Source organism: Arvicola amphibius, chromosome 14 (assembly GCF_903992535.2).
Source record: "Arvicola amphibius chromosome 14, mArvAmp1.2, whole genome shotgun sequence".
NCBI lineage: Eukaryota > Metazoa > Chordata > Mammalia > Rodentia > Cricetidae > Arvicola > Arvicola amphibius.
In genome coordinates this window covers 9,324,688-9,388,871 of record NC_052060.1, presented here as the reverse complement: position 1 = coordinate 9,388,871, position 64,184 = coordinate 9,324,688, and the positions used below count along the sequence as shown (strand labels likewise).

Below are 64,184 nucleotides of genomic sequence, written 5' to 3'. Positions count from 1 at the left end.
GGCCAGCCTGGTCTGCATAGGAGACGCAGGAAAACCAGGATCATGGAGAGAGATGCTGTCTCAAAACAAACAGAAACCCCCAAAATGTATTATATGTTATTTGATGCCAAAGATGTATAATAACTACATTAAAGTCTGACTGTAGTTTTTTCCTTTTTTTTTTGAGAAAGAAAACCAAAGTCTCTTTCTTTCCAGTTCACTGTAGGGTGCTGACAGCATCCAAAGTCCAAACTTCTCTCTCTGGTTGCAACCCTAACAGCCTCATGTCTGCCCCACTGGCTGCTGCCAGTGGACTACTGTTCCCCTCCAGAGCAAGGACACAGAGGAGAGCAAACATGACCTGTGGGTGACCTGTGCTTGATCACGCTTGCTTTGGTAGGAGTGGCAAATGCTATGGTTATCAAAGGGGTTATTTCGCGCCCATTAATCTCATTGAGTTGCTCACCAGATGCTTGCCTTCCTCTGCGGAGGAAGAACTATAATAAATATTATGGTTTCATAACCCGATTACCAATCAGAAAAGCATTCGAACCAGACTTTATCTGCGAGCTAAGGCTGACTCACTAGACTTATACCCATTCTCTTAAGTTTTCTGCGCTTAGCTGGCCTACTTAAGGTTTATCTTCTCTAATTCTCAAGGTTTTAATGAACACAGGTCCTAAATTTGGAACTGCTTCCAGGCACCTGGTTCAAACATTAAACAAATACTTACCGAGGGCTCATACTATGGGGCAGGCACTGTTGCATAACCATAATGCAAAAGTAACCAACAGGCTGGTCTATTTCAATCATGCATGCATTGTAGAAAGGTCAGAACAAGAAACCTTACATTTCCATCACCTCAGACATCAGTTCTTTTGAGTTAGGAACATTTATAATTCTTTTGGCTGCTTCATCAGAAATGCTAATTTTTTGTCAAGAACTGGTACTTTGTTGTGTAAAATAACATTTAAGATTCCTCCTATGCCACTGTCCCCTGTCCCTCCCTAACTGCCCTACTTCCATCTTCCACCCCTTCTCCATCTTTTCTCTACGTGATGGGTGGAATGAGAATCTCCCCCATAGGCTCATGGCTTTGAACACTCAGTTCCCAGCTGGTGGTGCTGTTTGGGGCAGGTTTAGGGATTGTGGCCTTGTTGCCGGAAGTATGTCACTGAAAAGAGTTTTGAGAACTGACAGAAACTCATTCTATTGCACTCTCTTTGTGCTTGTGGTTCAAGATGTGAGCTCCACATGATGGTGGTGGACTCTCATCCCTCCAGAGACGTAATCCCAAATAAACCTTCCCTTCCATAAGCTGCCTTGTCTTGGTGTCTTGCCACAGCAGCAGAAAGGTACTCAAAACACTCCAGTAAAGCCAGGTGGTGGTGGCCCATGCCTTTAATCCCAGCACTCAGGAGGCAGAGGCAGGTGGGTCTCTGTGAGTTCGAGACCAGCCTGGTCTACAAGAGCTAGTTCTAGGACAGGCTCCAAAGCCACAGAGAAACCAAAAAAAAAAAAAAAAAAAAACCAACACTCCAGTAGCCACTGTTCTGCTCTCTCTCTCTCTCTCTCTCTCTCTCTCTCTCATCAGCATGTTTAGTGTCTGATTTAGCTGAGAATGTCCAGTATTTGTCTTTCTGTGCCTGATTCATTTTATTTAAAGGACAGGATTTTATTCTTTTAACGACTGAGTGATAGCCCATCATGTGTGTGGTAGCACGTGACTGCAATCCTGGCACTCAGAAAGCTGAAGAGGTAAGATCATGAGTTCAAAGCCAGCTTAGGCTACATAGTGAGTACACCCTAGGCTACACAGCAAGACTCTGTCTCAGAATAGGACATACATATATGTACACATATGTGTATGTATACAGATATCTATATCTGTATGTTTTATGTGTATATAGACAATGCATGTATATATGTCATATTTTCTTTATGTATTTATCCATGGAAAGATACCTAGGCTGATTCCACAATTTGGCTATTGTGAAAAAAGCAGCTGCAATAAACATGGGGGTGCAGATAACTGAAACCGATTATCTCCTCTTTAGATATATAATTAGTAGGGGCACTGCTGGATCATATTGCTGTTCTATTTCTAGACATATGAGGAACCCATCATTTTCATGATTGTGCTAATTTTTGTTCCTGCCAATAGTGAATGGGAATCTATCTCTCTAGCTTCATGCACTTCTAGCACACATGGGAATTCCTGACAGTCTCCAAATCCCTCATTTTGTCTTCTTTCCTTTACGTGACTTCTTTTGCCCTGTACTCAGACCGAGTCCCCAAAGCCAGACTCCTCCATTGCACTTCTCAATCCGTGACTCCTACAGCCTTGGCCTGCTCAGTGTAGCAACTCCTAACTCCCCTGTGTCATGCTGACCATAAACCACCATCCCCCGCTTAGGCTTCTGGAATGGCCTTTTGTCTCTCTGCTTCCACCCTGCCCTCTACAGAGTCATTTCATATAAGATCCAGAGTAAAACGCTCATGCGCACTTCCCAGGTTTCTCAGTTATTTCTCTTAGCTGTGTTTTAAATGTCAGGCTCAATGTGTCAACGATCTACTTAGTTTAAAGCTAGCATCTTATCTCTGGATTACTTCAAGTTGGAAAGAAATAAGAATGCTTTTAAGTGGCAAGCGGTTGACAGCATCGCTTTAGCAGATTAGAATCTGGAGGATGAAGTCAGACAGGGAGGCCAGGTGCCACGTCCTTCTAGAGGAGCCCCTGAAAGTCACACATCTGTCCCAAGGTGTTGAGGGAGCACTGACATAGAAAAGCCGTCCTACACACCCAGTCTAGCCCAACCGCGCCGGGTTGTTTGCTTTTGCTAAGCATCCATCACTCTTTTTTAAATTATTTATTATTGAATCGAGGGAGGAACATACAACACAGTGTGTGTGTGTGTGTGTGTGTGTGTGTGTGTGTGTGTAGGTCTGAAGCTAACCCATGAGAGTCAATTCTCTCCTTCCACCATGTGAGTCCCAGGGGTGGGACAGGTCTTCAGGCATGGGTGGCAAGCCATCTCAGGGGCGCTACATCGGACAACTGCTTAAGGCCAAAATAGGTGGCCTTTGAGTTTAATCTTAAATCAATACTCTTCTTTCATCCCCAAACCTGAACTCTGTTCCTTATGATTCATTTGCACAAGAGAACGCTGTTAAGAGAAATAAGACAGTCAGGCCATATTTTTAAACATAATTTAAAACTCTGTTTAATCCCTGAAGATGTCTGTACGCTACAACTCCTGAGCCAAGTAACCCTGAAAGCCACACAAATCACAAATCACATGGATAGCTATTGTTGAGACATTCAGGCGAGTCTCTCCTGTTACCCACGCTTAAGTATACAGTATGCACAATCACTTTCTCAACATATCTCAAACTTGGCTTCACACAGACATTTTAAACTTAAGTGAAGACAAGAAGGCAGTTCTTGGGAATGGAGAGTGTCTCAGGCTACAGCTAGCATTGTCTGCTTGGGCTGTTACTGAATTCTATTTCCCTCAGCACGGGAGGAATCTGGCGCTTGGCAGTCACCAGTGTTGGTGAAATAACAAAGACACAAGCCAACCGGGCGACTTGGGGAGGCAAGAGAATGGTCAGAGTGTTGGCATAGTCCTGATCCGGGGGACTCTCAACAAACCAGGTCCAGCTGTTCACCTCCAAAAAACTCAAATAGAAAAATACAGCAGCGAAGAAAGGAATTTGTTTAATGCAGGCTCTACTGGAAAAACGGAGGGCGGAGGGGTCAAGTGCGTTCAGCTTCACTGGTAAGAGGCAGATGGCACTCTATCTTCATATTCTAGAAGAGCACACTCTGTTTCATATTGTAAAAAGGAGTCCGCATGTGCTCACTGAGAACAGAGTCTTCATTTTGAGTTCATCTTTAACCCAGATGTAATCCAGGTGGTAACTTGATTCCAGAGGGACGCAGGGATTTGAGATCCCGTACAGGACACCTCCCCCTTGACCTGGTTGATAATAACCTCAGGTCGGGCTCTGAGTGTTCCTGGAGACATCTTTATGACGGGAGGGGTCAATTCCCTTAGCCATTACAGGACTGGAACTACATACTGAAACAGCTTTGGTCCTTCACAGGACACGGCCAATAGTTTTACCACACACGGACATTCTGTCTGCATGGCTACTCTTGAAATCTTGTGTGTGTGTGTGAAGCTCTGTCACACCTTACTTACGTATTTTTAAGAGAAGGTTTTATGTATCCTAGGCTGGTTTTGAACTTGCCCTGTAGCTGGAGATGACCTTGGTCCTCCTGCTCCCACCTCCCTAGTGCTAGGATTACAGGAGCCATTCTGCCCAACTAATACGGCCCTGGGGAATCAAACCCAGCGCTTGGTGCATTCGGGGAAAGCATTCTGCTCACTGAGCTTTGGTAGCTATTATTTATTCACGCATTCCTCCTATGTAGCCCAGGTTAGCCTGAACTCTCAGTTCTCCTGCCTCTCTCTTCCCTGTGTGTTAAGATTACAGGAATGTATCCCCAGGTTCTTTTCCTAAGTGTCTGGTCCCTAGCATATCTTACGAGAGATAAAAGTTAGTCTTATGTTGGTGTTTTCAGCCCACCTTGTATTACCAGTTTTGGGGCATACATTCCTTAACACGTGCAGAGCTGCTCAGAATCTGGCCCAAAGTTTAAAGAAGACAGGTAAGAAATGAGGCGGAGGTGACCAAGCCCGGAGCCTGCTGTTAGCTACCCGCGGAGCCCAGCCTAGGAGCCAGAGTTTTAAGCAATGTCAGCCTGTGTGCCCTTAGTCACAGAGCACGGCTGGCCCCCTGGTCTTCCGCACCTGCGTGCTTCGGCGGCGTGGGAGCGCGCCCTCTGGCGGCGGCGGCGGCGCGCTGCACCCGGGGCGCGCGCGGGAGGAAGGCGCGGGGCCGAGGCGGAGTCTCTCTCTAGGGATGGCGGGGGACTTGCCGCGCTTCCTGCGGGCGCTGCCAGCCGAGAGCGGACCCGAGGCGGTGCGGACGCGGGTGCAGGAGCAGGACTTACAGCAGTGGGGCCTGACGGGTGAGCGGCCGGCGAGGCCGGGGACGGGCGGGAGCCGGGAAAGCGCCGAGGCCCACGCGGGGACCGGCCCGGCAGCCTGGAGCGTCCCGGCCGCTCTAACTCCTCCCAGTTCGCGGTTCCCCCGCCAACTGTGCATGCGCACTCACTTGTTGCAGCTCCATAATTAACTCGCAGAGCTGGGTAGGACGCCGAGCCTCCCAAAGTTTGTCCTGTCGTTCCCTCCTGTGCGTTCGTGTTAAGCCCGCTTGTCCTTACGAGCCCCATGTGTTCGGAGCCCAGCTGTGTAGGATCCAGGTGTGCAGACCCCAGGTGTGCAGACCCCAGTTGGACCCGGAGCCCCCGCTTCCCAGGGCTCCCACTCTGTTCCGCGTCCCTAGCATCCTTTCCTTATGGATGTGCTGGGAATGTGTGCTGGCTTAACGGAAAGTCAGAATGGCTCATCAGTCGTCACACTGTGGTCATTATTTATTTCTGTCGAGAGCAGAGCGAACTGTGAGGTGTGGGGTGCAGAGAAGCAAAAATAAATACCGGTCCTCGGACCCAGTCTCTTAACTAGCGGATAAGTGCTTTTGAAAGTTATAAAGAAGCATTCCCTTAACTTATACGGTGTGCCAAGTACCACGAACATGTGAAGGGCTTGTTCTGGAAAAGCAACAGAAGGAGCCTTTCTGCCAGGCGGTGGCGCACGCCTCAGTCACTCCTGTGTCAGAGACTAGCCTATCTCTGTCTGGGCCAGCCTGGTCTACAGAGCGAGTTCCCGGGCAGCCAGTACTGTACAATAATAGAGAGACCCTGTCTTAAAAAAATAAAATAAAATAAAGTGCCTTTCCTTCGGCTTAGAGGAAGGACAGGTGCAGATGATGAGGAGGTGGAAGAAAAGGTGATTCCTGGAGTCCTGCAGGCCAGGCAGTTCATATCAGTGCTTTTCTTTTATATTCAACTTTTAAATTTTTATTTTTGAGATTATAAATATAAGAAATCTCACCCCCCCCAAAACGCTCCCATGAGCCCTTCCTTGCTCTCCTTTAAATTCGTGGCCTCTTTTCTCCCACTTGTTATTGTATAACTTAGTCTGTATGTATGTTTTCAGGGCTGACCGTTTGGCACTGCACAACCAATTGGAGAAGACGACTTATTTTGCTCTAGCTCTCCTCAGTAGCCTAAAGTGTTTTTGTGTGGAGTTGAGGCCTCGTGGGCTTCTCTTTGTCCATTTTGGCCTGTTCATTGCTATCATTCTCATGTTTAGGCAGTCATTTTGGTGAGACTATAGCTGTAAATTCTGGTGTTACTAGGAGACCCAATTTCACAGCAACGTCCCCAATCCACTGGCCCTAAAAATTTTTCTCCCCCCACTTTCACCATGTTCTCTGAGCCTTAGGTGTGGGAGCGTTTTGTAGATGTATTTATTGGGACTGGGTTCCACAAATCTGCAATGTGATTGGTTCTGTATTGGTCTCAAGTCTGTTGCAAAGAGAAGTTTCCTTGACAAGGGGTGAGGACTGTTCTTACCTGTGGTTACAAGGATAAATGTCGATAGATCGTTAGGGATTGTGCTGGCTTAGTACATTAGTGGATGCACATTCTCTTCCAGTAACTATGACTTCACTCTCAGTGAGTAGTTAGCTTGGTTTCCAGGACCAGGCATGGTCGCCCTCTTGTTGAGCAGATCTTAAGTCCAGTTAGAGAGCTGCTGGTTACCACCCAAGTATGCATGCCACTACTGGCCTCATGGCATGCTGGTTGTTGATGTGGCTCATCGGCGGCGTAGCTGGGTAAGACTGTTGGTTGCCTCCGACCTTTGGAAGCTTGCATGATGCCTTCTGGTATACCATGAGAGCTAAGGGAGAGGGCATTCAGATCAGTTCCAGCCCAGGGGTGTCTGAGCCCTGTTTCTGAAGTGCATGCCACCTTCAGCAATAGGCACTTACCTTCTACCTCTGGTGGGCAGCCAGGGAAATAGCAGTGAGCTCTATGTTTTGGGAATCTCTTGGACAGCCCTGACCAACAACTAAAAAGAAGGCTTCTCATGTCTGGTATTGGAGTTTTTGGTAGGTGGTCTTTGGCTCTGAGAAGGAGCATTGTCAGCCCAGAAGAGGTTTGTTAAAGCTATATATGTATATTTATACACATAATTAATGTGTATTATAGGTTTGTTTTGTTTTTAGTGAGTTAATAGTATGATTCTTTGTGGCTTTTTAGATATCTGTTGCCCGAGGTTTCTGTCCTGCCCGGCCCCACAGTCGTTCAGTCCCAAAGAAACACACAGAGGCTTACATTAATTATAAACTGGTTGGCCTTTTAGCTCAGGCTTCTTATTAATTCTTATAACTTACATTAACCCATAACATTTGTCTGTGTTAGCCTCGTGGCTTGTTACCTTTTATCAGCGAGGCATTCTCATTTTGCTTCCTCTGTGGCTAAATTTTTCTCTTCCCAGAATTCTCCTGTTCTCCTTGCCCTGCCTCTACTTCCTGCTTGGCTGCTGGCCAATCAGCATTTTATTAAACCAGTACAACTTGTAAAACTTTACAGGGTATAAGACCATTGTCCCACAGCAGATACCCTTATTGTTTTTTACCCTCCTCTCTCCTTCTAAGTAGTTAGCCAGGTTTCCAGTACCAGGCTTGGTTTTCCTCTGATTGAGCAGGTCTTTCCTTCCCACCGCCCCACAAGACTTCTTCTCCCATTACCTTTCTTCAATTTGTGTATCTAATTTAAATCTGGCTTTGTGAACTGGCCTCTGTGTGTTCAGCATATCTCGATTCTTGATTAATGTTGTCTGTGTGTCTGTCTGTTTGCTTGCCAATGACCTTCAGAATGTTACTTTACTTCTTTCCTTTTTTTTTTTTTTTTTGGTATGAGTACTCTGCATGTCTGCCTGCAGGCCAGAGAGGGCATCAGCTCTCATTACAGATGGTTGTGAGCCACCTTGTGGTTGTTGAGACTTGAACTCAGGACCTTTGGAAGAGTAGCCAGTGCTCTCGACCGCTGAGCTATCTCTCCAACCCCTGGGAACGATACTTTAAATTATTCAGAAGGCCCAAAAATTTGTGCAGATCAAATCTGGCTGCATTTAACACACCAGGAGGGGCATATATGTGTAGGTGCATTCTTGGTAAAAGGAAGTGAGCAGACAAGAAGTTGCAGGTTTGAATGCATGGGCTAGAACACCAAACACAGAAGTGTGTGTTTGTTGGGTTGTGTGCTTATGAATGCTTAGCACAGGTAAAGAAGGAAACAGAGCCAGTACTGAATATTAAAACTTATAGTTGCTCTTTCTGTTTGCCAGCATAAACTTAATATTCTGAGTTGTCAATTCATTGGAAACATTCAGGCCTTTCTTTCTAGTATGCGTTCATGAAATAATTTATGCTCATGAAAAAGAAATTTTACTTTACAATCCTATTGCTTCCAACACACCCTCTGTCCTGCCAGTATCTGGTTCTACATACCCATGTTTAGGGAGGTCCATTTCTGGGGTTCCATGTGGATATGTTATTGAAACCATAATTTTTGGATGATTTCATATATTGATCCATAATTTAGGCAGCCCTTCTTGGGTATTAGGTTATTTTTAATTTTTGCTTTCATAAGTAACACTTATTTTTTTTATAACTATGGATTTACTATTGTATTAGATTTAATACTTTATGTGTATGCATGCTTTGCCTCCTTATTCATGTATGCAGTTGAGTTCTTGGCATCCATGTCAATCAGAAGAGGACATTGGATCCCCTGGGACTGGAGTTACAGATAGTTGTAAGACACCCTGTGGGTGCTGGGAAACCCAGGTCCTCAGTAAAAGCAGCAAATGTTCTTACCCCTGAGCCAACTCTCCAGGCCACAGCGTGGTTGTCTGAGTACTCTAGAAAGTGTATCTGCAATACAGAGGGCAACATGTTTGTATATTTCCGTATACTGAGCGTCACTGGTAATTTCCAGTTTGAGAAGATAAAATACCTATTTTATTGTTCACCAGAATTTTTGTTTGGTTACGTTTGCTTATTCATCTTTGGGCTCAAAATGTAGCTTAGGAGCTTTTTTGGTGTGATAACTGTCCTGGAACTCACTCTGTAGTGGCTGGCCTCGAACTCAGAGATCTGCCTGCCTCTCCCTCCTGTCATTTGGTTGGTTGGTTGTTAAAGGTTAGAAAACAGAATGTATTTCCTGATTCCTGTGGTTTTGTTATGACCTAGGTGTAGGAAGGCAAGCATGTGATTTGGCACAGGACAGCTTGGAGTGGCATGCCTTGATAATGTGCTCCAGGCAGTGGTTCGTTTCCCCTCCAGCTTGCTTCCTCAAAGGGGCACCTCTCTCTGTCTCTCTCTGTCTCTCTCTGTCTCTGTCTCTCTGTCTCTGTCTCTCTCTCTCTGCCTCTCTGTCTCTCTCTGTCTCTGTCTCTCTCTGTCTCTCTCTGTCTCTGTCTCTCTCTGTCTCTCTCTGTCTCTCTCTGTCTCTGTCTCTCTGTCTCTGTCTCTCTCTCTCTGCCTCTCTGTCTCTCTCTGTCTCTGTCTCTCTCTGTCTCTCTCTGTCTCTGTCTCTCTCTGTCTCTCTCTGTCTCTCTCTGTCTCTGTCTCTGTCTCTGTCTCTCTCTCTCTGCCTCTCTGTCTCTCTCTGTCTCTCTCTGTCTCTGTCTCTCTCTGTCTCTCTCTCTGTCTCTCTGTCTCTGTCTCTCTCTGTCTCTCTGTCTCTGTCTCTCTGTCTCTCTGTCTGTCTCTGTCTGTCTCTGTCTCTGTCTCTCTCTCTCCCTCTCTCTGCTTATGTTCCACTCCTGTAACCCACCTATTTTGCCCACCCAGCCCCCCATTTGGGAACCCCCTACCCTTGAGCTATAAAAACCTTGTCTTCCTCACATCCAATGCTGACCTCTTGAACCCCACTGTAGGGGAGGCAGGTCGTGTACACAAATTAAAAAGCTTGCTTTAATTAATCACTTGCTTTCAATAATTTGGTCATGATGATTTGTATCAGTGGTCTTTCTCCTCCCGTCTTTGAGATTAACGGGGAGGCGAGAGCAGCTGTCGACCAAGAGGGGCAGCCTGGGCCAAGAGACAGGTCACGAGAGTAGATAAAATGACCAGGTGACCCAAATGGCTGAACAATATAGGCAAGGGTGGCTGGGGGAAGGGCAGCCGAGCCCCTGCGCTGGAGAAATTTAGGGTAGGGGGTAGACTATGCCAGCCAGGAGGACCCTGTAACAGGTAGGGACTGAGGATCGCAGGGAGAAGTTGTCACCAGAGTCTGCTTTGATGTGGGAAAGCCCTTTGTCCCAGGTTTGAGACCTAACACTACCCAAACAGTATCTCTTGTTGGGGACCAAGTGTTCAAATACATGGGCCATGGAGGACACATGGATACTCCTTCTGAAGCACTGTTCCATGTTGAAGCACAGTCTGAAGTCTTCCTGTCTGCATCTTTCCTTAGCATGCACAGTCCGTGTGCCGGCTGTCGATCAGTTGCTTTAGTAATGCTCACTCCCAGGAGTGAGTAGCCGTGGGAGACTCCAGCGGCAGAGGTCAGCACCTCAGAAGACCTCTGTCAGGTGGATCAGGAGACAATGACAGTGTGCTTTAGGAGTCTGAACAAGTGATAGCTGGACGCTGAGTCTGCATCAAAAGTAGCTGGGAAGTGAGCCAGTGCTTCCGGGTCGGGTTTGGAGCATGGAAGGTGAGGCCGTCGTAGAACTTGGAGCCTGCTGCAAGTTCTGTTCCATGGACCGCTTCTGTCTTTCTTTTCTAGGGATTCATCTGCGCTCTTATCAACTGGAGGGAGTCAATTGGCTAGCCCAGTGCTTCCAGTGCCAAAATGGCTGTATCCTGGGAGACGAGATGGGTCTGGGGAAGACCTGCCAGGTATGCCACCGTGAGGGGAGCACAGATCACCTCCACGCCATTCATGGCTGCCTTCACCCCCTCATTGCAGCGTGTGTGTCTTACCAGGGTGTGAAGTACATAAAGCAACGTGATAAGAGTTGCCTTTTCTATTTTGGGTTTTTAAAAATTGTGCCACCACCATTGTTTGGCCTGTTTTGTTTTTTTACTTACTTTAAAAAAAAAAAAAAGTGTGTGGGAGAGGCATGCCTTAATTAGGAGAACAGTTAAAGGCCTGGTTCAGGGCTTTTCTCCATAGGAAAGAAATTTGCCTGCCCTGGCGTCAAGTTGACTTCGACTTCCTTAGCAATACTTTATGTGGTACCTGCTTTCTGGGTCTCTGTCGGGATAGCATAGGGTAAATGGAGGACCTGTGGTTTCCGGATTCACTCAGCCGGACTGATCAAGACCTGGAGAGTCAGGCCTGGTGGGGCGTTGTTAGGCAGCTGGAGTATTGATACTGATACTTCTGTCGGGATGGTCAGCAAAACCGCCGTGGGTTGACATGTCATCTGTGGGCCTGGGTTGATAGGGAGTCCAGTTACATCATGTCTCGTGGTTAATCACACAGGTTTACTAATCTATAGAATATTAAAGTCAACGTAGGCAGTATACACAGCACAGGCAAGCCAATTAAAAACCACGGTGATAGGCATTTCTGAGTCGGGAGAAGTTTTACAAGTGACCGCAGGGAACAGAAGCTAGCTGCCCCCTTCCAAGACTCACTGTGTTTGTACAAACCTCGGTCTGAGGCTGTGCAGAGGCCAGCCTGGTCTTAGGTTGGAGACTACCTCACTTAAGGCGGCAGACTTTGCTCATCCATCCAGGTGTTACTCCGAGAGCAGCGTGACCTCTGGAGAGGGTACCCTGGCTGCCGTTAGGACCCAGACTTAATAGACTCTTGCACCAGTGCAGGACCCTCCATGTGCCACCTCTGTCTCAGTCATTGTCCTGCTGACCTCACTCAGAGCGAATCCTACTTGTCTTCTCCTTTCAGTCTTTAGCTTCCCCCAAATTTGCCGCCTCCAAATCTGGTTTGGGAAAGGTTTGTTTAGAATTTATGCATCTATATCATGAAGATGATATGGTCTGGCGTGCCCTCGTCGTATTTCTGTTCACACAGTGGTGTTCACACTGGGTTAGTGCCAACCTCACAGAGCGAGTCAGGGTGTGTTCAGTTTTCAGGAAAGATTTATGTAGAACTCGTGCTCTGTCTTCATTTAATGCTTCTCAGAATCCAGCTGGGACTCCAGACATTTTGATGCCCTCTCTGCTGTGTGGCGATAGACATGAACTTTCTCAAGTGGCATCTTGAGGGCAGCGGAAGGAAGCAGCTGTGATGCAGCCAAGTCATCCAGAGAAGTTTGCCCTCTGCAGTGTGTGCTGGGAGGTCCAGTTGCACAAATAATTTTAGCAGGAAGTTATTTCTACTATAAACCCATCTATTTTAAAAACCAGCTACCACTTGTCTCTCATCAGGGCTTTCCGACCATAGTCATAAACAGCAGTGTGCATGCGTTGCAGACAGTTTAAATTTTGTTAGTTTGATATTGCCATTGTAACTTTGCATTTTATGTTTTGCAACTATCCCAACTTAAATGTTTCATAGGTGAAAGATCCTTCTTGTGCTTTTTATCCATAATTTATTGGGATTTCCCTATTATAATGTGTGTTCCAGGAAAGCACGTTTTCTCTGCTGTTATAAAACTGTGCCTCAGAGAATGTCCAGCCAAAAGAACAGACTTTAAGTACACATAGAAGGGAGGGAAGGTGTGGGGGAGGAGGGGAAGGGCTTATGAAGGAGGATCCATCCTCGTCGGGTGAGCCCAGCCTGCACAGACAGTCACTACGTGTGGGCCATTCTTGCAGTCATGTCTTGGCATGACTGGCATTTTATTTTAGAGTGTTGCTGGGCTGACCTCGTCCACCAGGGGCCTTGTTTCCCTTGATTTCTATTCTTCCCTGGCTTTTTTCTTTGCATTAGAGGTTCAGTTACATAAATACTGATCCTCACGGCTTACTAACTACTTAAGTAACTCAATGCCTAAAATCCCCTTGGCAGGTTTCCCGAGGCTTCCTTGATTCTCCCAAGGAGAAGCATACTCCTTAACGTGGAAAAGATTGTACATAATTCCATTGTAAAACAAGTTGCATGTAGGTGTGTGTGCATGCGTGTTTGCGCGTATGTGTGGTTATCTCTCATGAGGGAATGGGATCAGAACGGACGTCCTTTGCTGTGTTCCAGACTATCGCTTTCCTCGTTTACTTGGTGGGAAGACTGAACGACGAAGGGCCATTTCTGATTCTTTGTCCCTTATCCGTTTTGAGCAACTGGAAAGAAGAGCTGGAGAGGTACAAGTAAATTAGATGAAATTTTATTCTTTGCGTTGCTTAAGAAAATGTGATAAAATAATAGTGCCTTACACAATGAGTTTATTCTAGAAAGGCCTGAATTGAAGCAAGGTAGGTAGACACTGGGCACCCAGCACAGGAGGGTCCGGGTGTTACCGCTACTGTTTGACAGTTTAAAGGTTGGTGCTCATTTTTAGTGAAGTTTGATGAACTGAAGGAGAGCCGTCCTTCCCGTATTGATGTTGGAGGTGGCTGATGTGGGAAGTTTCTTTCTCAAAGTCAACACAAGACCTTTTGACCTCACTCCAGTGTGTGAACATTTCTATCAGGGCCTTTCCTGAGGCTTAGCTGTGACTAGGCATGACTTGGAGTCCCCAGGGCTCTCTGGTGCATGGCCGCCCAGGGTCTGCGCTTGGCACTGTCTCGTGATGTGTGGTTTTCCAGGTAACCTGCACTGTCCTGTGGCTCTAGCATTTGCTCTGTTCATCTCTTTTCTTTGCCCCAGATTTGCTCCAGGTCTGTCTTGTGTACCATATGTGGGTGACAAGGAGGAAAGAGCCCACCTTCAGCAAGACCTACAGCAGGAGTCTCAATTTCACGTGCTGCTGACTACCTATGAGGTAACCGTCTGCTTCTCTGGCAAGAACTCCTGATGTGGCCCGAAGAAGTTGTTAAAGCCACCACAGTTCTGTTTAAACAGAGCATACTTTTGGGGGTCTGGAGGGAGGGAAGTGACTCTCCATCACATCCTCAGAGAGGCTTTGTGACCGTAGAAGTAAAGGATCATGGGACTTCACGTGGGTTAGTTTCCTTCCCTCTCCTTCCCGCTGCTTCACGGGGAGGGGCCTCTTGGTGATGAACAGAAGTGGTGAGGGAAAGGGGTTCTTGTTTGGTAATTGGAGCACAGGAATGGAGGACACATAATGTCTTAGTTAGGGTTTCCCTTGCTGTGATGAACACCATGACCAAAGCAGCATGGGGAGGGAGGAAAGGATTTATTTCATCTTACCCTTCCAGGTAACGGTCCATCACTGAGGGAAGTCAGGGCAGGAACTCCAGGCAGGAGCTGATGCAGAGGCTGTGGAGAGGAGCTGCTTACTGGCCTGCTCCTTGTGGCTTGCTCAGCTGGCTTTCTTACAGAACCCAGGACCACCAGCCCAGGGATGGCTCTACCCACCATGAGCTAGCCTCATCCCCCATCAATCTTCAGTCAAGGAGATGCCCCACAGACCTGCCCACAGGCCTCTCTGCTGGGGGTCCTGTAAGCAAGACCTTCCCCGTAGCCAGACTCCCTTTCGTTTGGACTTAGGAGGCTCAGAGCTTTGTGTCTGAAGGAAAGGCAGGACCAACCGCTGCAATTGGAGACAGTAACCGAAGGGAAGTAGCTTGTGGGCCCTGGGATTTGTTAACTTCTTGTTTTTACTCTTTCAGATTTGCTTGAAGGATGCCTCATTTCTGAAATCGTGAGTAGGTTGAGCTGCCCCAGGGACTGCTGCATGAGCCCTAAAGTCTTGTGTTCCGTTCATACTGTGGTCGTCTGCCCCTCTCTGCATTTGTCTAACTTTGAAGTATTGATGGTTAACGTAGATGTTAGGGCTTCTGATGAGTGTCTTGTTTTATTTAAGTGAGCTTATTATCTTTTCCTCGAGAGGAATGAGTGTCTTTCTCCCTTTTCCTGTCTATTTTAATATAATTTTATTTGGTGGAAGGTACTAGAGATTAAAACCAGGGATTTGCACATGCTAGGCAAGTGTTCTGCTTGTGAGTTCATAGTGTCCTAGCCATTTTCTTTTTATAAGTGGTTTGTCTGCCTGTTCTCCTGCCCTCGCCGTGTGTGTGTGTGTGTGTGTGTGTGAGAGAGAGAGAGAGAGAGAGAGAGAGAGAGAGTCTGTATGTCTGCCTGTGTGTGCAAGCTGATTCTCTATCTTCCACTGTTTCATTGACTTTCTCCTGTCTGCCATTGTGTGGCTTACTCCAGATTAGCTGACCCTCGAGTGTCTGTCCAGTTCTTGTCTCTCTGTACCCTGTGTTACCACAGGAGTGCTGGGACCACAGATGCACTCCCATATTGGCTTTTTCCATGGGTTGCAGGGATCCAGCTCAGGCCCCCAGGCTCGCTCATCCAGTGCTTTCACCTGCTGTGTCAGCTCCCTCCCCTCCTCAATATGTGCTCATCTATCACCAGAAAGAGACTGAGAATGCCCAGCAATGCCAGGAAAATTGGCTACAGAGCAAACCTACAAAGACAAAGTCCAGTTGGGGAATGAGAAATGTCCCAAGGGGCTGAAGGGGTGGCTCAGTGGTCAGAGCGCTTGCTGCCTTTCAGCAGATCTGAAAGAGCACTCACGTGACCTGCTCCCAACCACATGTAACTCTAACGCCATCTGCAGGAGAATTCGATGTTTCTGGCATCTGCAGGTACCTGACGTGCACTGCATGTAATTAAAAAAAAAAAAATCTCCTCTGACCTCCACAGGTGCACCATGGTGTGCGTTTGCCTGCACATTGTCTCTCTTGCATATACACCTCTTCTGTGTCTTCTCTCTTCCTGTCTCACTGTCTTGCATGTGCTTGCGCACGCGCACACACACACACACGCATACACACACACTCACAATACAAATTTAAGAACTCATAAAGACCCCACAAAGTGTGTGCTCTCTGCTTTGCAGATAAAGAAGATGAAACTTAGGTGACCCACAGAGGCTGCAGTGCTGTGATAAGCACATGCCCAAAGGCAACCTGGGAAGGAAAGGGCTTATTTCATCTTACGATGAAATATTTCATCGCAGAGGGAAGCCATGACAGGAGCTCAAAGCTTATTGGCCCACTCTTCATGACTTCCTCAGTGAATTTTTCTAATACAGCAGGCCTAGGGATGACACTACTCACTGTGGGCTGGGCCCTCCTATATCAATTAGCAATTAAGAAAATGCCTTGCAGACATGCATGCCCACAGTCCATTCTGATGGAGGATACCGCAGTTGAGGTTCCCTCTTCCTGGATGTGTGAGTCGGCAACCAAGATTAGCTCTATAGCTAATGTTAATAAATGGCAAAGCAGCCCCCCCCCCCCCCCCCCGGAGTCAGCAGCGGTGCTAGCAAGCCTCTTTTTCAGTACTGGAATGTCTCATTTCTCAGGAGAAATACTGCCTTTCTATCAGAGCTAATCTGTTCTAAGCATACTGGTAGGAGGATTTAAGAACCCAAATAACCAAGGACCATTTATAATGCTGACTCAGTATGAATCCCAAGACATAGATGTATTCTTTCAGTGTTAGCTAAGATTCTGTCTCCAATCACTGTGTCGTCCTTACTGAAGATGGCAGGGGAATGTCATGTCTGTACTGAAGAGATGCATTGTGGACACTTAAGATATGCATGCTAGCAGTATAAACAGCCCGAAATCTTTTGGATTACAGACTTACAAAGTCTCTTCGGGGGGCCTCTTAAGAGCATCCTTTGACGATGACTGGACCCACTGTCCTTTAATGTGTCCACATTTGCCTTCTTATAGCCTCGTTTCGTTTAATGAGTATTTTTGGATATTTGCATGTATAAGCGTGTCTCCTTCAGGGAACCAGGCCACCTTCTCTCATTTGTGGTAACCTTCTCTCATGACTGCTGCCCAATTGTGGGGACCTCTACATGTCATCAGTCTTACGTGCATCTGCTCCTGGTCCCCTGGACTCCTTGCGCTCTCCCTGGGTCCCTAGTCCTCCCCCCATCTGCAGACCTCTGTGCTCCTCATCTGTTGACATGGCTCTTCTCGTCTTCTCTTTTTGTACCTTTAAGAGAAGACTTCCTTTTCATAAGTCGGCCTCTGCATAAGGTCTTTCTCTGAGTTCTGAGGAATTTTCTTTCCACCCCATGGTCTGTCTGTCTGTCTGTCTGAGATAGAATCTTCCTCTGTATTGTCCAAGCCAGAAGATCTGAGTTCTATCCCAGAACCCACCTGGGAAAGAAAAGAATCAACTCTTGTAAGTCATCCTCTGACCACACACTGTGGCACACATGTGCCCACCCCATAAATATAAAAAAATTAAAATATAATGTAATATTCTATAATGATTACTAGTAAAACTAACAGTCTTAATATGTTCTACATTTTACCTTATTTTTTTGTTATTTTTAAGGACATACAATATTTATATTTTGTTTGTTTGGGTTTTTTTTTTTTTTTTTTTGAGACAGTGTTTTGCATGTGGCCCTGGCTGGCCTTGCTGTGTAACTAGGCTGCCCTCAAAGTTGTGGTGTCTTCTACCTCTGCCTCCCAAGTGCTGAGGTTTCAGTTGTGTTCCCTCCACCCAGCCATCATTTGTGTTACAGTGACCGTTGTGGTCTTTTTATATAGCCATGTTTTATTGCCTGTTATTAGATATTTAAGTTATTTTCAATTTTTGTTGTTTTTAAGTAAAAACATCCTAGAACATATTCACATATATCCTAGAAAACACACACACACACACACACACACACACTTACCATATTTGGGGAGGATTGTAACAGGCTCTCAAAAGTATCTGTTAAAAATGTGCTTCTGTAGCCCAAGTGTAGAATTGGTTTATGCTGATGACCTAGCACTTGGGAGACTGAGGCAGGAGGATTGCAAATTTGAGGCCTGCTTGAGCTGCATAATAAGACATAGGCAGTATAGAAATACCTGCATGTGTGTATCTGTAGGTACTTTCACGACTGAAACTGGTCACTGGCTCTTGCTAGCTACTGTCCAACAGATCACGCTCTGAGTGGTCACTGTGGACCTCGGTGTCACCAAAGCGGGAGACGCTGGGCCTGGGCCTGTTCCGCTCTTCTCACTAAAATCCGCTTCTTTGTCCGCTGGGCCGCAGCTGTCTCGACTCCCATTTCTGCTTTTGTGAGCCTGACCAGATCTCCTAACCTTTCCAAGCCTTCATCTCCCTATTAGCCCGATCCTGTCTATCCATCACGTTCTTTTGGACTAAACACACAGAGCTACCAGTTCAGTACCTGGCACAGGGTTATAAATGTTTCTCCTTTCTCTCTGGCTTTGGCTCCTTTCTTCCTCCCATCAAAGCCCCTTGCGTGCACCCCCTTCTGCAGCTGTTGTCCATGCACATGGCAGTGTCTGAGTGGGGAGGTGATTCGGGCGTGTTTCCAAGGCCAGGCCTGCAGTTAATCTGTCTAACAGTAGCTGTGGCTTCATAGCGAGGTGGTTGGGAGAAGCGAATGAGTCTCACAAAGCTAAAAGTGGATTTTTCTCTCATAGCTTCTCTTGGAGTGTTCTGGCTGTGGACGAAGCTCATAGATTGAAAAACCAGAGCTCCCTGCTGCACAGGACACTTTCAGAGGTAAATCCGCAGGGGTAGCCTGGGCTTTCCTCTAACTGCCTGCTGCTGGAGATAATCTTTACAGAGTGGTTTCAGTTTTACAACAGAATTGAGCAGAAGGTACAGAGAGGCCCCTTGTCCCCACTATATCTTCCTCGTTGACCAGCATCCACCAGAGCAGTGAATTTGTCACAGGTGTTGCAACAGTAGCTGCAACTGACAGATTCACTTTTGATGCTGCAGACGCTGCTTGGTTGGGAGAAATACCTAATGACATCTGCCCACCACTGCGGTGTCACGTGTGGTGATTTTGCCGCCCTGACAACGCTCAGGACTCATCCCTCCCCCTAAAAACGTTAGCCAGGGCAGTGGTGCACGCATGTAATCCCAGTACCCGGGTGATGGAGGAGGCTGCGCAGTCAGAGATTAGAATAGTGGACAGAGACTTAATTGAAACTTTTCTTTTTAGTGAGATTGCTGCAGGGCTAAGTGAATACTCATGGGGTGGGGGTGGGGCACCAGAAAGTACGTAATGTCTTTCATCTTATCCTTTGTAAGATAATGTTTGTTAAAATCTCCTTATCAAGTATGACCCCACCCCAGTAAAGTGCATTGTACTTTTGGAAATGTTTCAGCTTTCTTTGGATCGTCTTGGATCTCTTTATGGAGATAATCTCACTATAGATCTGTGTGGTAGCAGATAGATTGGGGATATTGTGCCTCTCCCCAGTTCACCTGTGCAGAGAACTTAATAGCTCACACGAAGACCAGTTCCACACCACTGAGTGTCACCGTCATCCTGGTCTTTGTCTCTTATAAATATGATATGTTATCTTCATCCTCTCTTGGCCTCTCCCACTATTCTGAAAACATGGGAATGATTTGCTGGGTTCTTTGTTTGTTTTGGGGTTTTGTTTTCTAAGATGTGATAAGGGGTCTGTCTTCCTCCTGGTTGAAAGGCTTGTTCATTCAAGAGACTGCACATCAGTTTTGTGGTGATTTAAGTTTGGTCCCATCCCATAATAAATCCCTTACGTCTAGAGGGCATTTGAAAGGAGACCCTTGATCGGAGTTCTGTGGTTACTGGCCTGGAAGTCGCAGTTTTAGGGGTTTGAAGGCAGATACATTCTCTGTAGACTGCACTCGTAGGGCACCCTCTTGCTTTATGGTGCCATCACCTTCTCTTCGGGACCCTTACTAGTATCTCCTTCCTAGGAGGTTTGTATATTACTCCACTGGTGCTACTGTAGGGCAATACCACAGACTGGCTCATAATGAACAGATGTTTGTTAACCACAGTTCTGAAGGCTGGAAACCAGATCAAGGTTGTAGGGACTGTGTTAGGTGGCAGAAGGGCAAGAGAAAGAAGAGAATGCTAGCTCATTGATTGGGCCTTGATCAAAGGAACTCCTATGGCCTCATTCCTTCTTGGAGAGACACCTCCTGATACTACCATGTTGGCAACGCTTGTGCTTTGGAGGGAGCACAAGCCATAGCTGTGGTCATATCTAGGTATCTCTCTTTGTAAGAGAGTTCTTAATAAACTCCTATGCAAATTACTGATGTACATTGAGAGGAGAAACGGATACTGTAAAGGGACTCTAGGCTTGTGGGTTTGAAATGGGGTGCCTGAGTTTTATAACGATCTTCAGAGCCTGCACGTATTTTTCATCAGGAAACCCAGGCTCAGAGGATGGAGTGAGGAGACTGCTCTGGACAGGTCAGCATTCCTTTCTAGGCAGTTTGAAGTGCAGATCACTAACATTTATTTACTTAGGTGGGCGGTGGTGGCACAGGTCTTTAATCCCGGCGCTTGGGAGGCAGACGCAGGTGGATCTCTGTGCGTTTGAGGCCAGCCTGGTCTACAGAGTGAGTTCCAGGACAGTGAGACATGCCTCTCCTCCGCAGCCCCAAAAGAAAGCAAAAAGTCCAACAATCAAACAAAACCATTTATTATTGGCCTGCACAGTGGGAAGGGGGATTCTTTCTGTTTTTTTTCCCCTAATATTGTTTATGAAAGTTGAAAGTGACCTAAATGTGAAAATGGAGAGTCCGTGCCAGGATTTATGTTTCATACTCACAGTGCATTTACAACCAAAGCTGCCACAAAACGTCATGTGGAAGAATGTTTAATATTTAATAAGGAATGTGCTTATACAATATTTTATACATGGAATTTATAAAGTACTATAAAGACAGATTGTCTCTGATTTTTTTTTTCAACTCTAAAGTTTTGATGCCAAACTTTGAATCAGAAACTCAACTCATATGCTAGGAAAGCTAAATATTGTGACTAGTGGCCACCTTTGTAGCCTTCTGTTCTTTGACCACTTAAGCTCTTTGCTGAAATACACCTTGAAAGATTCTGGTTACTGTACTAAAAGAACTCAGTCCGTGTAGTTGAAATACTTGAGAAACATTGTCCAGCAGGCAGAACAGGCACAAATGAGTAGATAATGAATGAGCATTTCAGGAAGATCGAAAGGAGAGGGCTGGAACTGTTGCAGTCAGCTTCATCGGTTGTAGCACATTGCCTCTTCGTCCTGCAAAAGCAGTGTGTCGTCTGATGATCCCTCCCCAGCCAAAAGACAGACAAAGACACTGCACTGCTCCTGCGTTAATGCTCCAGTATGTCCTGTGTGTGTGTGTGTGTGTGAGATGTAGGAGTGTTTCTATCTCTCTGCTGTTTCATTGGTTAATTAAGAAAGAAACTGCTTGGCCTGATAGGTTAGAACATAGGTGGGTGGAATAGACAGAACAGAATGCTGGGAAGAAGGGAAGTGAGTCAGATGCAGTGAAGCTCCGACCCAAGATGAATGTAGGCTAGAATCTTCCTGGTAAGCCACCCCTCCTGGTGCTACACACATTACTAAATATGGGTTAATCAAAATGTGAGAGTTAGCCAGTATGAGGCTGAAGCTAATGGGCCAAGCAGTGTTTAAAAGAATACAATTTGTGTGTTGTTATTTCGGGTGTAAAGCTAGCCCTGCAGGAGATGGGCGGGGCGAAAAGCAGGCCAGCCCGCAGCTCGTCACTACATATGTATGTGTAGTGGCCACTGTATTTTTTATTTAAAATAACATACATATGTGGTATATGGCTCTCCTATTGTGTTAAATTAATTTTGATGGTTATTGTTATGTCAGTTCAGAAGTCGATCATTCTTGATCTAATTTTTAAAAAAGATTTTTAAAATATTTTTTATTTATTATGTATACAATATTCTGTCTGCATGTATGCCTGCAGGCCAGAAGAGGGCACCAGACCTCACTACAGATGGTTGTGAGCCACCACGTGGTTGCTGGGAATTGAACTTAGGACCTTTGGAAGAGCAGGCAGTGCTCTTAACTGCTGAGCCATCTCTCCAGCCCCTCCTTGATCTAATTAATATCTTTCTTAAGTCAGGGTAACTCTATGTATCCCAGGCTGTCCTAGAACTTGCTCAATAGACTAGGCTATCCTCAGACTCAGAAGTCTGACTGCTCCTTTCTCCTGAGTGCTGCGATTAAAGGTATGTGCCACCACCCAGATCTAACATCTCATGTTAATGTGGCACCCCCCCCCTCTTTTTGAGCAAAGCAAAAAGACTAAGGAAGATGAGAAAGAACTCCTAAGAGTACGGGGTGTCTCAAGGGAGGAGTAATCTGTTGTTACTGTTCTCCTTAACTTTTAAATTTCATTACTAATTACTAGTAACTAATCACTGATAAGGAAATTCCTTGTTTTTGGTTTTCTCATTTGTTTCTGAAAGTTTAAAGGAGTCTCTTCTGTTTGGGGCTGTCATCTGGCACAGAGTCCAGAAGCATCCAGAAGTCTTGGTACGCCGTCAAGTTTTGCAAAAGGCGCTGTTTTAGTATTGATCTTGCTCTTTACCTGTAGTGGAGAGTTAACGTTTTGCTTCCTCAGCTCCATGTGTGGAGGGGCCTGGTGTGTTAGCTTTTTCCTTCCTCAGCTCCATGTGTGGAGGGGCCTGGTGTGTTAGCTTTTTCCTTCCTCAGCTCCATGTGTGGAGGGGCCTGGTGTGTTAGCTTTTTCCTTCCTCAGCTCCATGTGTGGAGGGGCCTGGTGTGTTAGCTTTTTCCTTCCTCAGCTCCATGTGCACATGCGTCCTTGTCTCAGTTGCTTTGGTAGCTCCCCCATGAAGGCGTATGTCACAAACAATTCCATACCAGTTTGGAATTATGATTAATAGAATGGTTATTTATTTAAAAGGGAAAAAACTTACAGATCACTGTCCCCGCCAACAGCCCTCTGCGCAATCAGGAAGGGAGACTAGTCGCCGGAAGCAGAGCTGGAAGCCAGAGCACGAGTGGAGGGAAGTGGCCGCATTTTTAAAAAGAGAGACCATGCCCCAATGGGCTAGTATCTCAGCGGCTATTGGCTGAAGGAGCGGAAGGAGCTCCCACAACACCCCCATCTGGGGTGCATCCTGTAATTTAACTTTCCAAGGTTGAGTAGCGGGAACGAATTGACCGCTCTGTAACACTTGCTCAGGAAGTGATGTGACCTGCATCCTTATAGCACTGTCTTCATGTAGGACCCTTTTCTGCTCCTCCCAGCTGAACCCAGAGTCGTTTCCTTCATCAAGTAAAACACACAGCCTGCACCCGAGCCTCCCGGTGTTCTGTACTGTGGCCATGTTGCTCTTTGTTGGGCAACCCAGTGTTTCCTCCCGCCGTGGCAGACTTCTGATCTTGTTGGTCTGTGTTTAAGTTCTCAGTGGTCTTCCGCCTCCTGCTCACCGGAACGCCCATCCAGAACAGCCTCCAGGAACTCTACTCCCTCCTCAGTGTCGTGGAACCCGATCTCTTCTGCAGGGAGCACGTGGAAGACTTTGTCCGGCGGTACCAGGACATTGAGAAAGAGTCCAGATCAGGCAGGTTCCTCTCTTCCTGATCATCCCCAGGAGGGCTTGACACAGAAACTGCCTTCGTGTCTAACAGATATAGAGAGAAGAGATGACCAGAAGACCAGGGAGCCAAAGGGCCAGTGCTAGGTGCCTCGTTGGCTTCACTTGTCTGACTGTGTTTGGCTCTCTGGACTCAGTTCATTTCTGGAAGAGGCCGGAGGGAGCTTACTACAGGCCCTGCTGTCAGTGTTCTGCGGCACAGGTGCCTCTTTTAAATCATGCACCAAAGCCAAGAATGTAACAGAGATGGGATGGAGACGTGTGTGTGTGTGTGGCGGGCAGGGAGGGCTTCATCATCCTTTATGGTGGTGGCAGCTTTCTCTTGTACCTTTGCCCCTCTGTCTCGGAGAATTAGCTGAATATCTGGATATCTCTGATATTACCCTAGGATGCTTATATAGTGTTTTTATTTTGTGTGTATTGGGTAAGGATGAGTTGGAGGAGGTTTCCCAGTAGAACACCCTAGGCTAAAGATTCCTCCCACAGAACTCGCATGGTTAGCGTTGCCATGTAAGTTTCAGATATTCAGTCAAATATTACACGAGCATACTACTCTATTACAATATTGTTTGTTGTTACGTGGAATTCCTGTTCAGCTGGCTACTTGTCCTGCGTGTTTTATTTTCTGTATCTGGCAGTCTTAACATGGAGTGTAATTCTGATTTAGGATGGTTTTTGAAGTTCCATATACCTAGTGAGGGAACAAATGATTTGAAGTCAAAAGAGCCAAATCTGAATGCTGACAGCCTTGGCTGTCAGCTCTGTGGCTTGTATCCGAGGCTTGGCTCTTGCGCTGCACCTGACTCTGCTGTTACAATGGGCAGTTATACCTTTCTAAGCAGCACTGCTGAGCAATAAGAATAAATGCAAAATCACCCCGGCAATAAGAGAGCCTCCGAGAAACAGGACTGTTTGTAAGAAGAGAGTTCGTAAGTGTCCCCGGTTCCTGGGTTCAGAGCTGTGACAGGTGAAGAGGGAAGGACAGGCAGTGCTCCACTTGTGCCGTGGCTTGGCTGTTTTATGTTGTAGAGAAATGCACCTTCAGAGAAGAAGATGTGTGTGAACTTTGACCTGCTCTTGACACCTAGCGTTTGCACAGAGTTTTGAGGTGCAGTGCAGTGTTTTGAATTGAGTCTTAATTACATTGGGTAGTGATAAGCTCAGGTAGTTGGCATATCGTCAGTTGAACTTTTATCATTTCTTGACGATGAACGCTTTCAAATGCTTTTTCTCTACCAGAGCACATTGCAAATGTGCATGGAGGTGTCAAAGAAGAAAATCAGTAAAGGCTTATTTTGAGCTGTATAGCACAGTATTAGTATTAAATATATATATATATATATATATGTATATATAAGTTCACAGTATCAGTAGTTGTTAGGGAAATGTGAATCAAAGCCACAGTGAGGGCTGGAAATTGGACTCAGTGGGTAAAATCACTGACTGCTCTTTCAGAGGATCTGGGTTGGGTTCCCAGCACCCACATGGCAGCTCACAACATCTGTAGCTCCCATTCCAGAGAAACCTGCTGCCCTCATCCAACCTCTGTACGCATTTCACACATGGTACCTTATAGACATGCCAGCAAAACAGTAATACACATAATAATAAATGAAAGAAATACATGTAAAAACATAAAAAAGACAATGAGGTACTATTCACCCCAGTGGGATGGCTATTATCTAAAAGAACCCTCCCCCCAAGCTCCTACAAATGCCAGTAAGGATGCAGAGAAAGGGAAACCCACTGATGATGGGGCGAATATAAACTAGTGTAAACATTACAGTACCAAGGTACCTCAGAAACCTAAAAATGCAACTGCCATTCAGTGTAGCAGTCCAAATTGGGTCCAAAGGAAATTAAACCATACCCACGTTGCTCTCTTCATAGTAACCAAGGTAGAACTAACTGTCCACCATAGAGGACTAGATAAAGATCACATGGCACAGATAGGCTGCAGGATACTGCCTAGTGGTAAAAGCCCGTGCAGGTTCTCTTTCTCTGGGGGAGGTGATGTAAGATTGTCTCTTGTCCAGCGGGGCGGCATCAGCGCTCACAGGTTTCTAGGCAGCCATGAGAGTGAGACTTGACAGTGCCCCGTGCTGCCGGACCTGCTTGAATAGAGCTGCCAGTAAATGATAAGAATTAGTCGGCTTTTGAATGATATCGTTTACATTTACACTCTCTCTCTTTCTCTCTCTCTCTGTGTGTGTGTGCATGTGCGTGTGTGCGTGTGTGTGTGTGTGCATGTGTGCGTGTGCGTGTGTGTGTGTGTACTATAGCACATGTGTAGCAGTCAGAGGACAACTTGAGGGAGTCGGTTTTCTCTTCCTACCGTGTAGGTTCTAGGGATCAAGCTCTTTCACCACACGTGACAACAAACACCTTTGCCCATTGACTGCCTCGCTGGCTCTCAGCATTGTATTTATTTATTTTATTTTAGGAAGTTGGGTTTATTTTGTCCCACTGAAGACTAGTGAAGTGTTCAGAGCATTTTTAAGGTAGACTAGGATAAGCTACAATGTTTGGTAGATTAAGAATATTAAACACTTTTCAACTAGCAGTATTTTCAACTTGGGATGAATTAGCAGGGACCTAAGCCCTGCTGTGAGTCCAGGAGTGTCTGGAATATGAAAGATCACTGTTCCGGCTCAGAATTCAGATTGCTGAATACTTCGATTGCAAACTCCAGTTTTTCTTCTTACGCAGCAAGTGAGCTACACAGACTCTTGCAGCCATTTCTCCTTAGACGAGTGAAAGCCCAGGTAGCCACAGAGCTTCCCAAGAAGACAGAGGTGGTGATATACCATGGCATGTCAGCACTACAGAAGAAGTACTACAAGGCCATCTTGATGAAAGACCTAGGTACGGGGGTGCGTCTGTTCAGAAGCCGAATGAGCGTGGTTTTCATGTAAGAGCTGTGCAGCAATCAGGCGCTCTCCCCCTCTATAGCAAGGAGGGAGTGGAGATGCTGGGTGGTTCTCAGGTCTGCCGCAGTGAGTGTGGCAGTGTCTCAGACTCGTTTCCTCCAGCCCCGTTCCCCTTGCCGCCCTCTATCTTTCCAGCCCATTGGATACTTAACGAGCTGCAAAATGCTGTTGGCTCAGATTCACTGAGAAGGGAGAGGTGACAGCATGATCTCTTGATTTCCATTTTATAGTTGTCCCTCCCTTCGTATCAGTTACAGTGGGAAGTTCAGATGTCTGAAAAAAGGATACTCAAGTTCACTACATCCAACTTACGGTTTATTGTTCCTTCAAAAGAAAGAGATGGCTAGGCAGTTTCACACAGGTGTGCAGTCTGAGCGATCACGTCTGAGGTGTCCGTGATTGAACGCGTGAGGCTCTGGACTTGGGAGGGTGGGTCGCTCTGTAATCCATCTTTCTTGTTGTCTTTACGATTTCAGATGCCTTTGAGAATGAGACGGCAAAGAAAGTCAAGCTGCAGAACATCCTCACACAGCTCCGGAAGTGCGTGGACCACCCGTATCTGTTCGATGGTGAGAGTCGCCGGGCTCTGCCCTGCCACATTACCGCTTTGCTTACAGTCCATGGCCTAAGCTCCAGTGAGGCATGCCCTCCACCCTTGTTCCTGCTCAGTTTGTTGTCAGTGTTAGCTGACACATCCACTCAGATCATGTTTTTCTTTTCCTTTTCAACTCCAAGATCCAGGCATAGATCCTGCATTGTGTTTGCCCTGTCTCTGTTCTCCCGGAAGGTGGACATGTTCTTAAGATTTTCACTGACTCATTTTTCTCATGACATTGACGGTTTTGGAGACTTGAAACCAGTGGCTTTACAGACCGCCGTCATGGTTTATCTGAGTGTTTCCTCACAGTTCATGTCTCCTTGTCTTGAGCCCACTCAGTCAGCCCTTCTTCACCACGTGATGGGTGTACCGGACATCTCTGTGCTGTCCCAGAACCGGTGGTTGTCCAGTGTCATGGTCCAGTCAGTCCCTCAGACTGTGGCATGGGTGTCATTGCTTTCTGAAACTATTGGTCTCCATGGTGCACTTCATCTTGTCTGTCCTGCCTCAGCTGTCCCCTGCACTGCCCGTGTCCTACACTGACTTCTGTGTTTCTGACCACACCTGTCCCCTGCACTGCCCGTGTCTTACTGACGTCCGTGTTTCTGACCACACCTGTCCCCTGCATTGCCCATGTCCTACCGACGTCCATGTTTCTAAGTGCCACCTTAGGCCTCCACCTGTAGATTTTAATTTTCATTTAAGCTGGGACCTTTGTTTAAATTTTTTTCTTTCTTTCCTTTTCTTCCTTTTCTCTCTCTTTCAATTTTTCCTCCCCCTCCCCCTCTCTGTTTTGAAGTAGGTCTCACTGTGTAGTTTAGCTTGGCCTGAAGCTTGCTATGTAGACCTGACTGGCCTCAAACTCGTGAATATTCAGTCCGCTTGCCTCTGCGTTAGAAGTGCTGTATTAAAGGCCTGCGCCAGCACACCCACCAAAGCTGGTAATTTAAAAATACGCTCTGATTGGAAGCCCAGGGACAATCCTAGGACTTCTGGGCATGGAGTCCCCATCGTAGGAAGGCCTAGTGCAGAGGTTTGTTGCAGTCAGGTAGGGTTCCTAATGCTGCCGCTGTTTAAACAACTCACAGACTCTTAATCCAACGCACATTCGGCTTTTGTTTGTTGTAGTAGATGGGAACTTGTAGATTTTAAAAGCAGTTCTCAGGTAATGTAATTCTGACTGCTGCCCCATACCTCGGAATGTATATGCCATCTCTGAACTGTTTTTGGTTCACTTCTCTAGAGATCCTGGACTCCAGTTTAAGTTTCTTGACTATTACATCAAGGTTGGTTTGCACCTTAGATAAGCTTTTTTTTTTCCTTTGGGGTATGTTTGCCTTTGTGATTGGTGTCAAGAAGTACTGAGGTTATCATACAAACAGATAATCATAAAATTCCTCAACCACAGTTGAGCCTCGGCACACCCAGTGTAGGGAGTATCGGAGTGCTTTGCTGGTGGCCAACAATCAGCATTTCTCCTCAGGGAATCTGCTCCCAGTGTTTGCACATTAGTGGAAGTGGGTTCTTTCTTCCCTAGGTGTGGAACCAGAGCCCTTCGAAGTTGGAGAGCACCTGATTGAGGCCAGTGGGAAGCTTCATTTGCTGGACAGGCTGCTGGCATTTCTCTACTCCGGGTAGGCAGTGGGTTCACACTTACCACTCTGAGCCAGTAACCATTGAAACCCAAGTGCTGAAGAACTGACAGATTTCTCGAGAGGACCCAAGTTTTCTTTCTTAATCAACCTTGATTAAGGTTCCACCTTCTATGGAAGGATGCTCCTGGCTCCTGCTAGCCCATCCCTCACTTACCCCCCACGGTCATCCTTTTGTTTGGATTCCTCCAGCCATCAGGATCCTAATCCAGTAAAGTCAGTGACCTTCTCTGATATGCGGTCTGACTCATCAATGTTTGGCCACCTTATCTCTCCAACCTTGTCTGTTTCACCAGAACAGAGATGGCGCTGATCTTTCCCTCCACAATTGCCCGTTGGCAGCCTGTGTTGAATCAGTATCTATCATAGAGGCTCAGTTAATACACCTTGTTAACCTGTGGGTCTTGCTCTAACCTCAAGAGGATCTTGGGGGACATTTTCCCAAAGACACTGAATTAGGCAACAAAAGATCTTGTGCAGTAGCGTTTGGCTGATTCTTCCATGAAAAAGGGGGAATCTAGACAAACCCCAGATTCTTGAGGATTTCAATTCATCCCTTTCAGAACCATCCCAGATATGGCCTGAGATTTAGCAAAATTGCCCACTAGGAATGTGCAGGATCAATAATTGCATGTTAAATGATTATATGCCATGCGGTTTCTTATTGGTTAGAGTCAATAAAGTATATCTATTTATTGTACCCAAGGAATTCCTGAATTCTTTATGCCTGATTTTTCCTTTTCATGGACCCAGAAAGGTTATATGTCCAAGGTCACCCGGCCACCACATGGCAGAGGTGAGACTAGAACTCCCCGCCTCTCCCGGTCACACACACATGCACACATTTGGGGCTGAGTCTTTCAGGCTTTCTCCTTAACTGTTGCTCTGAAGCACATGGAGACCAGGTTAATTCTCTCAGCGAGAATTTTGTTTAGATGGCCTCGTGCTTTGTGCCCAGCTAAAAGGCTTGACTTCGTCCATTCCTTGTCATTGTTCTCTTTGTTACTGTTGCTTTGAGACGGTAGCTCACTGTGCAGCTCTAGGTGCCCTGGAACTGTAAAGTGCACACCAGTGTAGACCCTGTTGGCCTTGAACTTAAAATGGTCCTGCTGCTTCTGTCTGCCAAATGCTGGCGTCTCAGGCATGAGCCACCACACCCTTGTTTGTTTTTGAGACAGGGTATCATTTTGATTTTATTTTTTATGCATGTGGGGTGTGCATGTGTGTCTATGAGGGAGAGGGGGGAATGAGACAGAGAAAGAGATTAGGAAGTACATACATACGTACGTACGTACGTACGTACATACATACATACATACTGAGGCCAGAGGATAACTTCATGTGTTATCAGAAACACTGTCCACATCCTTTGAGACAAGGGCTGTCACTGGCCTATAGCTCACCAGTTAGGCGAGACTAGCTGTCCCCAGCAAGCCTAGGGATGCTCCTGTCCCTGCCTCCCCAGAGCTGAGATGCTGCGCATGTCACCACACCCAACACTTTTACGTGGGTTTGAGATCAAGCTCAGCTCCACATCCTTGTGAGGCAAGCAAGCACCTAACTGACTGAGACACACACGCCCCAACCCCTGGCCCTTCACTTCATTTTTTCTTAAGATTTATTTGTTTTATGTGTAGGGGATATCGCCTGCATGAATGTCAGTGTCAATATACCATGTATGGGCAGTACCCACGGAGGCCAGAAGAGGGCATTGGATGCCCAGAATTGGAGTTGCTGCTAGTGATCAGCTGCCAGTTAGGTTCTGGGAATGGAACCCAGCACTCTGAACTGCCCAGCCATCTCCAACCCTTGCTTCATTCGTAACCTGTCATCTTATGTGGTCCTTTTTCTTCTCTCATCTGTATCTTGGGAAGGGAGATGCCATCCGTCCCTTTCTAAAGAATGCGTCTCTGAATTTTCAACCAAAATAGCTGTAAATAATATTAACTTTATCCCCAAGTAAGATTAGTGATAAGCGGCTGACCATGGCCGTCAAGGTCTTGAGGTGTGTGTGTGTGTGTGTGTGTGGGGGGGGGTGTTTGAATTTTGCATTTTACTCTTTAACGTGTGTGTTTATCTTGCTTTTGGCATGGATGCTTGTACTTGGATGCGTTGACTTTCAGTGAGTGCTCTGGCTTTTCTGGAGCTTCCCGTAGCCTGTGTGATTGACAAACACCCCTGGGATTTCTCCACTGTAGTTTAAGAACTGCCACTTTGAAAGGGACAGCACCAGGTTTACTTGCATTCTTTACATAAAATACTTAAGAGTTTCTGAGGAAGTCTTTGAATTATATTTATATTTTAGTATTTCATTTATTTATAAACTTGGATTCTTTTTGTTTTTCAAAAGAATTTTGCTTGAGGGAAATACACCTTAAGTATTTCCAGAATTTTCACTCTCTCCTTTCTTTCTTACCAGGGGCCATAGGGTTTTACTTTTCTCCCAAATGACCCACATGTTGGATATTCTGCAAGACTACATGGATTACAGAGGTGACTCCCCTTTGTGCACCACATCTCCTGAATCGTTTGTAGCTGTACTAGTCACGTATGTAACATATGTGACAGTCATATGAGGTGTGGCGATTACAGAGAAAAATTATGCCACAACATGATTCAGGGTCAAAAGAAGACGAGACATGGAGAGTGGTGTGTGGAGTGAAAATTGGCAGCGTGGAGTGTAGTGGGGAGCTGCGGGCTGCGTTCCTGGCTCCCGGCCGCCTGGCTAGCCTATGCCCCGAAATAACAACACACAAATTGTATTCTTTTAAACACTGCTTGGCCCATTAGCTCTAGCCTCTTACTGGCTAATTCTCACATCTTGCTTAACCCATTTCTAATAATCTGTGTAGCACCACAAGGTGGTGGCTTACTGGGAAAGATTCAGCATGTCTGACCTGGTGGCTGGCTTCATGGCGACTGTCTCGGAGAGGAGAGTCATGGCGACTGCCCAAGGTGTCTGCCTCACTCCCAGCATCCTGTTCTGTCTACTCCACCCACCTATGTTCAGACCTATCAGGCCAAACAGTTTCTTTATTAATTAACCAATGAAATTATCAGATAGATAGAAGACCCACCTACATCAGTGGAGAGATGTATGGGCAGACATAAGCAGCCACATTCCCACTGGTTATGTGGTTTCTGATTATGGCACTGGGGCAAATTCCATGGAAACGTTATCTGTATAACAGACACATTTCAGTGACAAGAACTTTCCAGTCATGAAACATTTGCCTCAGCAGCCGAGCCCTTGCTCAGACTTGCTGGACAGATGCAAGTGTAGAAAACCCACAATCAAATGGGAGAGAGTCAGGGCCAGTCATTTCTACTCAACAATAAGGAGTGAGGTTATTACCTGGGCACTTTGCTTAATATGCAATAAAGTGCATGCGAGATATTGGAAAAACCTGTGCTTTGGTTGCTCTCAAGGCCCCTGGAGATGTGCCAGCTCCAGATCTTGTAGTTTAAGTTAGTCTAGACTGGGCCGCAGAACTGTACTTGATGCTCCTCAAATGCTGTGGGAAACCTAGGCCAGGGCTCCCTTGCAGGGCTCTTGGAGCACAAGAAGAGCTCAAGTTGAGAGCTCTCTTTGGGTCTGGAGCATGATGACAGGCGGGAGCCCTTCCAGCTCCAGAGAAAGGCAAACACCGGGCCACCAGACACCCTCCTCACCGGCTTCCGTACTTCTGCTTGCTTCTCATCAAATGCAGTTTGCCATGGAGCCAGCTTTCAGGATTGCTCCGGAATGGTTCAAAACCACATACTAAACACCACTTCAGCTGCACTTAAGAGTAAAAATGTGTTAATGCATTCTTTTGTAAAATGATAATATTGCCCCCCTATAAATTTAGACTTTTCCCCCATGGAAATTATTAGAAGGGGGATCCTGCCTGTGTATGAAAAGGTTAAAGCTGATGTCTGCTGTTGGACTGACTAATTTTTTTCCCCCAGAATCCTTGAAAAAGAATTAAGGTTGTCCATTTTTTCCTCTTTGTCAAGGCTACAGCTATGAGCGTGTGGATGGCTCTGTGAGAGGAGAAGAGAGACACCTGGCCATTAAGAACTTTGGAAAACAGCCCATTTTTGTTTTCCTGCTGAGCACCCGGGCAGGTAGGCCACATGGGTCCTGATGAAAGCAGGCAGATGATCTGGGAGAACTTTTACATCCCGACCATTTCCCCTAATTCTCTAAAAGACAAGGTTATTAGCAAGGAGTTAAAAAGGAGGAAATTGAGGCCATTGCCATGGTTGGTTGAGAGGCTGGACTTCTGAAAGCAGGGTGACTGTTTTGTGGTTCCTCCTTAAGCAAGCACCCAGGAACTTCAGCTGAAGTCTTGAGTTCTTAGAAACGATCCTAACCTGCTTTGACTCCTGCCCTGGGTGTACAGAGAGAGTTCCATAGGAAGTTTTATTTACATTTGGGGAGTGCAGCTCTTCCCACAACTGTGATTTGGGGAATGAGATAGCCTCTCTGCCAGTTACCTTCTGCCAGAAATACTTCTCTAACATAGCACAAGCTTAATGAGTATTTAATTGCTTTAAAATGTGATTATAGTAAAATTGCCAGCTACTTAGAGTTTGAGAATGTCTATATATAACTTCAATCATAAATATTACCTCACATTTGTCGTATGTTATTAAGAGGGTGATTTGTTTTATGCATTATTAAACAATTTGACATTAGTTTTTGGAAATGATTTTTTTTTTGTTTTTAGATTCTGGATCATCCTTAAATCACTTTTTAACCCATTGGCTAGTCTCATTATTTTATTTCTTTAAGAAAACTTTTAATTTATGTGCACGTGCCTGTTTGTTTCTATGTGTAACATAAACATGCAGGTGCCCTTGGAGGCAAGAAGAGGGTGTCAGATCTCCTGGATAGAGTTGTAGGTCATTGTGAACCACCAGATATGGGTTTTGGGAACCAAATCCACGTTCTCTGCAAGAGCAGTGCGTGCTTTCACCCACCTCTCCAGTTCCTCATTATCTTATTTCTTATAAATTGAAATCCTCCTGAAGCAGACAGGGTGAATCCAGAGATGTGTGTTCCTCTATTAAAGAGAGATCAGCATCTCCATGGAAAGGGTTCTGTCTTATTAGGAAGCATTCACCGAGTGATTAGTGTGATAAGGGAGAATAAAAGAAGCTCTAGATGTAATCCTAAGTAAGGGGATTATTCTGCCAGCGTCTGCCTTATCTGTCTAATAAAGATAATAATGCATGATGTAATCAGCCTCTCAGCCCTCCGCTCCTGTCATCCTCTGTCTCCTGTAGACAAAGCGCAGGGTCGGGTCAGGTAGCCTCGAAAGGAGAACAGTCAGTTCTATTTGTGATACTTTAAAGATTTCATCATTTCCCGACTCAGAGGACAGTCTTTTGTTTGAAATGTCTAACATTAAGAAGGACGAGCCGTCCGCATTTTAGTTAATTTCCCTGGAGGACCCAGGGCAGATCCTGGAGGAGCAGCAGCACTGAGCACTGCCTTTTCCAGAAGCGTGCTGCCGTGCTCGCAGGCCGCTGGATGTGCCTCAGGTCTGCAGCACTTCCATTTGTTCGGCAATGCGCCCTGCGTCTAAGGGTTTCTGTGAATGAATCATATCGCCACCAGGGGGCAATGATGGCTCACGAATATGTCTCAGACAGTTATGAGCACAGCTTATTAAAAAGATACCACTCACGGGCTGGAGTGTAGCTCACATACGTGCCTGTGTAGTATGTACAAGGTCCTGGGCCCCTTCCCTGGTCCTGCAAAGAAAGTGGGACCCCCCTTTGGAAAGAGCTGCCTTTCAATGGCAGGACCAGGAAAGATGGCGTTAGTTTCAGCGTAGTGTGACTCCTAACCACCAGGCGACAAGGGGGACGGGGGATGCTGCAAATTTTTTAAGTGAAACAGGCACCTGGCAGGCGTTAAGAGTGTAGTGAACAAACAGGCACCAGAGCTGGTGTGGTGGAACAGCCTGCCGTACTGGCTGTCAGGAAGATCAGTATTAAGGACTGCTCCAGCCCAGAATTGGAGGTCAGTCATCCTGGGCCACACAGTAGGACCCTGTCTCAAACAAACACAAAAAGGAAGGAAGGAAGGAAGGAAGGAAGGAAAAGAAAAACTATAATAACGACCACAAAAGCCCAGGAAATGTAGCCAACAGGTTCAAGAGCCAGACATGGATGTGGGAGTCTGAACCTTAGCTCCTTTACCTTCTAGCTGTGTGACCTCAAGCGAGTGTTTGACTTCTCTGTGTGTCCATCTCAGTACCAGCACAAGGGGTGGAAATGAATGGTTAGCGCCCATAAGGTTGTTGCGTAGGGCATAAGAGTTGATCTGCATAAAATGCTGAGAACCTCGTTTGCAACTGGCAGGTAAAGCTTAAATGTATTAGCCCCGCTAGGTAACCTAGCCCCGCTCAGTAATCAGTCATTATCAGCTCTTTATTCCAGATTTAATAAAACATTCCTGCTTGTCTTGAGAGCCAGCTGGGTGTCAGTAGTCCTTCTGAGAAGTAACCTTTAATTTAAGCTTCTGGAGCAAGCCCTGTCAGGGCCCCTTGTTTCAGCAGTGATCTCGAGTGACCCTGGCAAGTTCCAGTCCGTCTTGTATTAGTTTTTACATTAATCAAAGAAAAAGACTGTAACTTGCCTTCATGGTTCTTTTAATTCCTGAAACCCATGGTTGCACCTCACCCCTTTTCCTGTAGCATCAAAGAAAACCCAGGAAATTGCTGCAGGAGGTGGTTTGGTTTTATCGCGCTGTGCCTGGTGGGTGTGGATGCAGTTACAGGCGCCTGGCTAAGGCTCTCTGCAGAGCAGGGGAGGCAGTCTCCTGTTCTGCCCTCCTCCATCAGCATGTCAGAGATCTTGCTACCTGGCCTGGCCTGCAAGTGTGGGTCAGAGCTCTTCCCTAATGAACGCCTGCACAGATTGTCCCATGCTCACCGTCCTTTTCTGAAGGAGCGTGCACCCTTTTCTTTGTAGACTGTCCTAGGCTAATGTAGTCAAGTGTTTTAGGTCTGGGAGAGCTGAAACTGCCTCACGCTCCTGACTTGAGCATCTTCCTTTGCTGCTTGTCCCTACTTTCCCATTCTGTTATGTGTGATGATTGCATTCTCCCAAGTCAGGCAGTAGGAAGGTTAAGGGAGCCAGTGTGACCATGCTGGGCTCTGGAGTTTGACTGACTTCAGTTATTAGGGTTACCCTGTCTGGACCGTCTTTCTTCTCCAGATTCCTGTGTGTGCCTCGGGTAACTCTCTCTTGCCTTATTTCCAGGTGGAGTGGGCATGAACTTAACAGCAGCAGATACCGTTATTTTTGTTGACAGTGATTTTAACCCTCAGAATGACTTGCAGGCGGCTGCCAGAGCTCACCGAATTGGCCAGAACAAGTGAGTGGTTTCAACGTCAGTAATTTCCACTTCCTTGGTTTGGTAGACACCCCTGGATTGGGAAGAAGGGAGGAACGTAGTCCTGGTGACAGCACCAAACAGGAACTGAGAGACCCCAGTACGAGCCCGGCTTTGCTGTTGGCTCCTGCAGCAGCATTGGTGGGTGGCACTGTGGTCCAGACTCATTTTGTTGAACAAAAAGCCAAATTATGAAAGGGTTAGAAAGAATCTTTAGAAGCTATTTAATTCAGTGAGCTAGGACCCACCTCACTAAACCAACCAACCAAACAAACAGCAACAACAACAACAAAAACCGGTCAAGACCAACAGGAAATGAGCCCAATGGTGTTTTTGTAGATTTGTCTCATATTGCTTTGTTTGGATTTTTATCTTTTTGGTCTTTTGCTTGTATATTACGTTTTCAATGTTGTTTTTTTTTATGAGTTTTATTTGTGTGCGTGTGTTTCTTGGGTTTGTACTTTTATTTCTGTTTGTTTTATTAAGAGAGAATGAAGGCCTGGAGTTGGAGGGGTAGGAAGGGCCTGGGAGGAGAAACAATGGTCGGAATATATTGTATGAGTTGCCCCTGCCCCTAACGAATGGCCACTTGATGTGACGGAAGTTTACCAAAAGTTATGTGCTCGCCTTGGGCCTGAGGACGACACGTGCCTACAAGGTTTCCAGGTCACCTCCGCATCCTTTCCTCCATGATCTGGAAGGCCGGCTCAGTCTCCAGCTGTGCTCGCCTGGTGCGTCCCTTCCTGGCGTCCCAGGCTCTCACCCCACTCTGCTGTCACTTGATGGCGCACAGGTCCGTGAAAGTCATCCGTCTGATCGGCCGGGACACCGTGGAAGAAATTGTGTACAGGAAGGCAGCCTCCAAACTGCATCTCACCAACATGGTCATGGAAGGGGGCCACTTCACCCTAGGAGCCAAGAGCCCGTCCGCCGAGGCCAACTTCCAGGTCAGAATCTCTTCTTTCCCATAGGCTCATCGTGGCTTGTTCCTGCCTTGGTGCCTGCTATGTGCAGGGGACTGCAGGCGTCAGAAATAGGCATGATAGGTACAGAGTGAAGGGAGCACGCGCTACCTGTCTGTCTTGGATTTAAATCTGAGCCTCGTCACTCGATCACTTCAGAGGTCTTTCTTTGCTTAAAACAAGCGTTCCATTAGTTATGTCTGAGGATGCTGAAAAAATTAGAGAATTAAAAAACAAACTAAGGTTATCGAAACAGTTGATTCTGTACCTCTGTCTTGGTTTCTTTTCTTCTTGCTTTGAAAAATACCAGACAAAAATCAACTGGAGAACGGGTGTATTTTAGCTCGCAGCTCAAACCCAGCGTGTTTGGGAAGTCAAATCATCAGGAGCCCGAAGCAGCTGGTGACATCATATCCACAGTAAAAGAGGCACGGAGCCAAGAATATTCAGGCACAGCTTACTTTCTTTTTACACAGTGCAGGATCCACACTCAGGAAGTGGCGTCCCTACTTCCGTGCCCACCTTCCCATCTCAATCACCCTAATCAGCATGAGTTTCTGGTGTGCCTGGAGGCGTGTGTCCAGATGCGCTCCTCCGGTGTGGGCAGACCCTTATCACAAACTCTTGGCTTTCTTTGGGCTTTGGTACCAAATGCAAAGTCAGTTGCATTGGTTATATATAGCAATGTTAAATATGAACATACCCAGATGTTGGTGCTTCAGCGAGCTATGTAAGGAGTTTTGACACTGTTAACAGCCTACCTTAAAGGTTTCCAAGTTCTAAAGGAGAATATCTAGAGTCCAAGCCAGAAGGGCAAGATGCAAGTGACCCTGAGCTATTGTGTAAGCATTTGCAGGGTTGGGAGCTGCGGATGAGCGCTAGGAAATGCACCTGAGCCTTCTGTGCCTCCTGTCACGACAGCGATTGGATGAGAGGCTCAGGAGGCAGCGGAAGCCTCTGGTGAGTGCTGGTCTTTGCCAGAGTGGTGTCCATGGAGCAGTGCGGTGGGAAAACAGATTGCCAGAGGAGCCAGCAGTGCTGAGATCAAGAGGAACTGAGAGAGTTGGGAAACAGCTGAGTCTGGCTGCTCTTGCTGTTCCCGGAAAGCCTGTGGTGATGAGTTGGTGAGACGTGCTATAGGAAATACTTGAAATTACCATTACTCTTAGCAAAAAAATAAAAATAAAAATCGGACACTTATCCGTATTGTATTGTTGCTGAGATTGTCAGAGTCGATAACTGTGATAATCCTTTATCCCCATCTGCTTACCCATCATTCTGCTGTTAAAAGCTTGCTTGCTGTCAGCTGTGATGGACAGCAAATACTGGCTGTCCATCAGAGAAGGAACGTCTGAGCCATTAGCAAGTCTCCCACATCACCATGTGTTTTTTTTTCTTCTTCTTCATCAGAACTAACTGGACTTTTGTTTTCTCCATTCAAGTTAAGTGAGATACTTAAATTCGGCTTGGATAAACTGCTGTCCTCTGAGGGGAGCAGTGTGGATGAAGTAGACTTGGAATCCATCCTGGGAGAAACCAAAGATGGGCAGTGGGTCCCTGATGCTTTGCCTGCCGCAGCAGAGGGAGGAAACAGGGAAGAGGAGGAAGGAAGTAAGTTGGGAACCAGACCTTACAGTCTGTCATGCATTTTGGGTTGATTTTTTTTGTGCAGGAGGAACAACATGGATCTCATTTTATTCTGCTACCTGTGGAAATCTGTTTTCCCAGCACTCTTTGTTAAATAGACTGGTTTTTTTTTTGGTTTTGTTTTTTTTTTTTTTTTTTTTTTTTGGCCCAAAGTGTGTTTTTGACCTTTGTCAGAATAAGGCTTTAACTGTTCGGGCTTCTTTCTGGGACGTCTTTTGTGTTTTGTGTGTCCACACATGTGCCATGTTGTTTTTGTATCTATGGCTCTGCAGTATGATTTGAATTTGAGTATTTTGACACCTTTGGCATTTTTTCTGCTATGCTAAGGGTTGCGTTAGCTATCTGAGGTCTGTATGCTTCCATATAAGTAAGAAATGTTGATGGGATTTTAGTGAAAACATCAATTGCTAATGTAGCCATTTTTACAATATTAATTCTACCAACCCATGAGCATAAGAGGTCTCCCTCCATCGTGTAGAGTTTCTTGAATTTCATTCCTTAGTGTCTATACAAATTCATTGAAAACATCAATTGCTAATGTAACCATTTTTACAAAATTAGTTCTACCAACCCATGAGCATAAGAGGTCTTCCTCCATCATGTAGAGTTTCTTGAATTTCATTCCTTAGTGTCTATACAAATTCATTATAGAAGTCTTTCATCTTTTTGTTGGATTTGTTTTCTTGGTTTCAATGTATTTGTGTGGTTTATTTTTCTAGCTATTGAGTTCTATCTTTATCATACTGTGCTATGATCTGATAAGATGCAAGATATTTTTATTCTTTTGCATTTGGGGAAATTTGATTTGTGAACTGGGTGTAGTGGTGTATATCTTTAATCCCAGCACTTGGAAGGCAGAAGCAGGTGGATTTCTGAGTTTGAGGTCTGCCTGGGCTATGTAGCAAGACCTTGTCTCAAACAAGCAAACAAGCTGGGAGATTTGATTTGTGGCCTGGGATATGTCTATTTTAGAGATTGCCCCATGGGCTGCTGAGACATGTGTATGCTGTTCCTGTCAGATGGAGTATTCCATGTGTTCTGTTGAATAGTTTAACTCTGAGGTGTTCATTGTTTTTACATTTGGATGACCTCTCTCGAGATGTGAGTGGGTTACTGAAGTCTCAACTATCTGACCGTTTATGTCAGGCTATATTCGTTTTACTAATTTGGGAGCCCCAATATATAATAAATATAATATAATATAATATAATTTAGTGGCCTTCTTTCCTGCCTAATCTTGGTATGAGGTCGTCTTTAATCAGATGTGAAAATGCCCATAGCACCTTGCTTTCAGTTTGCTTCCCTGACAGATGCCTTCCATCCTTTGATTCTTAGATTGTGGTTACCTACCAGCCTGATGTATTTCTTGGAGACAATGGATAGTTAACTTTTTAATTTTAATTTATTTGCCAGCTAGCTAATCTGTGATTCATTTGTTGAGTTTATTTGCACTACTGGTTGTTTGGTTGTTACTTGTTCTTTGCTGTGTCTGTTAGTGTTGGGAGTTTACTTGTTTACTGTGTTGGACGCGAGGGATTCCTTTCTAGTTCTTCTCAGGGTTTTCACTCTGTCCTTTCATGACTGAGTCTCTCCCTTTCTCCTCGGTCTGTAGATTCCTGTAAGTACCTTCTGCAGTGCCAGATCGGTGGTCATGACCTGCCTTAGTTTGTGCTTGCCTTGAAATGTCCTCCAGCCCTCCCCGCACCACGTCTGTATGTGTGCACGTGTGTGGTGTTATGTGCATGTGTGTATGTGTGTATAGATGCATGCGCGGACGCTAGAAGAAGGTACTAAGTGTCTCCCTGTTTCACCCTCATCCTTATTCCTTCAAGGCAGGGTCTCTCCTTGAACATGGAGCTCCCTTTTTGTCTAGGCTGGCAGCCAAGCAAGGCCCAGCCATTCTCTTCTCTCTGTCCCCAACAGTACTAAGGTTACAGGCTTGCAGGGGATCATGCCCAGCTTGCTTGTGAGTGCTGGGATCCCAACTTAGATTCCCCATGCTTGAACCTAGTGTTTCTTTTTAAAGATTTGCTTATTTTTATCTCACGTGTTTGAGTGTATGTACCACATGCTTGTGGAAGTCAGAAAAGGGCATCGGGAGTTACAGATGGTTGTGAGCTGCCGTGCAGGTGCTGGGGATCGATCTTGGGTCTGCTGGAAGAATAGCAACTGCTTTTAACCCCAGAGCCTCTCTCCAGCCCCCCGATGTAGTGTTTATTGATCTTGTCTGCCATCTTTGATATTCTTTCTGTTTGGTTGAGTATTTTGGTTCTGCTGTGTTTTTATTTGATACATTGAAACTTTCATTTTCAGTGTTTCTATTGTCTTTCTTTTTTTTTTTTTTTTTTTTTTTTTTTGTTTTTCGAGACAGGGTTTCTCTGTGGCTTTGGAGCCTGTCCTGGAACTAGCTCTTGTAGACCAGGCTGGTCTCGAACTCACAGAGATCCGCCTGCCTCTGCCTCCCGAGTGCTGGGATTAAAGGCGTGCGCCACCACCGCCTGGCAGTGTTTCTATTTTCTGTTTCCTTTTTCAAACTTTCTTTCCTTGAGCCATATTGCTGCTGTTCTCATCCGTTAAAGCTTTCCCTCTGTGCTGCTGACTCTTCTCCAGGTCTTGAACACATCTATCTGTCTGTTTGCCTCTTTCAGGTCACAGAAAACCTTTGCAGTCTTGGTCTGGCGTTGGCCTTAGTTCGGTGGCCGAGCTGTGACTGTTAGGAGAGTCGTGTTACCTTGCTTGCCCATGTCTCTCATTTCTGCCTTCAGATCTCTCGGGCCGTACAGCAGAGGGTGACCAGTAGGTGGCTTCAGAGTTTGACCTGCTAGCTGGCCTCAGAGCTGTCAAACCCCAGGGTAATCTCAGTTGATGAGATGTGTCCTGGGCCACCAAGGGCAGGGCTGTCTCTTCCTGTGCGTTTCCGAGGCTGGACCGTCTTCTGCCACTCGCCTGCTTCTGCTGTCAGTGACCGGCCCTCCTGCTGGCCACAGCTGCCCCTCAGGGCCTTCCCTCCTCTGGGTTGTGGCAGGCCACCCTGAAACTCCCCCGCCTGGGTTTGTTCCTTGATTTCAGACTCATGGATTAGTTCCTTTTTGATCAGTAGTCTTAATATGGCTTTCAGGCTGCTGCCTTCCGAGTCATACAATGTGATGTGATGGGCTTTTTCTCTGAGGCTACGCTGTCGGCTGGAGGAATCACTGTCTCACCAAAGCCTGCCACTGCATTTGAGGCTTGTGAAGACTGTGGTCTTGTCCTGAGTGTCTGCTAGCTCACCTTCATGAAGAGGTTTCTGCCCTCTCCTACCCCCGCCCCCACCTGCTGGGGCACCTGCCCCACTGAGGCTCTGCTGGCCTGCCTTCCTTTGCTCTGTTCTTCTCTGCTAGGCCTGCACTTCATGAGTTTCCAGAGCTCCTCCTCCTCTATTTCTTTCTTTGGGATAAAGTCTTTCCCCTTCCCATGACCGCAACACAGGCAGCCTCTAGTCTGCCATCTTACCCCAGAGTGAACAGCTCACCTCTGAGGGTTTTAAAGATTTATTTGTTTTTATTGTATGTGTGTGAGTGTCTTGCCTGCATGTCTGTCTGTGCCCCACATGCATGCAGTGCCTGAGGAGGTCACAAGATCTCCTGGAACTGGAGTTATGGACAGTTGTCAGCTTCTGCGTGGGTGTTGGGAACTGAAGCAGGTCCTGCAGTTCTTAAGTACTGAGCTGTTGCCCCACCCGGAACGGTTTACATTTTAAACCCAGCATATATGATAAACAGTGCAGGTTGGATTGTGCATTTGACATGTGTGTAGATGCCCCCCTTCCCCATGGATTTTGTCAATGTTCTGAGGTTTTGAATTTGAGACGGTTGTTTGTGGTCTTGTGTATCCCAGACTGGCCTCAGATTCACCATGGAAGGAGCTAAGGACCATTGGCTTTGAAATTCTGACCCTCCACATCTGCTGCCAGTGCTGGGATTAGAGGCATGCGCCACGGAGCTGTTCTGTGGGGCACTGGGAACTAGGTGCAGGGCTTTGTGCATGCTGGGCAAGTACTCTGCCAGCTGAGCCGCATCTACAGCCCACTGGAATGTTTTTGTGTGGAGAATCCACCCCATGTCTGACAGTGGCTATTGTCAATGATTGTTTTCCTGTCCCAGCAGCCACAGGAGGTGGTGTTTCTAGCTCACCTGCCTTCTGCCTAAGAAATGGTACATTCTGTTTTGGGTGGCAGATCAGCTGGGCACGACGTCTGCTTTTGGCATCCCCTTTCGTTTATCCAGAAGCGGGTTTCCCATCAGTTGCTTTCTCTTTCCCTTTGCCCTGTGTTGAGAAGAGGAAAGTTACCCCACATCCCCAGCACAAACACACGGAACACGGTGCCTTCCAAAATATCTGGCTACATCTTCTTTCTGGTCCTTTCTCTTCCTTAGTAGTCATTGCTCTGGTGCCCCAGGTCTCAGCCCATCCTCACTGCCTGCTGCCTGCTTGCCTGTTCAGTGTGCGTCTGGCCTTCTAGTAGTGTGGACATTGGCGCTGACCCCCGCTGGTATGGATGCCCATTTCTCTGTTCACTTGCAAATGGGAGTTTATAGTTTTTCCTGATTCTTCATTTTGTAATAGGCATGGAGTGGCGAGATTTTTATGGGATATGTGGAGAAACTGGAATTCGGGCAGCTGGCCATTTCAGGTGCTCTGACGTCTGCCATGTTTTACCTTTAAGTCCCCGCATGATAACATCCCATTCATGGTCTTCAAGATGCTTTCCGGTCTCTGTTTTAAGTCCCCGCATGATAACATCCCATTCATGGTCTTCAAGATGCTTTCCGGTCTCTGTTTTAAGTCCCCGCATGATAACATCCCATTCATGGTCTTCAAGATGCTTTCCGGTCTCTGTTTTAAGTCCCCGCATGATAACATCCCATTCATGGTCTTCAAGATGCTTTCCGGTCTCTGTTTTAAGTCCCCGCATGATAACATCCCATTCATGGTCTTCAAGATGCTTTCCGGTCTCTGTTTTAATTGCATGCTGCTGTCATTTCAGGGGCACAATAGTGCCCCTGATTCTTCTTTGAGAACATTTGTTATACATTTAGAATGAATATTACAGGAAGGGCGTTTTAAAAGATTCCCTGCCCCCAATATTGCTTCTTTTTCTTCCAGTTTTTTCTTTTTGTTGTTTTTTTGATTTTGTTTTGGAATCTTTTGTTCTCATCGGTAGTTTTCTAGAAATGCCTGGTGTCCCGAGGCTAACAGGCAGCTCCGCTGTGAGCAGATAGGTGGATAGGTGCTCCTGGGGCCTCACTCCAGTGTTAAAGCCTGGTGAGCCAGATTTTGCCCTGAGGGAGCCTTCCTACAGACTCATGTTTGAGGTCTTTAATTGGCCAGTGTCAGAGACAAATTCTCCCCTATCGTCCTCCACCGAAGAGTGAGGGGTTGAAATAACCTCAGTGGTTTCAGCCGAAGAGGAGGGTGTAGCAGAGATTGTGTTTCCAGCATTTGGTGGCAGATATTCTCTGAGGCCTCCGCCTGTGGTGCCCTGCCCTGTGAATCCTAAGCTTTGGCCAAGGCCTCCGCCTGTGGTGCCCTGCCCTGTGAATCCTAGGCTTTGGCCGAGCGGGTCTGTTCTCATGGGTAACTTGGCTGAGCACCCGAGCCCGCTTCTATGGCCCCCATTTATCTGTTGTTCCTCCAGCCCCGTTACGTTCTGGGGAGAGTGTGAGTGCTGAACCTTTCCCACATTCTCTTGCCTCATATGTCTTTCTTAAAACCCCGGTACTGTCATTTAAGGTTTCAGATGAGGGGGAATAGATGCATGTGGCCATATTTTTAAGTTATATCTGATTACTTTAAATACCAAAGCTTACATCCATTTCTCCACTCACTTAGATTAATTCCAGCTTGTTTTTTTTTTCAACATTTGCCAGAACAAAATAAAACTGCAATGTTTTCAGAAAGATCATTACACTTCTAAGTCAACCCGACTGCTAAAAAAATTATGTATTTTTAGACAGGCCAACTGCCAGGAAAAAAGAAAAAAAATCCCCCATAGGATTAACATTTGGAAACTTGTCTTTGATGAATGGGTCTAGCCTCCCTGTGTGCTAGGTGACCGAACAGACGGGTTTTGTGAGGGTCTAGGGCAGTGATTCTTAACATTCCTAATGCTGCAGTCCTTCAATATGGTTCCTCACGTTGTGGTGACCCCAACCATAAAATTATTTTCATTGCTATATCATAACTGGTTTTTCTACTGTTATGAATTATAATGTAAATATCTAATATGGAGGATATCTGATATGCAACCCCTGGGGGTCGCCACCTAAAGGTTGAGAACCACTGGTGTGGGGTGTGGTTTTAGCCTCTTGGCTACAGTATGAGGGTACACGATTTAAAACAGCATCCATGGGTTTGAAAAACTAGGCATTAGTGCAGCCCCAGTGCAAACCCAAACACGATGGGTTTATCTTGAATGCCAGGGTTTTTGAAAGGCATATTTCTGTTAGAAGTTAGAATTTCATGGTGTATGTAGCTACATATGTTGATGGTGTTTTGACACTTCTCAGATCTTTATTTTCTTTTCCACTTGTTGATAGAGCGGCTCATTGGAAGCCCCCTGCTGATTTAATTAGCAAATGCCAATTAGAATTACAGCTGGGTAGAGTTTGGTACAAGTGTGAAGCAATTGATCTCTTGGGAATGAAAATGTTTTGCTTTCATACTCTCCAGGGAAAACATACTTATAGCTGACTTCACAGTGCTCTGAAAATACATTACGTGGTAATGTGTGCTGCTAAGCTCACTTCGGCTTCTGGCCGTTCTCATCTTTTTGTGGCTGCAGACCATGGATGGTTCTCGCTGGATTCCTGGTCTTAACTGTTACCCACCCTCACTGAGCCTTCGTCTGTCTGCACATGGCCTCAGACATGTGTGCTGTAGCGTGCCAGTGCCCGTGTTGGGTGACTCACAACCGCGTGCAGCTTCAGCTCTGGGGCATGTGACACCCTCTTCTAGCACCCCCATGTCCTGTACTCATTTGTACACCCCCCCCCCCCCACACACACGGATACACACAATTAAAAATAAAAATAAAATCATAAGAAACAAAACAAGGAGATCTCACAGAATGAGTGCTGTTCAAAAATGATTTCTGTACTTTTCTGTGTACGGTCAGTCAGCACTCTGGCCTCAGGATCAGAATCCTCCTTCACCCTCAGCCGTGGGTGCTGAGGAGCGCCTCCACCCCTGTGCATGCTCTGTTAGCCAGGGCGCAGGGGAGAGGCAGGAAGGTGCAGCGTGGGAGCTTCAGCGCTGTAAATGCAGGGATCATCTGTGATGCTTCATTTTCTCACACGCTGCACCATTTGTTTCTGTAATATAGAAAAGCAGGGAGCGGGCTGAATATTAAATGCACGCTTGGCATTAAGAAGTGGGATTTATTACGGAATCTTCAAGTCAGTGAGATTCATGCTGAGGAGCCGAGTCGGGTGAATGAGTGAGTGGCTGGAGATTAAGCAGGGTGAAGGAATTCTCTAGTCATTGGTCATCAAGGATGGACTGGCTGGGTTATGAACCACGTTCTGTTTTATGAAATACAACATAGGAATACAGGACTCCTATGTAGAACTTAAAGATGTTCATGACATGCAATAGGCTGGTCTTGGCCCATTTTTAGAATATGGGGCATTTACTTGTTCACCTGCTTTGATAGCATTGATCCACTTCCCTGTCTGACATTCCTTTCTTTGGTTTTTGTGTTCTTAGAAAACCATATGTACTTATTTGAAGGTAAAGATTATTCTAAAGAGCCCAGTAAGGAAGACAGAAAGTCGTTTGAACAGCTGGTGAATCTTCAGAAAACTCTTCTAGAGAAAACGAGTCACGGGGGCCGGTCGCTCCGCAATAAAGACAGCGTAAGCGACATTGCCTTTCTATAAACCATAAACTCCGGGGCCACTTTGTTCTCTGAGGATGGGTTGTTAAGAAACAGGAGTGTGTTGACTGAATATAATAAGTGACTGACTTTTGTATAAAAACTGAAGTGTTCTAAAAGCATTGGTCAAGCCAGGGAGGGCCGAGAGATGGCTCACTGCTTAGGAGCCATTACTGTTCTCAGGAGGTCCCAGGTTCCTAGCACCTACATGGCTGCTCACATTCTTGTGTAACCCCAGTTCTGGGGAATCCAACACTGTCTTCTGGCCTCTGTAGGCTCCTGCGCACACACACACAGACACACACACACACACACAGACACACACACACGTATATATGCAAGTAAAGCACTTATACACATAAAATATAAAATAAATATTTTGTTTCTTTTTTCTTTTCTTTCTTTCTTTCTTTTTTTTTTTTTTGAGACAGGGTTTCTCTATAGCTTTGGAGCCTGTCCTGGAACTAGCTCTTATAGACCAGGCTGGTCTCAAACTCACAGAGATCCACCTGCCTCTGCCTCCCAAGTACTGGGATTAAAGGCGTGTGCCACCACCGCCCAGCTAAAATAAATCTCTAAAAGACATTAAGGACTGACAAGATGTTTCAGTAGGGAAAAGCACTTGCTATGCAAGCCTGACAACCTGAGTTTGATTCCTAGAACCTGTGGTAGTAGGGGCAGAACTGACTCCCAACGGTTGTCCTCTGACCCCCACACTTATGCCATGACTGTTTCTCTCTCTGTCTCTCTGTCTCTCTGTCTCTTTCATACACATACATACACACAAAGTGACAAATAAAATAAAAACTTATTTAAAAACATTAAGAAATTGAGCATAGTGGTGCATGCCGATAATCCCAGCACTTGGAACTGGAGGCAGGAGGATCAGGAGTTCAAGACCAGACTAGCTCCATAGCAAGTTCAAGGCTAGCCTGGGCTACATGAGACCCTGTCTCCAAACATACATTAAGAAGTGAGTATATGGCTTCATGCAAGTAAAAGCAGCTCGCGGTCCTCTTAAGCTGCCCCTGTAGGGATCGCGTTGTTACAAGAAAATAGCATATCTGCTATTGGCATTCATTATAGTTAAGAGGATGGCAGTCATAAATGACACATGATGTTCCAGTGCCTGGCACTTCATATATGTTGTCTAGAGCTGTCACTAGGTACCGAGGCTGCTGGAACTGACCTGTTTCAAAGGGAATCGTGTGATGCATTTGTAGAAAGAGTTGCGTTAAAACTTTAAACTAAAACCAGCTTCCTACAGACTATGACTTCGATCTAAAAAGAAAGGTTAGCTGGAAATACTTGTTCCTCATGAAATGACTGACTGCCTCAGCAATGCATTGACTGAGTTTAGTGGCCAGTAGCCATGGTGCCTGTGAGGGGTCATGTGAACCGGTAAATTACAGCGACTTACTGTCAGTGCCCACCACACAGGAGGAAAGGCGGTGTGGAGATGTTTTGTTCCCCTTGCTTCTGCACAGAGTGCTTCAGAGGAAGCTTGCAGAGAAGCAGGCAGGCCGTGACCTTGCTGACTGTGAGTCTTTGCCTTCCTAAGGTTCTTATCCCTGGCCTGGCAGAAGGGCCCACCAAAAGGAAAAAGATCCTGAGCCCAGAAGAGCTGGAAGAGAGACGGAAGAAAAGACAGGAAGCAGCAGCCAAGAGGAAGAGACTAATGGAGGAGAGGAAGAAGGAAAAGGAGGAGGCTGAGCACAGGAAGAAGTGTGTCCACATTATACCAGGCTGGGGTCCCTGCTGCTGGTGGGGGCATCTTGTGTAGTGAGCCCACATCTGACCTGGTTTTAAAGCCAGAAACCCGTGACCACTCCGGCAGTTCTTATGGTAGTCAGAGTGTATTTGTAAAGATTAAATTTTTACGTTTAGTCCTCTGTGCCAAGGTAATGGTGCATTGCGTTAAACAAGAATTTAATTATTTACCTATTTGTTTATTTTGTGTGTGTCAAAAACTACAGCGCATACACATGGAGAGGTCAGAGAACAACTTGCAGGAGCCCCTTCTCTCCCTTCACCCTGTGGGTTCCTGGGATTGAACTCGGGTTCTCGGGCTCTGAGGCAAACACCTTTACCTGCTGAGCCCTCTCTCTGGCCCTGGACCGGGAATTTAGAAAGGTTTTGTTGTAGCTGTGTGGTGAGGAATCCTTTAGTTGAGCAGCCCCTTCCGGATGTGTTCTTACAAACAGGCTCCTTGTAAGAGTAGCAGGGTAGCAGTTAGGCCAGTCACTAAAACTCACTTGTTTACACATAAGTAGAAAACTTGGGTGGGGACTGGGAGATGCCATTCACAGTTCCACTTGTCTCTGCCTGTGAATAGATGGCCCCATGGGATCATTAATTGCTTCCCTTTCTGGTCTGATGAAGGATGGCCTGGTGGGAATCCAACAGTTACCAGTCCCCCTGCCTGCCCTCGGAGGACAGCGAGCCTGAGGACCTTGAGGACAGAGAAGATGAGACTTCCGGCGAGCTGGATGATGAAGACCTAGACTCAACCTCCATCAAGTATGTCAGTGGTGACGTCACCCACCCACAGGCTGGCGCGGAGGATGCTGTCATTGTGCATTGTGTAGGTACGAAAGTGGGACCCTGGAAAGGTAAGGTCAGAAGTGACCTACGAGTGATGATCCCAGGGCAGCACTGTATGGTCAAGGGGCGTGGCTTTTAGCTGTGAGATTTGACTCTGTCCTTTACTGGCTTGAATTATCCAACCTCTTTGGGCCGAAACTTCCTTACTCCGTATGGGCTCTTGGTATCAGCTTTATCCTCTGCATAGCATATTTAAGAGGGTGAAATGAGGTGACATTTGGAAAATAAATACATTCTCTGAGGAAAAGCAAAAATTCCAAGTGTGTCCCCCTTGTGATCGTCACACTAACTCCCCTTGGCTGGAATCCTCCTTCGTCTGCGGCCACCCGAGTGCCATGCAGGCGTCTGCTTCTCAGGGTGCTCTTCCCGGTCCCTAGGCAAAACGCTCGCCATCGTTTCTGTCTTATCCTATCCCGTTCTCCCTCGCCGTGCATTTTGCCACCTGACACGATAACATATATTTGTTTATTTGACTATCTCAGTGCATTAGAAAATTAGCTTCCTGGAGCAGGGACTTTTGTTATTGTTGCTCACTGGTATGAGCCTGGTACTTAGACCAGGGCTTGGCATGCAAGATACATGAGCCAATATGTGTAGAATAAATGAGTATAAAAACAAGGTTTAACCAGCAGTGCTGGTTCCAGCTTGAATTGAGTCCTACGTTTCCTCCTCCTTACTATGTACGGGTGTGTGTGCATGGGCCTCCCGGCGCCCACTCCACTGCGTCTGTCTCCTCTGTAATCGCCGCCCCGCGTCTCACCTCCAGTAGGTCTCGACACGCTGGAGCTTCTGCTCTCACGGAGCGCTTTACTTTTGAGACTCCTGTTCTGACTCTTTCTGGCACAATGGCCAAGTATACCTTCTGGAATATTTCTAGAAGATTAGATTTCCTTCCCTAAGAAGTCGTTCTCCCACAAGCCTGTCTTGTGTGCCTTTGGACTGGACTTGCCTCCTGTCAACGAAAGCTTTCTCTCTCTCATCAGATGATTCTGGCCGCTGGGGCAGAGGGGGCTTGTTCACGGCTCTGGAGGCACGATCAGCCGAACCAAGAAAAATCTATGAGCTGGCTGGGAAAATGAAAGGTAAGAAGCGAAGAGATGAGAGGGTCAAGGACAGCATAGGACAAGAGAGGACTCTCAAAACGCTGCGTTGGATGGGTCAGCAAGCCCTGCAGGATAGAGAAGAGCTGGCTGGGGCCTGGCTTCTGCTGTCATTGTAACTCTGAGGCAGATCTCCCTCGGTGTTCATAATCCGCATGCATAATTTGTGGCTGGCATTTTCCCCACCTTCTTTGGGGCTATAATAAGGAAAGTGGATTCAAGTTGTCTCTTTGTCACATCCGCCATTCCCAGCGCCCGATGACTGGAGGATCTAGGCAGTTCCTGCACAGTTCTGCACAGCCCCAGACAGCCAGCCCAGGGTGGAGCTGTTGTCCCAGGGGAAGAGGGAAGTTTAGCCTCATTGTGAGACCATCCGGGAATAGTCTTCTGGATTGGGAGAACAGTGTAGCAGGACTGCGGGTGTTTTAGGATGCCTTAAAAGATTCGGGCATGGGAGATATTTATCATTTTTGTTTTTTTTATCATTTTTGTTTGAACAAAATATTCAGATTGCTCTGTGAAGCCAAGCACTAAATTGGCCCATTTGTCTAGAGCATCAGCTTGATTTGATTTGGTGGTAGGGAGATATACGGATAGAAACAGTAGAGTGCAGCGTGTGAGTGATTTAAGACAAACAGGAGACTCCTAAGGCATCTCCAGCTCAGAGCGCAGCACCGCTATGGCCACAGGGGCACTAGGCTGGTAATGTGTGAGGGCCACTGAGTTTAGAAAATGCAGGAAGGCCGTAGCTGAATCCTAAGCCAAGATGAGGACAGGTCGGGAGACGGAAAACAGCCATGAGAAATTCAGAGGGCGAGGGAGTGCTAAACCCGATTGGAACAAGCCATGGTGACCCACGCCTAAAGTCCTGGCACTGGGGGAGGAAGACAGGAGGATTGCAGCAAGTTCAGGATAGCTACAGAGTGAAATTATATTTCAAAAAGCAAGAAAGTAGTAAAAATGTGATTGGATTTAGACAATGAACACATAAGGAAGATTGAGAATAGCCCTTCGGTGAAGTTTAATGATCCTTTGTCTCAATTTAAAACCTCAGACTTGAGTTTGGGAGGTGTCCTTTTGTTTCCCATTGATGATAAAGAATCAAGAGAGAAAGGACAAGATTTGGTAAGTAAAAACCTGTCACATATCAGAACGAAGGCTTCCCTTGAAAGCCTCTGTCCACCCCTCAAGTGCTCACTGCCCAGTCTCTGTTGTGGCGCAGTAGCTTGTTAGGGCTGCCACAGACTGGGTGTCTTCAGCCTTGGAACCACATTGCAAGTGTTGCTGGAGACTTCATGACCACAAGGGGCAATAGTGGGTTTGGCTTCTCTAAGTGGCTTTTCTTCTCAGCTTGTGCATGACCAGCCACTCTCTCTCCGTGTCTTCACAGTCTGTCATCTGGGGGTGCATATCCTTGATGCCTTTCATTGTGTGTGTGTGTGTGTGTGTGTGTGTGTGTGTGTGTATACCCATGCAAGTGCATGTGTGTGTGCATGTGGAGGCCAGAGATCAACCTCCTGTGTGTCTCGGGCCACTGGCCTGGTTCGCTTCAGACTGGATCTCTGTCCTGGGTCTCACCAGTAAGCCCTGGGATCCAGCTATCTTCAGCGCCCCTATTTGGGATCGCAAGTGCATGCCACTACACCCAGCTTTTTATGTGGGTTCAGGTCTGTGTACTTGAACCCAAGCACTTTCTGTCCTGAGCCATCTTCCTTGTCTTTCAAGGAAGTTTTCCTCAGCCTCCAAAGTTTCCTCTTAAAAGTACGAGTATAAACTTGGATTAATACCCAACCTCATTTTAACTTAATCTCATAAAGACTGTCCATATGTAGTCACAACTTAGGTTCCAAGGGTTTGGCATTTCAACATAGCAGTTGGGGAAGGGACACAATCCATCCTCAACAGACAGGTAGGTCAGGCCACTTCTGCAGGTCTTTTCCAGTACCTCAAAACACTGCCTTGCTCTTTCCGTGGCCTAAACAGCAGGCCCTTCATGTACAGGCATATTTTTTTTTAATCATTTGTGTCAGTTTAATTTTTATACATTCTTAACTTTATTTTGTGCTATGCGAGTGTGCTTGCCTGTACACGTGTGTGCTGGGTGAGAGGACAACTGGCAGGTGTCTGTTTTCTCTCCTCCATGGGGGTCCTGGAGATCAAACTCGGGGTGTAGGCTTGGCAGCCAGCCCCCTCTGTTTCTTTTTATCATCAATACTCCACACAGTGCTGGCTCATAGAATATGCCTGAAAACATTTTCTGAGTAGAATAAGAAAATATGATGCAAGATTCTAGAGCTTCATCATTTGTGTTTATACGAAAATTTGTGTGAAGGATTATACTTTCTAGCCGGCAGCATGCAGGAAGCAACCCACACGTCCCCTGCTTTGCATCTTAAAGATTTCCTGCGTGCCTGTCGTTTGGAGTATCTGTAGTGAGTTTTATTTATTTTTTTTTTTTTTACCACATCTACCTGATTGTATCTGAGGCCCAAATCCATATTTGGATTTTGAGCCAGACCACTGCTGACTTAGAAAAAGCGTTAGAAACTGAGGCCTAGAGAAGCTCGTGCTCAAAGACCTGGCGGTCGGTGTGGCTAACACCGAAGTGTTTTCTGCTTCCTCACTCCACGATCCCTAAAACACTGCACAGAGTGTCTGTGCGTAAGGAACAGAGTCAAGTGACTCAAACTGGTGGCTGCAAGGGTGGCAGTGGCAGGATACTTGCTTAGCTTGCACTGGGCTCTAGGTTTGATCCCCAGGGCTGCTAAAGAAAGCAGGGTGCTCGCAGTGTACAGCAGCATGCCCTGGTGGGACCCCGTTGCTTTGACCTCAGCAGTTCCCTTGAGGACCTCTAGGGGACTTGGGGACACTGTCTTCCTAGGCTGTTAGGATGGGATGACTCTTGGCCTGGGGGTGTGGAGTTGCTGAGCACCAGCTAGAGGGCTGGAATGTAGGATGCCTGTCTTGAAATCAGCTGAGATTCGGAGCAGTCCTCTTTTCCCTGGAGAGCATCTAGGAACGTCTGTGTCTCCTCCCTGGCCAGCTCACTTGCTGGCAGTGTGGCTGCCTTGTGCCACGTCAGTTCTTTACCGGTTGTTCTTTCTAGTTGGCCTTGATTGTGGCTCAGCACCGCGATAGCTCCAATGTCCTGTCTGGCATTAAGATGGTGGCCCTAGAAGATGGCCTCAAGAAGTTATTTTTAGCAGCAAAGAAAAAGAAAGGTGAGCCTTTCCTCTGTGCCCAGGATGAGAAAAATTTCTGTCCAGATGTATGCTGTGTCTTTTGAAGGGAAGCAGTAAATGCTAAGAGTCCCCTTTGTTTTGCGTGGTAAAAGCAGGCCTCGCCCACATCACTTTGTGCCCACGTAGCCCCTTGTGTACTGTGCCATCCAATGGTCATCGCTCTCATTGTACAGATTGGGAGGCGGTCCTCTGCTTCCCTGTCACACACTGTAACTGACAGTTCTTTTTTGCAAGACTCTAGTCTGTCCAAGCCTAGTGTACCTCAGGGTTTGTGGAATTTCTTGACTTTTTGGAGACTTTATGCTTGTTTTAATTTGATTCACCCACCAGTCACAATCTGTCCATCATCATATCTGCTCACTTCTGGAACCCGTGGGCTCTTGTCTCCCACAGAAAAGCTTACTTTTCCCTCGTTTGTTCCCTCCCCAGAACGTTTTTGACATTGTAATTATATACTTTGCATGAAGACGTCAATAATTATTCTCTTCTGTATGTAATTTTCACTGATTATCATAATCTTTTCAATAGCGAGTGTTCATCTTCCACGCATCGGACACGCTACAAAGGGTTTTAACTGGTACGGTACTGAAAGACTTATTCGGAAACATTTGGCTGCAAGAGGCATCCCAACTTACATGTATCCTTTGTGGTCTGAATAGTGTGCTCTCCAGCCGAGTAGGAGAACTGTGTGTGTTTCCCGACACTGCTGTTAGACCGAGGCTAAGTCTTGTGTGGTGTTCCTCTCTCAGACACAACTAAGAATCACTTTCTAGCTTGTATAATCCAGACTATACGCCCAAGATGCCTAGAAGTAGATTAAGGTAAGGCTCAGCAGACAAAGATGCTCACTGCCAAGTCTGATGGCCTAAGCTCAGTCCCCAGAATCCACACGGAAGGAAGGAGGAAACCGACTCCTGCAAGTTACCTTCTGACTTGTGAGTGCAAATGTGCGCACACACACACGAGCACACACATACACATGCACACACATACACACACGCACACACATGCACACACATATACACACATAAATACATTTAATAAGAATTTATCTTTACAAAAGGATATATGGAAGCTGGGTGCGGGGGTGCACACCTTTCATCCTAGCACTCAGGAGGCAGAGGCAGGTGGGTCTCTGAGTCCCAGGCCATTGTGATCTACAGAGTGAGTTCCAGGACAGCCAGGCCACACAGAGAAACCCTGTCTTGAGCAATAGATGGTGATGGTGATAACGGGAGAGCTCACTGAACAACCGTTTGATAACATACTGTCTTGTCACTTCTCTCGAGACCCTTCAGGTCTGTGGTGGAGGCCGGGCCCTAAGAACTTCATTCTGTTCACTACAATAGGTTAACTTAAACAAGTACATTTTTTTAGAGCCTTTTTGAGGTATTCTTCTTTGTGTTTTGTTTAAATTATGGGTTCTGGGGATTGACCCTGGGTCTCAGGCATGCTGGGAAAGCACACTCCACTGGGCTACACCCTACTCCTTCGTGGAGCACACTTAAGAGACACTGAAATCCACTGTGAGCTTAATTTACATTACATTTAATTTACATTTACATTTGCTAGGCTGATTTTTTTCCAAGACCTGGCTTTAAAAATCAGCATTTTTGAGCTGTAACTGCATCTAGAAGGGCTAGGAGCAGCTGATTTAGCCTCCAGGCTCTCTATAGAGAAGCTGCATCTTTTGACTTCAGTCCTCACTGAACTATGTGTGCGCCATGTGGTCTCTGAAGCATTTATGGCCCTATAAAACTTTAATAAAGAAGTCACATTTTATGTGCTTGCATAATGTCAAGAATCTTAGTACATCACATAACAATGACAGTACAAGTTCTAACAATAGTATAAGTCTTTCTAATGTGAAGAAAAGCCATTAAGATGCAGGACCTGTAGAGTGTTTTGCAGTGCTTACCTGAAAACCAGAACTGGTAAAGTTAAGAGTGATGAGCTGTCTTCCTTAAGCATCTTTGCAGATACTACTTTCCTAGAAGTAAGGCTGCTGCCTGCCATTCACAGTCTGCATCCCCCTCCGCAGCACCGCTGGTTCCTTAGCAACTAGCCCAGCATCAGCATTGGATCCTGTTTTCAGCGACCGGCTAGAAAATCTGTGCCCCAGAGTGACTGTTAGTTTTCAGGGAAAAGGCCGTCTTTGGCTGGAACCTCAGGGATAGTCTTCATGGAATCGAATTTTGTTCCCCTGGAATTGTTACTGCGATCCAGTCTCTGTAATACGGAAATGCATAGCTTATCTGGGGAAGCCCTCTGACTTCAGATTGCATAGATTGTATAAAAATAAATTTCTTGTCATTAATAGTTCCATTGTTTGTTTGTTTCCCCCGAGTCTAGTTTTCTGACCTGCCAGCAGACTACAGAAAGAAGGACTGGCTGTGTGATTAAGGAGCACTCAGTGATGACAGGACAGGGAGGCCCTGGGGGAAGAAGCATCTCAGTCAGCTCCTGCCTTCAAAGATAACACTGGGGCTGAGGACAGGCTCCTCATCCACACCAAAGGAATTCCCCTGCCCTTCTTTACTCAGTCTAGGGATCTTGAAGAAAGCCTAAGGGACTGGAGAGATGGCTGGGTGGTTAAGAACACTGACTGCTCTTTCAGAAGACTGGGGTTTCATTCCCAGAACCTACCTGATGTCTCACATTTGTCTGTAACTCCAGTTCCAGGGGAGCCAATTTCCCTTTTCTAACCTCTGCGGGCACCAAGCACATGTGAGGTGTGTGCAGACATAATATTTGGGCAAAATATCCATACACATAAAACAACAATTGTAAAAGTAGCATAAGTTAAGGCAATTACTAAAGGAGTACCTTACACAGAAGAAAAGGACACACGAAAGGAATACCATACACAGAAGAAAAGGACAGCTTCATGCATGAGAACATAGAAAAGAGTATACAGCACATGAGAAGAATGACCAGAAGACAGATGGGAAGAAATCACATCCAACACAGCCAATCGGAAAGCCCCCAGTACTAGCAGGAGCAGAACAACTACCAAGAAGCCAGATAACCTGAACAAGCAACATGAGGACCATCAGTTACCACAATCCTCTCTCAATTGTAACCTTGAATACAAACACCCTTAACCCACAAAAGATACTAACTGGATTGGAAAAAACTAAATCCAATGACTATCCTCAAGGCTAAACTTAGAAAATACACAAATACTTAGAGATTGAACAATCCGCTTTTGAATGAACAGTGAGTGGGTCGTTGAAGAAATTGAGAGAATTTTGAAAATTACTGAAAATCAAACGAACACATGATCTACCAGAACTGGGATGTAGCCAAGTCAGTCCCAAGAGAGAAGTTTATAGCTATAAGATGATTAGAGAGATTTCAAACAACCTAGTGATATACCGCAGGCTCTAGTAGCGATTACTGCAGAAATGAATGAAACAGAATAAATGCATTAGAATTAATCAAAGAGCTGTTACTTTGAAAATTAAATGAGTGACAGACCCAGAGCTAAACTAACCAAAAAAAAAAAAAAAAAAAAAAAAAAAAAAAAAAAAAAAAAAAAAAAGAGGAGACCAAAATGAATAAATTTAGAAGTGAAAGGGGAATTGTGGGCTTGGGAAATGGCTCAGTGAGTGCTTGTTCTCCAAACGTGAGAACCTGAGCTCAGATCCTTAGCAGCCAGGCAGAATGGCAGAGACAGCTGAACATGCTAGTACCTAGGGTGTGGAGACAAGCAGATCCAGAGAGCTCTGCAGCCAACCCATCTAGCTCAGAATGCTTAGCATCATTGAGAAACCCTGTCTCAAGGAGGCTACTCAGTGCCCTGCTCTGACCTTCATGTGCGCGTGCACACACCTTTACACTCACACACTTTGCTAAGATTTCTTCCCAGGGGAGAGTAAACAATGTCTAACCTTCCCCCTAAGGTTCCAGTAACAAACAGGTACAGTTACATTCTGGGAAACTAGTGAGTCTATTGAGTTTACAGGGCATAGGAATATACCTAACCAAGGAGGGGAAATACCTCTATAATGAGAACATTAAGACACCGAAAAAAGAAAGTGAAGGAGACACTAGATCAGTGGTTCTCAACACGGGGGTCGCAGCCCCTTTAGGGATCACATATTAAATATCCTGCATATCAGATATTTTCTTTATGATGCATAATAGTCACAAAATTATGCAGTAGTAGTGAAATAACTGTATGGTTGGGGGTCACTACGGCATGAGGACCTGTATTAAAGAGCTGTAGCATTAGGAAGATTGAGGACACTGCTCTAGATCATGCAGAGAACTTCCATGCTCCTGGATTGGCAGAATTAGCATTGTGAAAATGGCTCTACTACCCAAACTTATCTATAGAGTCAATGTAATCCTTACCAAAAATCTAATGGCATTCCTCACATTAGAGAAAACAGTTCTAGAGTTCTTATGGAACTAGAGCCATACCAATCTTGGGCAGAAAGAACAGTGCCAAAGGTGTCATAAGAACTGATGTCAGACTGGACTTAGCAGGTTGTTGTGACTCGTGTGTTTAATCCCAGTACTTAGGAGGCAGAGGCAGACAATGTGTGAGTCTACTGGCTACATAACAAGTTCCAGGCCAACCAGGGCTGCCTAGTAAGACCATGTCTCAAAAACAAACAACAAGCAAACAACAAAACCATGCTATAGAGTCATAGTATAGAGATAATTAATATAGGCTGGAATAATGCAGACATGTATAACTTGGTAAATGGAACATAATCAAGAAAATAAATACCCAGAAAGAACCCCACATAGCTATGGCCACCTAATTTTTTTTGACAAAATTGCCAAAGCATGCTGGAAACAAGACAGCCTATTAAATAAACGGTGCTTGGAAAAAGACTGTAGTTACACACGCGGAAAAGTGAGTTTGTATTCATATCTCACCTTTAAGAAAGTTCAAATGAACAAAAGAAATGGAATTTGTTTCATGAAAAATAAGCTTTGCAAGAAAATGGATGTAACAAATATATTAAATGAATTAATGTAGGCTCAGAAATAAAGATAAAACACGTTACTTCTCATATGGATCCTGTCTTCTAATGTGTATATATGTGTACATATGTGGGATTGACTGTGAGTGGAAGACATGAAACTAGAAGGTGTCCATGAGAAACAGTAAGGAAGGGAGATGGAGAAGGTGGTCGAACACATGTGAAATCAAAGTCGAAGGGAAATAAGAGTGAGAAGAACGGTACAAGCATGACATGGTGAGCTGATGTGGGAGGGTCTTCTGTTTGTGTTGATTTCATTGGTTAATAAAGAAACTGTCTTGGCCCATTTGATAGGCCAGCCCTTAGGTGGGTGGAGTAGACAGAACAGAATGCTGGGAAGAAGGAAGTGAGGCAGATACCTCAGGCAATCGCCCTGCCTCTCCTCTCTGGGACAGTCGCCATGGAGCCAGCCACCAGGTCAGAAATGCTGAATCTTTCCTGGTAAGACATCACTTTTGGTGCTACATAGATTACTAAATATGGGTTAAAGCAAAATGTAAGAATTAGCCAGTAAGAGGCTAGAGCTAATGGGCCAGGCAGTGTTTAAATGAATACAATTTGTGTGTTGTTATTTTGGGGCATAAGCTAGCCGGTGGCTGGGAGTCGGGCGGGACGAAAAGCAGGCCTGCCCGCAGCTCATCACTACAGTGAGCAAGGGGTGAGAGGGACACATGGTGTGGGACTCAATTAAAACAAAGTGTGCATGAGAATGTCATAAGGAATCCTGTTGCTTTAGATACTAATTAAGAAATAAAATTTTAAAAATCTATCTTCATGGTTTACCAGTCATTAGAGCTTCAAATTTATCTACCGAGTACATTTCCCTAGATTTAAAAAAAACCATTATTTTAATTTATTCCTTGAGAATTTCATGCATGTATACAGTGAATTATGATTATATCTACCTATTGTTTTCCCCCTCCAACTCCCCTGGACCCCTTCAACACATTTTCCTCCCAACTTCATGTTCTTTTCTTTTTAATGTCCCTTGGAACCCACTTCGTGCTATCCATATGTGCATGGCAAATGGGCATCGAGTCATCCACTGGAGCAGGGGCAACCTACTACTGGTCACACCTGGTTGACCAGCCTGACTTCATTTTAAGATTAGAAACTATCTTATTACAAGGCCAAAATAAGTTCATTCCTGTTCTCTGTAAAATTTGGATTTGACTAGGCCTTGATCCATTTTCTGGAATTTGGCATGTTCCATGTCCTGTCCCCTAACCTCCACCCTGATAAGGGAAAATCTGCTCAATAATTTTGAAATGTTCAGCCAAGTTCCTATCTTACCAAAATCCCTCTGGAACTCCCCCAACCCTTGAACTTCCCTATTCTTGCAGCTATTTTGATCTGTATAAACCCCACTGTCCCCTGTGTTCAATGCTGTTTTCTCAAACCTCACCTTAGGGAGAGAGCCCTATCTGACAGAAAATAAAGCTTGGATAATTTGACAAAAGAATTTGGGTCACGGTTTTCCGTGGGATTAACACACCCTCAAGGAGCAATGGCTCACCCTCCCCCAGCGGCCATCAACTGCCAATAGCTTCTCAGCTGCGGTGAGTCTTCATTACCCCCTTCCTCCTCCATGCTGGAATTCTGGCTCTCTCCATCTCTGCAGGTCTTGCGTGTGGGGAACTACAGCTGCTTTGAGTGCACGACTTCCCGTGGGCATGCTATGTTCTAATGACAGCATTTCACAGCGCTTCTCGCAGTTCTCCAGGTGCTAGGTTCCTTCTGTCCCCTCTTCCAGGATCTTCCTGAGCCTCTGGGGTGGGACTGATATTTATGCCTCGCATTTAGGGCTGAATCCTCAACAGTCACTTACTCTCAGCACCTTAAGCAGTCATTTGTCTCTGCATTAACCATTGCCCACTACAAAAAGTTCTCTAAATAAGGTTGGGAGTATCATAGATCTATCTTCATCCACATACCATTTGACAACATGACCATTTAGCAAAGTAACAATAGCAGGTTCTCCACTAAGGCCCAGGACTTCCCAAACCATGGACTTTTGACCAGCCTTACAATATTGTGTACGGCTTCCCTCCTTTGGAGTAGCTCTCAACTGCAATCAGAAAGCAGCTTGGTTACCCCTATAACTTTGATGCCACTATTACACTAGTAGTACCATCTTGCTGAGCAAGTTGTTATTGTTGAATATAAAGTCCAGTGCTAGCTAAGACCACTGATATCCATTTTCCTCCTGTGGCCTGTAGAACACCTCCCGGTAGTATGAAAACTACTAAACAGGAAACTTTACAATCAGTTCAAGATTGATTTCTTTACGTCATATAACCAAAGTTTGTGGTGTCTTCAGCAGTAAGATCTCTCTAGTTATCATGGGCAGCTAAGACCAATGGCAATAACTTGTTTTGGAGACCTCAGATGCCTCCCTGACTAATAACTCACAGGGATAGATCCCATGCCTGGCACTGAGATTTTCATTTAATAACCTGTCTTCTGGGAGCAGCTCTGTTCACATCTGCAGGGTACTTCTGTTTAAACTCATGTGTGCACGTGTGTGCATGTGAGTGTGTGCACACATGCGTGTGTGTGCATAATAGTCAGTCTTCATTAACCCACTCCCTACCCCATCCTCTGTCCCATCTCATCAGCCCTATCCCTACTTAAACCTTTAATCCCCAGGATTCTTTGTTCTCTCTTCCATATCCCATATATTCTATCTCCCATTTTTAAGAAAACAATCTCCCCCAACCATATTATGCATATCTTCTCTATTTATAATTATAGAAAAAATGTTACTCGTCTTTAGTGAATCTTCCATAAGACACCACCATTCTCTCATTTTTACATTTTATGGGTTTGACATTTCTTATTGTAATACTGTGTGCAGAGATTCTGATTCCCAGCTGGTACTCTGTACAGTCATACTATTTGTTAAAATTAAAATTTCCACACCAGTTAGTAAAGGCTGAAGCACAGCCTCTTGGGAGTCCTTATAGATCAACCCATTAGTGAAATAAATGTGCACTGTTGCATGCCACTGGAATTTGCCGTTGTTTGCTATGGAGCAAAAGATGACTAACACAGACAGCGAGAAAACAGACATTTTGCTGCAGCACTTATAGATGTTAGGCATAATAAAAATGGGATATCTGGTTGGGCAACTGGGATCATACCTGTAATCTCAGTACTCGGGAGATAGCATCACGAGCTCAAATTCAGACTTAGCTACCAAGTGAAACGCTGGCTCAGAGAGGGAGAGAAGGAGAGAGAGAGAGGAAAGGAGGGAGGGAGGGAGGAGGAGGGAGGGAAAGAGACAGAGGGGGGAGGGAGGGAGGGAGAGAGAGGAAAGAGAGAGGGAGCTAGAGGAATATACAGTTATCCCAGAAGCATAACATGGCTTAGATATACTTTGGGTTTGGATTATCACCGATGAAAACTGCACAGGTGTCAGACATCACTGCATTAGATGGGAAGCCACTGCTCTTATATAGTACTAATGCTCACCGCAGGGTACAGGAGTTAGAAAATGGTAACCACACAAAGTAGAACTCATAGCAAAACATAAGGAATGTCACCTCACATTTACAAAAAGTATAAGGTCTATCTAATTATTACCATTTTTGTATGTATAACTATGGGTTTAAGTAGGTTTATCATCATACGATACTGTAATTGGCTCTTTTACTACTAATATACCTGAGGGAGAAATTATATTATCACCGTAGATTTCGAAAAGGACTTCAACAAACTAGGAATCATTTCTTATTTCTAAAATAAATATAAATCCTAAATGAGATAAAATAAATAGACCTCACTGGCATTAACATTTTGCTGAGGAAGTTTTAAAGCCCGCTTCCATTATTGTCAGGAACAAAACAAAGAAACCTATGAATAGTCCTCCATCCCCTGTGATTTTATACCATCCTGGAGGTTTCAGCTGATGTAAAAGGAAAGAAAAAATTAGAGACATAAGGATCACAAAAACAACAAAATGATCCCTTTGTAAAAGGAGAATCATTTTTATGTCTATTGTGAGATTCAGCAAAGGAGAACCTTTTTACGTTGCTGAATAGCAGGGCTCCCTCTAGGAGAAGAGAGTTACAAGCATAGATGAAAAAGAACCCTACAACCTTAGACAGGAATTAGAAGGGTCTGAGTGAGTTTACAGGGCTCTTATTATTATTTTTTAGGTGTTTAATTATGACACTGTGGTATATATGACATCGCACCTTGTTCTCATTTGTTTTCTTTCCCCACTTTCTCCCCCCCCCCCATCCGCTTTCTTCTAGTTACTTTACTTTCTTCTTCCATTCTCTGTGGGTGGGAATGGCCCCCAGAGGCTCAGACATTTGAATATTTGGTCCCAGTTGGTGGAACTCTTTGGGAAGGATGAGGAAGTGTGGTCTTGAAGGAGGAGGTGCATCGCTGGAAGTGACTGTGAGGTTTCAAAAGCCCACACCAGGCCCAGTTAGCTCTCCCTACTTTCTACTTGCAGGTGCTTTGTAATCCCTCAGCTGCTGCTCCAGCGCCATGCCTGCCTGCTTGCTGCCATTTTCCCAGCTGTAATGGTCATAAACTCACCCTCTGGATTGTACTGATTCTTTAATACAGTTCCTCATGTTGTGATGACCCCCAACCATAAAATTATGTTGTTGCTACTTTATAACTGTAATTTTGCAACCGCTATGAATTGTAATGTAAATGTCTGCTGTGTGATCCCAAAGGGGTCATGACCACGTATTGAGAACCACTGGGTTAGAGAATGGTGGAATTCCCAAACAGTTTTAACTTGCATTTCTCTGGTGGCTAAGAATGTTGAACATGTTTAAAAATATTTATTAGCCACTTGCATTTCTTTGTGGAAAACTATTTATTTAATTCATAAGACCACTTACTGATGGGTGATGTGGTGGGGTTGTATTTATTTTTGCAGTTCTTTATATATCCTGGATATCAGCGCCCTGTCTGGTGTTAGTTGGCAGAGATCTCTTCCCTTTCTATAGATTCACTAGAGGAATGGCTTCCCTTGCTGCTAGGAGCATCTTCATTTCATGTGATCCCATTTGTCAATCTGGGGCAGGAGGTTTCCTATAGTATTGGAGTCCTGTTCAGAAAATCCTACCCTCTGCCCATATCGTGACATGTTCTCACATGCAGTTTCAAGTCTGACATTAAAGTCTTTGATCCATTTTGAATTGGTTTTTCTGCAGGGTAAGAGATACGGGTTTGTTTCATTAATATCTACATTTGGAAATCCAGTTGTCCTAGCACCATTTACCAAGGAAGCTGCATCTTACATTTGTATAGCTGTGTGGGCTTCATTTCTGGATCTTCTTCTCAACTGGCAAATGTGTCTCTTTGTGCCAGCATCCTATCATGCCTCTACAATATAATTTGGACTTGGATATTATTCCTTTGGTTTTTTTTTTTCTGCTAATGATTGCTTTAGCTATTTGGGGCCTTTTAAATTCATAGTTTGAAAATATTTATACATTTGATTTTGAATTATATACATAAGATTGAAATGTATGTAAAACTGTAACATTGCCTCAGCATTGTGAGGCTTATAAATAATGTATTAACAGTGAATAACTGTAGAGCTCAAATTTTGGTTTTTAAATATTCTCCACTAAAAGGCTCCAGAAGACAATTTGAAATAGCTCCCAATGACCACAATCTGAATTTGGGTATCAAAATAAATAATGGTAGCTA

At 45.6% G+C, this 64,184-nt stretch overlaps 1 protein-coding gene across 2 annotated transcripts; it reads left to right on the top strand.

Moving 5' to 3' along the window:
• Window positions 1-3,598: 3,598 nt before the first annotated feature.
• Chd1l (chromodomain helicase DNA binding protein 1 like) lies at window positions 3,599-55,821 on the top strand. 2 transcript variants are annotated; one of them, XM_038311580.2, is made up of 23 exons: window positions 3,599-3,761; window positions 10,760-10,872; window positions 13,136-13,242; window positions 13,748-13,862; window positions 14,674-14,705; window positions 18,490-18,571; window positions 23,264-23,426; window positions 26,169-26,324; window positions 26,866-26,958; window positions 28,525-28,621; window positions 31,059-31,132; window positions 32,639-32,749; window positions 35,900-36,014; window positions 36,826-36,979; window positions 38,437-38,605; window positions 46,388-46,536; window positions 48,118-48,281; window positions 48,939-49,144; window positions 50,144-50,242; window positions 51,315-51,385; window positions 53,367-53,481; window positions 54,031-54,139; window positions 55,482-55,821. In XM_038311580.2, exons 1-23 carry the CDS (start codon window positions 3,704-3,706, stop codon window positions 55,558-55,560), a joined length of 2,631 nt encoding a protein of 876 aa, XP_038167508.1. In that variant the 5' UTR covers window positions 3,599-3,703; the 3' UTR covers window positions 55,561-55,821. The 2 variants fall into 2 exon arrangements, with proteins under 2 accessions (XP_038167508.1, XP_038167507.1); XM_038311579.2 differs by lacking the exon at window positions 3,599-3,761 and adding an exon at window positions 4,868-5,020.
• Window positions 55,822-64,184: the final 8,363 nt, after the last annotated feature.

Coding starts and splice junctions, on each gene's coding strand:
- Chd1l (XM_038311579.2), top strand. CDS start 4,912: ATGGCGGGGGACTTGCCGCGCTTCCTGCGGGCGCTGCCAGCCGAGAGC. Junction 5,021..10,759: donor ACAGCAGTGGGGCCTGACGG/GTGAGCGGCCGG, acceptor TTTCTTTTCTAG/GGATTCATCTGCGCTCTTAT. Junction 18,572..23,263: donor TGCACAGGACACTTTCAGAG/GTAAATCCGCAG, acceptor TCTGTGTTTAAG/TTCTCAGTGGTCTTCCGCCT.